This window comes from Manihot esculenta, chromosome 12 (genome assembly GCF_001659605.2).
Source record: "Manihot esculenta cultivar AM560-2 chromosome 12, M.esculenta_v8, whole genome shotgun sequence".
NCBI lineage: Eukaryota > Viridiplantae > Streptophyta > Magnoliopsida > Malpighiales > Euphorbiaceae > Manihot > Manihot esculenta.
This window is the reverse complement of record NC_035172.2, coordinates 30,224,960-30,297,048: the sequence shown is the minus strand read 5'-3', so window position 1 is coordinate 30,297,048 and position 72,089 is coordinate 30,224,960. Positions and strand designations below refer to the sequence as shown.

The following is a 72,089-nucleotide window of genomic DNA, read 5'->3' as shown; positions in this document are numbered from 1 at the left end:
CATCAAATTTAAAATAAATAAATGAGTAAAATCGAGTTGGAAAATTTCCTCACTTTTAAAGCTTAAAAGTGTTGAAATAATAAATAAAAAATATGATGAAGATGCTAATTAATAATGCTGTAAAGGATGCATCTCTGTTGTCCAAAATTTTCCTAATGGTTTTCAACTATTGAATATGGAAATATCATTAAAATATATAAAAACAATAGATTTGAGCTCTTGCCCACCACTAACAAATCATTCCTTATTTTGCTAGCTATACAACTTGCCATCAATGCATATGCTAGGCCCACTGGACACTACATTACCCTTAACCAAAAAGAAAAAGAGAAAAAAAAAAAATTTATTTAAAAAAAATATTGTTGCTTCACATGTATTCTGTGATATGCTGATATGGTAAGGTAATAATATTTATCAAAATTATTTGTTGTTTAATTAGCACAAACCTACTTAATTATTTTAATATTAAATACATCCATTAATTAATTGCGTGTAAACTGCCAACCGATTAAAAATGCATAGATTTAGGAAACAATCCTCTCATAGCTATACCTAATTGAAAATAAGCTTTGCCCAAAAAAAAAAAAAACTAATATTAATGAAGACTAACTAATCTATGTATTAATTTAATCAAACAAATTCTTATTAGCCTTAAAAGGGTTAATATTCGGTCAGTTCGCTTTAAAATCAAATCGAATCGAATTGAATAAATTAAAAACTAAAATTTTGATATTTATGAAAATCGAATCAAATCGATTTTAGTCAAAAACTAAATTGAATCAAACCAATCTAATTCGATTTGATCGATTTAAACTTTTAATAATTTTTTTTATTTTTTACATTTTATTTTTATTTTTAATATTTTAAAATTTAATTGAAATATGTTAATAGATATGGTCTAATCTTTTTATATTATTAAAAATAATATATTATTATCACTAATCGGTTTGATTTAATTTTTTTAAATTTTTTTTATCAAAATCAAATCGAATCGAAATAATTAAAATTTTAAAAATAAAAAACTAATTAAACCAAATTGAATAAAAAATTAAACTAAAATTTTAAATTAATTTAATTTAATCAATTTTTTTATTTGAATAGAATATACGATTACACCTTATTATATTATTATTCACATAAAAAATAAAAAATTAACATTATTATAATTAAAAGAAATTTACTCTTTCTATATAATTAATTATAATTTAAAAAATGCATGATTGATGTCTGAATTAATTAATGATTTATTGAAAAGACCGCTTAATTCCTATATATTAAATCCTTATCTCGATTAAATATGTTGATGTTTCAATTGAAAATATACTGTGAAATTTAAATTATTATTTTTTTAACATGCGTTTGTACTTGTAATTTAATTCTTAAAAATCTCTTAATATTATTAAATATCTCATTATTTTAATAAAAATGTTGCATTTGTAGCGCCTATATAAGAAATTATATAATACTATGAAAAAAACTAAAGTTTGAATATTTTTATACAACTAAAACTAATGTAGATATATAAAATTATTAAGGATATATAAATTATTAAAGAATTAGACAAAAAAATCTAAACGTTTATTTGTTTTTATATTTATATTCTAATTTTAAAATTTTAAATAATAAAATCAATTTTTTAATATTTATTTTAATTTTAACTATATATTTTAATTAAATTTAAAAAAAATATTTAGTTCACGTGGCATCACACGTATAATTATTTCTTAAAATGTCTATTAAATAGAAAATTTAAATTTTTTATATTAATTCATATTTATATATAAAATTTTAAATTTTAGATAATAAAACTAAAATTTTTTCATTTTGTCTCTATTATAATTAAGAAAAATAAATTGAATATGAAAAGTGATTAAAAAATTATAATATAGTTTTTAAAATTTTATTTGACTAATAAAATAATCCTTAAAATATATATTTTTATTTTAAAATTATATATATTGTAGTTTAATAAAAATTTAAAATATAAAAAAATTATAGTATAAAATATATAATATTTTATTTTATTTAATATTATTGATATGAATTACAGTTTTTTGTTAAATTAACTAATAAATTAATATATATCATAAGTATAATTATTATATGCGCTAGCAAAATAAAAATATTGAATATTTTAAATAACTTACAAGAAACATAATTAACACATCTAAGTTTTTATAAAAATTATAAAAAAATAACTTTAAATAGTAAAATACTTGTATTTAATATTATTAATGCAAAATATAATTTTTTATATACTAAAAATATGTACATAATTTACAATAATTTGTATAAACTTTCAATAAAATACTTTAATATGTAATATTTATACGTGTTGTCAAAATTTATTTATAATTAAATATTTATGTAACGACTCGAAAATCGGACCGCTACCGGCGCTAGGATCCGGGTCGGCTTAAGGCCGCCAAGACCCGTAGCAAGCCTAACATACAACCTGAAAACCTGTTTAATCTCATACATGATCAACAACATACATAAAAATTTAAAACTTTTCTTTCATTCATTCCATCATACACCAAACTCAACCTGTGCATGCACTGAACATATCAAAATCATAAATATGACCCCTCAGTGGGATCTCCTCACTGCCCCAATGGGCAAAACATTATACGTTGAGTTGGTGTACAAAATATCATAAAAAGGTTTAAGATCATGCATTAAAAGGGATACCTTACACATAGGTCAAGCACAACCTCTAATCCTCAATATCATTACATCACATAATACTCCTAACTTTTACAAATCATCATGTCCACATTCTATCTATTACAAACACGAAACTTCATTACTCTTGTAAACCTCCTGGTCTACCCTGTACCTGCAATCCTGTGAAATTGGGAGAGGGGTGAGCTACTAGAGCCCAGTGAGCAGAATAATAAAGCATTTAAAACATATGATAACATGAAATGCATCACGTCACAGCTAATCACATCAAGGATGAACTTGTCACCATCAGCCCTCTACATAGTCCAACTGTGCCAAAACGTAGAATGGGTCCTGGTCTTTCTCTTACATAGCATAACATAACATGGTCCAACTGTGCCAGAACGTAGAATGGGTCCTGGTCTTTCTCTTACATAGTGCCAGCGAACGTAGAATGGGTCCCACTGGTCTTACTTTCCGTACCGTACATATCACATCATCACATCATAGATCGAGGGCTATGGATCATCCAACATTCATCCACATCAACATTAAAAATGTGCAATGCAACATATTCGTGGATTCTAATGCAAGCAACCTAAAACATTACATGGCATTCATGATGCATGAACATGCTCAAAACTATACGATTAATTTGCTTAAAAACATAAAGGTTTATTCCACTCACCTCTTGTAACGACCCGAAAACCGGACCGCTACCGGCGCTAGGATTCAGGTCGGCTTAAGGCCGCCAGAACCCGTAGCAAGCCAAACATACATCCTGTGAACCTGTTTAATCCCATACATGGTCAACAACATACATAAAAAAAATTAAAACTTTTCTTTCATTCAAACATTTCTTTGCCAAGCCTAGCCTGTGCATGCACAAACATAACATAAACCTCTCATTGGAGTCCTCATCAAATACTCCAATGGGGTAACATAACATAACATAGGCTTGGGTTACATAGGCATCATAAAAATATTATATCTCATACAAGACCATGTGTACAGGGAATACAACAGACTCTAGTCAAGCACACTATTAAACTTTCATTACATTACATATCATACTTTTACATTACAAACAAACCATGTCCACAGCTAAGCTATTACATAAACTTCTCTTACTCTGCTGACTTCTCTATCTACTCTGCACCTGCAAGACTGGGGTTAGGGGAGAGGGGGTGAGCTATAAAGCCCAATGAGCAGAAACTAAAAACATTGATTTTATTATTTCCTTTATTATTATTATTATTCATTATTTATTATTTATTTTATTTTATTTTATTTCAACATATTATTTAACTTTTTCTTTTTCTTTTTCTTTTTCTTTTTTTTTTTTTTTCATGCTTTCATGAAATGCAACACATCACAGCTAATCACATAAAGGATGGTATTGTCACCATTAGTCCTCTTCCTTTCCAAAGTGTCGGGACGTAGAATGGGTACAACCGGGCTTTCTCTTACATATCATAACATAACATTCCAATATGCCGGGACGTAGAATGGGTACAACCGGACTTTCTCTTTCTTTGTGCCAGGGACGTAGAATGGGTACAACCTGGACTTTCATACATAACATGCCATATCTCATCATACATATCGAGGACCATGGATCATCCAATCAACCATCCACATCAACATCAATTTATGCAATGCAGCATATTCGTGAATTCTAATGCAAACATCCTGAAATATTGCATGGCATTAGTGATGCATGGGCAATGCTTTATGATTCATTCATTTATTCATTTACTTTACTTTAAAACTTAAGGGGTTGTTCCACTCACCTGACGACTGAAGCTTTAACAACTCAAAGGCAGCTATCTCACTGCCGGGGGTCTCGGTTCCTCGGGTCCGAACCTACACAGGTGGACTTAGATGAGGTACCAAACAAACATAAACAAGACTCTAAACATACCCCCAAAAACCTCCTAAAAACACCTCAAAACACCCCTAGAAAACATGCAAGAAAAGGCTGAACAGGGCACTTTCGGCGGCACCTTCGGCGGCCGGAAGTCCCTCCAGAGCCGAAAGTCAGGCAGGTTCGGCGGCACCTTCGGCGACCGAAACTCCCAGACAGAGGCGAAATGTAAGACCCCGCTCGTTCAGACATCGGAATTCCTACCGTCCGGTGGAATCTCGGGTGTCGGATCCTCTTTGGGGGGTAGAGCAAGGGTAAAGGAAAGGTTTTCTAAAATGTTTTTAAGTGTTTTATGGTTTTAAAAAGAAAAGAGTTGAGTTTTTGAAGAGAAAGACCAAGGAGGCATTTGCCAGGTTCGGCCGCCGAAAGTGAAGTTCGGCCGCCGAACATGTGAAGGCTTCGGGAGCGCCTTTGGCCTCCGAAAGTCTTGTTTAAACGAGCCAAGGTTCGGCCGCCGAAAGTGAGGTTCGGCCGCCGAACATGCATGAGTTTAGGGGGCACGTTAGGCTGCCGAAGGTCTTCGACCAGGCCACCTATAAAGGGCCCTCAGATCGGAAATGGGTGAGTTTTCTCCCCATTCTCGAACTCAGGTGAGTTTCAGCCCTCCCTTGGTTGCTTGTGTGTCTTCTCTTCAAAATCCTTCAAGTTTTCATAAGATCTACCCTTGGTTTGAAGTTTTGAAGCAAAAATAGAAGTTTTGGGAGCTTGGAGCTTTTGGAGCTTGGATTCTCCACACCTCCGAGTTAGGGATCGCACCAACCCTCGATCTTCAAGAGGTAAGTGTAGATCTTGGTTTCCCTTGAGTTTTCATGAAGTTTTAAGTAAGTTTTATGAAGGTTTTATGTTGGAATGGGTAGATATGCATGTTTAGGCTTTTGTGGGTTTTATGCCCAATGTATGTTATGTGATGTTGTGTTGAGGAGTTTAAGTTAGTTTCTTAGCTCTCTTTGCTTGTGGGAGTGTGTATGCATGCTTGGGAGAGAGTATGTGAGGTTTGGGGTTGTTTTGGAAGGTTTTGGAGGCTGGTGTGCAAAGGCTGAGTTCTGATGAACTCAGGTTCGGCCGCCGAAGGAGGTTTCGGCCGCCGAACGTGCCTTTGGATGCATGGTTTGGCCGCCTAACCTTGCCCTCGAAAGTTGAGTTGTGGCTTGAAAGCAGACTTTCGGCCGCCGAAGGAAATGTTCGGCCGCCGAAAGTACCTGACTTTCGTCTCTGGAGAGAGGGTTCGGCCGCCGAAGGTGCCGCCGAACCTACCCGAGTTTCGTCTCTGGAGGAGACTTCCGGCCGCCGAAGGTGCCGCCGAAAGTGCCTGTCCAGCCTTTTCATGGTTGTTTTCCATGCATGTTTAAGTGATGTTTAGAAGGGTTTTTGGGGAGTTTCTTATGAGTTGTTAGAATGTGTTTAGTACCTCATGTGAGTCCATCTGTGTAGGATTGGACCTGAGGAGAGGTGTCTAGCTTCAGTGCTAGTTGACCCTGAGTTTGTTGAGCAGTGGCTTCAGGTGAGTAGAACTAAACTTAATGTTTTATTTTAAGAAATCTAATGCCTAAAGCATACTCATACATCATGTTATGTAATAGGATGTTTGCACTAGTTCACCATGTCCATGCACCATGTTTATATGTAATAGGATGATTGCACTAGTTTCACGAAGGTGATGCATTGCATAATGTGCTATGTATATGATGTGATGGGTGGACCAAGGCGACCTCAATAGCCCGCAAGTCTGTCAATGAGTCTTTGTCAATCGGGCGAGTACATGTAGGAAAGCCCCATGAGAGCTCCTTCGGGGCCAAGTTTTGACAGAGGGAATGTTGGGGTCATGTCTAACCCTGAGGGGAAGGACGTTACGTGAACCCTCTAAAATCACCCGCAAGAGGAAGAGATTTGCTAGCATGAACTCAAGCGGGGGTGAGATGTTTGTTGTGATATAATTGTGTTATGACGCATCTCATGAATGCATGAATAAGAAGAATATTTGAGTTGAATATAAAATGTCTTTATAATAAAATACATAAAAAGGGTGGAACAATAAAATGAATAATAATATACCTAAAAATGGAGGAACTAAATCAAATGTTTTTCTCTGTTTCTACTCACTGGGCTCTTGTAGCTCACCCCATTCCCTTACCCCCAGTTTTGCAGGGCCAGAGTAAGTAGGCCAGAGTAAGTAAGCCAGAGTATGTCAAGCCAGAGTTCAGTCAGAGTAAGCTATGGGATAGAAGAGGTTCAAGCATGGGTTGCCATGTTTGGTTGTAATAGCTTAGCTTGTTTTGTTTATGTTTATGTATAAGAGATGCTTGTATGTATATGTTTGTGGAGATAGTATGTGATGTAAGTTGCTAAAGAGATGATATGTTATGTAATGCTATGAATGCTTTGTATGCTTGTATAGTTTAGTTGTGGACATGATGATGATGATGACGATGTATGGACATGTTGTGAGCATATGAATGAGTAGAAAGAGTAATGTTATAAAGAGATAGAGCCAAGTTAAGAAAAGTATAGATATACCATGTGTTGTAGCATGAGATGTATAGAATTGTGCTTTGCCTTGAGTGTTGGTTAATCCCTTTTTGTTATGCATGATCTTGAGAAAATGTTCTAAATGTTATGAGTTTTGAATGGCCCGTGAGGGAAGAAAGGGTTCCAATCCCTTGACCCAAAGCGGATATGTTTTAAAGCAAGCTTGATGACCCATTTGGTATGAGGTTCTATGTTTTCATGCATAGGTCAAGCTGAGGTAAGGAAAAACAAGTTTAAAGGTTTTTATGAGACCAAAGTTTAAGTTTTATGAAAGGTTTGATCATGCACGGGATTCTACCTAGAGTTTCAGGATGTTTAGAGGCTTGCTACGGGTTCCGGCGGCCTTAAGCCGATCTGAATCCTAGCGCCGAGCAGGTCGGAGCCGCTACAGAGGGGTACCGGTTTTCGGGCTGTTACACGAAACTCATGCATGTTCGGCGGCACCTTCGGCGGCCGAAAGTCTCGGACAGAGCCGAAACTCCAACTTTCGGGGGCAAGCTTCGGCAGCCTAAAGCTGCCTCCCAAGCCATGTTCGGCGGCCGAAACTCCCTTCGGCTGCCGAACCTGGTTTCTGCCAAAGGGCAGAAACTTGGCTCCCTTAAGCATTTTTGCCTCCAAACTCACCAATCATGCATAAACTTGTTCTAAAACATGCATAAACACCATACATCACACCTAGGGGTCTCAAACTATCAAATACCCCAACTACAACACTTCAAACACACACAAACAACATACATTGTTCATCAAAACATCAAAACCCATAAACTCATCAACAAGCCTAAACATGCATCTCTACCCATAAAACAACTTAAAACTTACTTAAAACATATAAGGAGCTTAAGATCGGCTCTTACCTCTTGAAGATCGAGAGGGAGACGACCTAAACTTGGAGATCCATGAAAATGAGCTCCTGAGTTCCCAAAGCTCCAAAACTTGTTTCAAAAGTTCAAAACCTTCAATGAGAGGTGAAAACTCAAGAAAAATGGAGGAGATTTGAAGGAAGAACACTAGATTGGGAAGAGGGAGGTCGGAAGCTAGCTGTGGCCGAAAATGGGAGAAAGCTCGCCCATTTCGGCTAAGTGCCCCTTTTATAGTGGCTGGCCAGACCACGTTCGGGGGCCGAAAGTGCCTCCGCACGCATGCATGTTCGGCGGCCGAACTTGACTTTCGGCGGCCGAACCTGGGTTTTCCTCCAAAGGCTTTTCATGCAAAAACTCATTTAATTTTCATACTTAAAACCATGAAATGCTTTAAAACATTTTATGAAAACATGTTTCTACCCTACTAGAGGCTTCCGACATCCGAGATTCCACCGGACGGTAGGAATTCCGATACCAGAGTCTAGCCGGGTATTACATTCTTCCCCCCTTAAGAACATTCGTCCCCGAATGTTCACCAAACAACACATAACATGGCAAACATATAGCATACATACATAGCACATCAACACATAGGGATCTAACCTTAAAAGAGATGAGGGTACTGCTGGAGCATAGACTCCCGTGTCTCCCAAGTGCACTCTTCCAAGTTGTGGTGGTTCCACAGGACTTTCACCATCGGGATTTCCTTGTTTCTTAACTTTCTGATCTGGGTGTCTATGATCCGTACTGGCTGTTCAACATAGGTGAGATCCTCTTGGACCTCCACATCAGGCTCACTAAGAACCTTGCTCGGATCTGACACAAACTTCCTCAACATCGAAACATGGAAAACCGGATGGATTCTTGCCATTGAAGCAAGTAAATCCAGCTTGTACGACACATTCCCAATCTTTTGCAAGATTTCAAAGGGTCCGATGTATCGTGGGGCTAGTTTACCTTTCTTCCCGAAGCGAACCACTCCCTTCATTGGAGACACCTTGAGCAATACCAAATCCCCCTCCTGAAACTCTAACTGTCTCCTGCGGACGTCTGCATAACTCTTTTGTCTGCTTGCAGCAGTCTTGATTCTCTCTCTGATTATGGGTACTACCCTGCTGGTGATCTCTACTAGCTCAGGCCCTGCTAAGGCCTTTTCTCCAACTTCCTCCCAGCAAACAGGTGATCTGCATTTCCTTCCGTACAAAGCTTCATATGGAGCCATCCCGATGCTAGCATGATGGCTGTTATTGTAGGCAAACTCCACCAAAGGTAGATGCTGCCTCCAAGAACCGCCAAAGTCCAGCACACACATCCTGAGCATATCCTCTATAGTCTGGATGGTCCTTTCTGACTGTCCATCAGTCTGGGGGTGGAAGGCAGTACTGAAATCCAACCTAGTACCCATGGCATTCTGCAGACTCCGCCAAAACCTGGAGGTGAACTGGGGCCCTCTATCTGACACTATAGAAACAGGAACCCCATGCAGCCTGACGATCTCATCCACATATACCTGCGCCAACTTGTCCACAGAGTAGCCACTCCTGACAGGAATGAAGTGAGCAGATTTGGTGAGTCTGTCCACTATCACCCATATGGAGTCCACTCTGTTGGACGTCGCCGGTAACCCTACTACGAAGTCCATAGCTATATTTTCCCATTTCCATTCTGGAATAGGTAGCGGGTTAAGCATTCCAGCCGGCTTCTGATGTTCCAGCTTCACCCTCTGACACACTTCGCAGGCTGACACGAACTGTGCCACTTCTTTCTTCATCACTGGCCACCAATAAACTTTCTTCAAATCTTGATACATCTTGGTGGCTCCGGGGTGAATGCTGTATCTTGCATTATGAGCCTCTCTCATAATGTCTCCTTTTAGCCCTATGTCATCTGGTACACATAATCGACTCCCATAGCGGAGGATCCCCTTACTGTCGAATCTGAACTCACTACCATTGCCTGACTGAACAGTCCTGGCAATCTTCACTAACTCCGGGTCCTCATGCTGTTTCTGAGCCACCTGCTCCAGAAACACGGGTGCTACTCTCATCTGGGCCACCAAGGCACCTGTACCAGACAACTCCATCTGTAGACCTTCCTCAATAAGCTTGTAGAACTCCTTCACCACTGGCCTCCTCTCTGCCGATATATGGGATAAACTGCCTAGTGACTTCCGGCTTAGGGCGTCTGCCACGACATTCGCCTTACCCGGATGATACTGAATCTTGCAATCATAGTCACTCAGCAGCTCCACCCATCTCCTCTGTCTCAAGTTTAAATCTCTCTGACTCAGGATGTACTGCAGGCTCTTATGATCTGTAAAGATCTCACATTTTACCCCATAGAGGTAGTGCCTCCACATCTTGAGTGCAAAGATTACTGCTGCCATCTCAAGGTCATGTGTGGGGTAATTCAACTCATGCTTCTTCAGCTGCCTAGAAGCATAAGCAATCACCCTCTCATTCTGCATCAGCACACAACCCAGTCCCACACGGGACGCATCACAAAAAACCGTAAAGTCCTCATCACCTGATGGCAGAGCTAAAACTGGTGCTGAAGTCAACCTCTTCTTAAGCTCTTCAAAACTCTCTTCGCACTGGTCGGTCCACAGAAACTTCTGATTCTTCCTGGTTAACCTGGTCAGAGGAGCTGCTATCTTTGAGAAGTCCTGAACGAACCTCCTGTAGTAACCTGCCAAACCCAAGAAACTTCTAATCTCTGTCACTGAAGTGGGTCTAGGCCAGTTAGCCACAGTTTCCGTCTTCTTGGGGTCCATCTCAATCCCATTCTCTAACACCACATGCCCCAAGAACGAAATGCTCCTCAGCCAGAACTCACATTTAGAGAACTTGGCATACAAGCCATGTTCCCTCAAAGTCTGCAAGACCAACCGCAGATGATGGGCATGCTCTTCTGCATTCCTGGAATACACTAAGATATCATCTATGAAGACAATAACGAAGTGATCCAGGTACTGGCTAAATACTCTGTTCATGAGATCCATGAATGCTGCAGGGGCGTTTGTTAACCCGAACGGCATCACTAGGAACTCATAGTGCCCATATCTGGTCCTGAAAGCTGTCTTCAGCACGTCTTCATCTCTGATCCTCAGCTGATGATACCCAGATCTCAGATCTATCTTGGAGAAACAACCTGCTCCTGCTAGCTGGTCGAATAGATCATCGATCCTAGGCAACGGGTACTTGTTCTTGGTAGTGACCTTATTCAACTGTCTGTAGTCGATACAAATTCTGAGGGATCCATCCTTCTTTTTCACGAACAACACTGGAGCACCCCAAGGTGAGGTACTCGGTCGGATGAAACCCTTATCTACCAGCTCTTGTAACTGTTCCTTAAGCTCCTTCAGCTCTGCTGGCACCATCCTGTAGGGAGGGATAGAGATCGGTCTGGTTCCTGGCATCAATTCTATCTCGAACTCTATCTCCCTAGGAGGCGGTAAACCTGGCAGCTCGTCTGGGAAAACATCTAAGAACTCTCTAACCACAGGCACCGAGGCGGGCTCTCTGACATCTCTGTCTAGCTCTCTCACATGAGCTAGATAACCCTGACAACCCCTCCTGAGCAGCCTACGAGCCTGTAGGGCTGATATCAAACCTCTAGGTGTACTCCCCCTGTCTCCTCTAAAGACAACCTCTGACCCATCCTGACATCTGAACTTAACTACCTTGTCTCTGCAATCCAAGGTAGCACCATGGGTAGATAGCCAATCCATCCCTAGAATGATGTCAAAATCTGTCAAGTCTAGAACCACTAGGTCGGCGGATAGGCATCTTCCCTCTATGAAAACTGGACTGTACTGGCAGACTGACTCTGCCACTGACGGGTCACACTTGGGTCCACTGACCCATAGGGGACACTCTAACCCAGAGACCATCAAACCCAACCTCTTGACCGCTCTCGGAGAAACAAAAGAATGGGATGCACCCGGGTCCATTAAGGCATAAACATCTGAACAACCAATGATGATATTACCTGACACCACGGTGTTGGATGCATTCGCCTCTTGCTGCGTCATCGTGAAGATCCGTGCTGGAGCTGACGGACCTTCCCCTCTGTAACCTGTTGAAGAAGAGGCTGACCCTCTCCCTTGGCCTCTGCCACTAGCCTGTGTCGCGGCTGAAGCTGCTGGCTGTGCCACACTACCCGAAGCTGTCTGCTGGGGCTGTGCCGTAGGAACTGCTCTCGGACACTCCCAAGACATGTGTCCCTCTTGCCCACATCTGTAGCAGGCTGTCGTCCCAAACCGGCATACCCCCCTGTGTAGCTTACCACACCTCGCACAAACTGCGTTATCAGCACCAGAGCTTGAGCCACCTCCTAATCCCAGACCTGATTTGATCTTGCTCCAGAACTTATTCTTCTTTGTCTTCCTGGTGGTACTATTCCACCTCTTACTGCCTGAACTTAAGGATGAAGGGTCAATCCTTCCCCCACCTGGGGTCTTGGAACCAGAAGGTTGTGCCACTGACTGCTTGACTTTTCCCTCTATTACGGCACTAGCCTCCATTCTCCTGGCCATGTCTATAATGGCATGGAAACTTTCTCTATCAGCTGACTGAATCAAAGAGGAATACCTGGAATTGAGCCTCATGATATACCTCCTCGACTTCTTCGGATCTGTGTCCAGATGTTGCCCAGCAAACGGCAACAACTCTAAGAATCTATCGGTGTACTCATCGACACCCATCTCATCTGTCTGCTTCAACTGTTCAAACTCAATCATCTTCAGCTCCCTGGAACTGTCAGGGAAAGCCCATCCTGCGAACTCATTCGCAAACTCCTCCCATGACAGACTGTCCACCCTTGGTTTCACATAGTTCTTGAACCACTCTCGTGCCTTCTTGCATTTCAGAGTGAAACCAGCCATCTGAATGGCTCTACTGTCATCCGCCCCTATCTCATCTGTAATTGTTTTGACCTTCTCCAGGTACACAAACGGATCATCACCTGTATCAAACTGGGGAGCACCCAACTTTATGTAGTCAGTCATCTTGACTTTGCTCCCTCCAGATGAGCTAGGCTGAGGTATTAGGGTTTCTGGAACTGTGGGTTCTGCTGGTGGTGGTGGTGCAACATCCCCTGGGATAGGGTTTGCTGTGCCTGGATAGGAGGGTTGAGGTGGGTACATAGGGTATTGTGGATACTGTGGGTGGAAAGGTGGGTATGGCATGTGAGAAGGGTAAGGATTAAAACTGGGGTAATCCGATGTACTTCCCATCGAATACCCGGGGTATGGTGAAAAAGGTGGGTACTGGGGTGGTGGAACAAACCCCGAGGCCTGAGTGCCTCCCTGAGACTCACCCATGCCCTCTTCTGGCATGCTCACACCAAGACTACCATCCCTCCTCTGGTCCACATCCATCTCTTCTCCCACATCCACTGACCTGCCTCCTTGAACCGTTCCTCTTACTGATCTGTTTCTCCCCAGATCCAGAGACCTTCTAGGGTCTCCCACTGCTCTGTCCCTGTTGGACATACTTGACATTGCCCTTGGCAATGCTGGAGGACGGGCGCTCGTGCCCTCATCCTCCGGTGGTACTCTAGTCAATCTAGCCGATCGACGAGTTCCTCGCATTCTGTTTACTGAAAAACAGCACAGATAACAAAACATTAGCATCAAATGGTTCATGTGGAAACACATGAACCCACATCATATACACATCATATTCATAGCATATCTCATGGCATACATACTTTCATTCTAGACAGGACTCTACATCCTATCCTAGTGGACATGATTTCCTATTGTGCTTGAATTTCTATAACATCTATGAGCCCGACACTCTAGGTCCGACCATATGAACCTAGGGCTCTGATACCACTCTATAACGACCCGGAAACCGGACCGCTACCGGCGCTAGGATTCAGGTCGGCTTAAGGCCGCCAGAACCCGTAGCAAGCCAAACATACATCCTGTGAACCTGTTTAATCCCATACATGGTCAACAACATACATAAAAAAAATTAAAACTTTTCTTTCATTCAAACATTTCTTTGCCAAGCCTAGCCTGTGCATGCACAAACATAACATAAACCTCTCATTGGAGTCCTCATCAAATACTCCAATGGGGTAACATAACATAACATAGGCTTGGGTTACATAGGCATCATAAAAATATTATATCTCATACAAGACCATGTGTACAGGGAATACAACAGACTCTAGTCAAGCACACTATAAAACTTTCATTACATTACATATCATACTTTTACATTACAAACAAACCATGTCCACAGCTAAGCTATTACATAAACTTCTCTTACTCTGCTGACTTCTCTATCTACTCTGCACCTGCAAGACTGGGGTTAGGGGAGAGGGGGTGAGCTATAAAGCCCAATGAGCAGAAACTAAAAACATTGATTTTATTATTTCCTTTATTATTATTATTATTCATTATTTATTATTTATTTTATTTTATTTTATTTCAACATATTATTTAAATTTTTCTTTTTCTTTTTCTTTTTTTTTTTTTCATGCTTTCATGAAATGCAACACATCACAGCTAACCACATAAAGGATGGTATTGTCACCATTAGTCCTCTTCCTTTCCAAAGTGCCGGGACGTAGAATGGGTACAACCGGGCTTTCTCTTACATATCATAACATAACATTCCAATATGCCGGGACGTAGAATGGGTACAACCGGACTTTCTCTTTCTTTGTGCCAGGGACGTAGAATGGGTACAACCTGGACTTTCATACATAACATGCCATATCTCATCATACATATCGAGGACCATGGATCATCCAATCAACCATCCACATCAACATCAATTTATGCAATGCAGCATATTCGTGAATTCTAATGCAAACATCCTGAAATATTGCATGGCATTAGTGATGCATGGGCAATGCTTTATGATTCATTCATTTATTCATTTACTTTACTTTAAAACTTAAGGGGTTGTTCCACTCACCTGACGACTGAAGCTTTAACAACTCAAAGGCAGCTATCTCACTGCCGGGGGTCTCGGTTCCTCGGGTCCGAACCTACACAGGTGGACTTAGATGAGGTACCAAACAAACATAAACAAGACTCTAAACATACCCCCAAAAACCTCCTAAAAACACCTCAAAACACCCCTAGAAAACATGCAAGAAAAGGCTGGACAGGGCACTTTCGGCGGCACCTTCGGCGGCCGGAAGTCCCTCCAGAGCCGAAAGTCAGGCAGGTTCGGCGGCACCTTCGGCGGCCGAAACTCCCAGACAGAGGCGAAACTCATGCATGTTCGGCGGCCGAAAGTCTCGGACAGAGCCGAAACTCCAACTTTCGGGGGCAAGCTTCGGCAGCCTAAAGCTGCCTCCCAAGCCATGTTCGGCGGCCGAAACTCCCTTCGGCTGCCGAACCTGGTTTCTGCCAAAGGGCAGAAACTTGGCTCCCTTAAGCATTTTTGCCTCCAAACTCACCAATCATGCATAAACTTGTTCTAAAACATGCATAAACACCATACATCACACCTAGGGGTCTCAAACTATCAAATACCCCAACTACAACACTTCAAACACACACAAACAACATACATTGTTCATCAAAACATCAAAACCCATAAACTCATCAACAAGCCTAAACATGCATCTCTACCCATAAAACAACTTAAAACTTACTTAAAACATATAAGGAGCTTAAGATCGGCTCTTACCTCTTGAAGATCGAGAGGGAGACGACCTAAACTTGGAGATCCACGAAAATGAGCTCCTGAGTTCCCAAAGCTCCAAAACTTGTTTCAAAAGTTCAAAACCTTCAATGAGAGGTGAAAACTCAAGAAAAATGGAGGAGATTTGAAGGAAGAACACTAGATTGGGAAGAGGGAGGTCGGAAGCTAGCTGTGGCCGAAAATGGGAGAAAGCTCGCCCATTTCGGCTAAGTGCCCCTTTTATAGTGGCTGGCCAGACCACGTTCGGGGGCCGAAAGTGCCTCCGCACGCATGCATGTTCGGCGGCCGAACTTGACTTTCGGCGGCCGAACCTGGGTTTTCCTCCAAAGGCTTTTCATGCAAAAACTCATTTAATTTTCATACTTAAAACCATGAAATGCTTTAAAACATTTTATGAAAATATGTTTCTACCCTACTAGAGGCTTCCGACATCCGAGATTCCACCGGACGGTAGGAATTCCGATACTAGAGTCTAGCCGGGTATTACACCTCTAGATAGCTCTGACCAGACACCGGAGCAGCTGACTCACTGCTGGGGTCCTCGGTTCCTCGGGTCCGAACCTACACAGGTGGACTCAAATGAGGGACCAAACATACATGAACATAACTCTAAACTACTCCCCAAAAACCCCCTAAAACATCGTGAAACAATCATAGAAAAACATGCAAAAGAGGGCTGAACAGGGCACTTTCGGCGGCAGGTTCGGCGGCCGAAAGTCCCTCCAGAGCCGAAAGTCAGGCAGGTTCGGCGGCACCTTCGGCGGCCGAAACTCCCAAACAGAGGCGAAACTCATGCATGTTCGGCGGCACTTTTGGCGGCCGAAACTCCCAGACAGAGACGAAAGTCTCCTTTCGGGGGCAAGCTTCGGCAGCCGAAGGCTGCCTCCACAAGCATGTTCGGCGGCTGAAAGTTCCTTCGGCTGCCGAACCTGGTTTCTCCCTTAGTGGCAGAAACTCAGCTCTTCTATGCACATTTGCCTCCAAAACTATCCAATCATGCATAAACCTATTCTACAACATTTCCAATCATGCATAAACAAGCATACAAGTTCCTAGGGGCATCAAACCATCAAAAACCCCAACTACAACACCTCAAGCAACACACATTGTTCATAAACACATATAAAACCCATAAACCTAACCATGAGCTAAACATGCATTCTACCCCATAGATCCACTTAAAACTTACTTAAAACATGTAATGAGCTTAAGATCGGCTCTTACCTCGTGGAGATCGAGAGAGAGACGACCCAACTCGGAGATGGGAGGGGTTGAGTTCCCTTGAACCTTCAAAACTCCAAAACTTTGCTCAAAGCTTGAAAATCTTCAAAATAAAGTAAAAACTCATGAAAATCGAGTAGGATTGGAAGGAAAGGACTCAAGATCGGTGAGGGACGGCGAAGAGCTCACCTTGGCCGGAAATGGGGAAAAAGCTCGCCCGTTTTCGGCTAAGGGACCCTTTTATAGTGGCTGGCCAGGCCACGTTCGGGGGCTGAACGTGCCCCCGCATGCATGCCATGTTCGGCGGCCGAACTTGAGGTTCGGCGGCCGAACCTGGACTTTCCTCACCTATGCTTTCGGGGGCCTAAGGCACACCCGAAATGCATGCATGTTCGGCGGCCGAACTTGAGATTCGGCGGCCGAACCTGGGTTTTCCTCCAAGGTTGTTTTCATACAAAAACTCATTTCCTTTTTACTTAAAATCATGAAATACATTAAAACATTTGTAAAAACATGCTTCTACCCTACTAGAGGTCTCCGACACCCGAGATTCCACCGGATGGTAGGAATTCCGGTACCGGAGTCTAGCCGGGTATTACATTCTCCCCCCCTTAAGAACATTCGTCCCCGAATGTTCCTCAACTAGCACATAGCATGGCATAAAACATAACATACATACATACATAGCACATAAACATATAGAGATCTAACCTTAAAAGAGATGAGGGTACTGCTGGAGCATGGACTCCCGTGGCTCCCAAGTGCATTCTTCCAAATTGTGGTGGTTCCACAGGACTTTCACCATCGGGATTTCCTTGTTTCTTAGCTTTCTGATCTGAGTGTCTATGATCCGTACTGGCTGTTCAACATAGGTGAGATCCTCTTGGACCTCCACATCAGGCTCACTAAGAACCTTGCTCGGATCTGACACAAACTTCCTCAACATTGAAACATGGAAAACCGGATGGATTCTTTCCATTGAAGCAGGTAAATCCAGCTTGTACGACACATTCCCAATCTTTTGCAAGATTTCAAAGGGTCCGATGTATCGTGGGGCTAGTTTACCTTTCCTTCCGAAGCGAACCACTCCTTTTATAGGAGACACCTTGAGCAATACTAGATCCCCCTCCTGAAACTCAACCTGTCTTCTGCGGATGTCTGCATAACTCTTCTGTCTGCTTGCAGCAGTCTTGATCCTTTCTCTGATTATGGGTACTACCCTGCTGGTGATCTCTACTAGCTCAGGCCCTGCCAAGGCCTTTTCTCCAACCTCTTCCCAGCAAACATGTGATCTGCACTTCCTTCCATATAAAGCTTCATATGGAGCCATCCCGATGCTAGCATGATGGCTGTTATTATAGGCAAACTCCACCAAAGGTAGATGTTGCCTCCAAGAACCGCCAAAGTCCAGCACACACATTCTGAGCATATCTTCTATGGTCTGGATGGTTCTTTCTGATTGTCCGTCCGTCTGTGGATGGAAAGCAGTGCTAAAATCCAACCTAGTACCCATGGCATTCTGCAGACTCCGCCAAAATCTGGAGGTGAACTGGGGCCCTCTATCTGACACTATCGAAACAGGAACCCCATGCAGCCTGACGATCTCATCAACGTACACCTGCGCCAACTTGTCCACAGAATAGCCACTCCTGACAGGGATGAAGTGAGCAGATTTGGTGAGTCTGTCCACAATCACCCATATGGAGTCCAACCTGTTGGACGCCGCCGGTAGCCCCACTACGAAGTCCATAGCTATATTTTCCCATTTCCATTCTGGAATAGGTAGCGGGTTAAGCATTCCAGCCGGCTTCTGATGTTCCAGCTTCACCCTCTGACACACTTCGCAGGCTGACACAAACTGTGCCACTTCTTTCTTCATGGCTGGCCACCAATAAACCTTCTTCAAGTCTTGATACATTTTGGTGGTTCCGGGGTGAATGTTGTATCTTGCATTATGAGCCTCTCTCATAATGTCTCCTTTTAGCCCTATGTCTTCTGGTACACATAGTCTGCTCCCATAGCGGAGGATCCCCTTGCTGTCGAATCTGAACTCACTATCATTGCCTGACTGAACAGTCCTGGCAATCCTTACTAATTCCGGGTCCTCATGCTGTTTCTGAGCCACCTGCTCCAGAAACACGGGTGCCACTCTCATCTGGGCCACCAAGGCACCTGTACCAGATAACTCCATCTGTAGACCTTCCTCAATGAGCTTGTAAAACTCCTTCACCACTGGCCTCCTCTCTGCCGATATGTGGGATAAACTGCCGAGTGATTTCCGGCTTAGGGCGTCTGCCACAACATTCGCCTTACCCGGATGGTACTGAATCTTGCAATCATAATCACTCAGCAGATCCACCCATCTTCTCTGTCTCAAGTTCAAATCTCTTTGACTCAGGATGTACTGCAGGCTCTTATGATCTGTAAAGATCTCACATTTAACCCCATAGAGGTAGTGCCTCCACATCTTGAGTGCAAAGATTACTGCTGCCATCTCCAGGTCATGTGTGGGGTAATTCGACTCATGCTTCTTCAGCTGCCTAGAAGCATAAGCAATCACCCTCTCATTCTGCATTAGTACGCAACCCAGTCCCACACGAGACGCATCACAAAAGACTGTAAAGTCTTCATCACTGGATGGCAGAGCTAACACTGGTGCTGAAGTCAACCTCTTCTTAAGCTCTTCAAAACTCTCTTCGCACTGGTCAGTCCACACAAACTTCTGATTCTTCCTGGTTAGTCTGGTCAGAGGAGCTGCAATCTTTGAGAAGTCCTGAACGAACCTCCTGTAGTAACCTGCCAAACCCAAGAAACTTCTAATCTCTGTCACTGAAGTGGGTCTAGGCCAGTTAGCCACAGCCTCTACCTTCTTGGGGTCTACCTCTATTCCATTTTCTGACACAACATGCCCCAAGAATGAAATGCTCCTCAGCCAGAATTCACACTTAGAGAACTTGGCATACAAGCCATGTTCCCTCAAGGTCTGCAGAACCAACCTCAGATGATGGGCATGCTCCTCTGCATTCCTAGAATACACTAAGATATCATCTATGAAGACAATAACAAAGTGATCCAGGTATTGGCTAAACACTCTGTTCATGAGATCCATGAATGCTGCAGGGGCGTTGGTTAACCCGAACGGCATTACAAGGAACTCAAAATGCCCATATCTGGTCCTGAAAGCTGTCTTTGGCACGTCTTCTTCTCTTATCCTCAGCTGATGGTACCCAGATCTCAGATCTATTTTTGAGAAACAACCCGCTCCGGCTAGCTGGTCGAATAGATCATCGATCCTTGGCAGAGGGTACCTATTCTTGGTAGTGACTTTGTTCAACTGCCTGTAGTCGATACAAAGTCTAAGGGATCCATCCTTCTTCCTCACAAACAAGACCGGAGCACCCCAAGGTGAGGTACTCTGTCGGATGAAGCCCTTTTCTACCAGCTCTTGCAATTGCCCTTTCAACTCCTTCAACTCGGCTGGGGCCATCCTGTAGGGAGGGATAGAGATCGGTCTAGTTCCAGGCATCAACTCTATCTCGAACTCTATCTCCCTAGCAGGTGGTAAACCTGGAAGTTCGTCTGGAAAAACATCCTGAAATTCTCTGACAACTGGCACCGAGGCTGGCTCCCTGACCTGACTGTCTAGCTCTCTCACATGAGCTAAGTACCCCTGACATCCCTTCCTAAGCAACCTACGAGCCTGAAGAGCTGATATCAGACCTCTAGGCGTACCCCTCTTGTCTCCTCTGAAGACGACCTCTGACCCGTTCTGATCTCTGAGCTTGACTACCTTGTCTCTGCAGTCCAAGGTAGCACCATGGGTAGATAGCCAATCCATCCCTAGAATGACGTCGAGGTCTGTCAAATCTAGAACCACAAGGTCGGCGGAGAGGCATCTTCCCTCAACAAAAATTGGACTGAACTGGCAGACTGACTCTGCCACTGACGGGTCACACTTGGGTCCACTGACCCATAGGGGACACTCTAACCCAGAGACTATCAGACCCAACCTCTCGACGGCTCTCGGAGCAATAAATGAATGAGATGCACCCGAGTCCATTAATGCATACACATCAGAACACCTAATGACGAGATTACCTGACACCACGGTGTTGGATGTGTTAGCCTCCTGCTGAATCATGGTGAAGATCCTGGCTGGAGCTGATGGACCTTCGCCTCGGGAACCAGAAGAAGAGGTTGCCCCTCTCCCTCTACCTCTGCCACTGCCCTGAGTTGTGGCTGGAGCTGCTGGCTGTGCCACACTACCAGAAGCTGTCTGCTGGGGTTGGCCCATAAAAGGTGCTCTAGGACACTCCCGAGCCATGTGTCCCTCCTGTCCACATCTAAAACATGTATTAGTCCCAGCTCGACACACTCCCCTGTGCAGCCTCCCACACCTTTGGCATTCTGTACCATCTAAGCCTGAGCTCGAGCCACCGCCAAATCCCAGACCGGATTTCAACTTATTCCAAAACTTATTCTTCTTCGGCTTCTTGGTGGTGTTATCCCACCTCTTCTTACTTGAGCTCTGAGAAGAGAGACCTGGCCCTCCTCTGCCTGGGGTCTTAACCCCTGAAGACTGGGTCACTGACTGCTTCACTGACCCCTCAACTATAGCACTCGCCTCCATCCTTCGAGCCATATCCACCACAGTGTGGAAACTTTCCCTCTCAACTGACTGAATCAACGAGGAGTACCTAGAATGCAACTTCATAACATATCTCTTGGCTTTCTTCGTATCTGTATCTAGAGCTTGCCCTGAAAAAGGCAATAGCTCCAAGAATTTATCCGTGAACTCCTCTACACTAATGTGCTCTGTCTGCCTCAGTTGCTCAAACTCAATCATTTTCAGTTCTCTGGAACTGTCTGGAAAAGCCCATCCAGCGAACTCATTCGCAAATTCCTCCCATGTCATGCCGTCTAGTCTCGGGTCCACATAACACTTGAACCATTCCCGTGCCTTCTTGCACTTTAAAGTGAACCCTGCCATCTGAATGGCCCTGCTGTCATTTGCCCCTAGCTCATCAGTTATTGTCTTCACTACTCTCAGGTACTCAAAGGGGTCATCCCCTGACTTGTATTTGGGAGCATCCAGCTTAAGGTAATCTGTCATCTTTACTTTGCTCCCATCGGCTGAGCTAGGTCTAGGAGGTTGAGTAACTGGGGCTGCTGGTTCTGTGGGTGGTGGAGGTGGGGGTGCAGCATTCCCCGAGGTGGGGTTTGCCGGGTTAGGATAGAAGGGTGAGGGTGGATAAGCTGGGTATTGTGTGTAAGGTGGATAGAAAGGTGGATAAGACATGTAGGTAGGGTAGGGGTTAAAGCTGGAGTAATCCGATGTGCCTCCCATCGGATACCCTGAACCCTGTGGGAAGGGTGGATAATGGGGTGGAAAACCATACCCCGAGGCCTGAACGCCTCCCTGAGACTCCCCTGTCCCCTCTTCCTCCATGCTCACATCCAGGTTCCCATCCCTCCTCTGATCCTCTTCCATAACCTCCCTCACATCTGAAGAACTTCCTCCTCTATCAGTCCCCCTTCGGCTAGCATCAAAAGACCTTCTAGGGTCCCTTGACACTCTTTCTCTGATGACTCTAGAAGACATTGACCTAGGCAATGTAGGAGGACGGGCGCTCGTGCCCTCATCCTCAGGTGGTACTCCTGTCAATCTTGTCGATCGACGGGTTCCTCTCATCCTGTTTTCTGAAAGACAGCACACATCACACAAACATTAGCATCATATGGTTCATGTGGAAACACATGAACCCGCATCACATATACATCATTCATATCATAGCATCAATGCACATGTATATAATCATGGCATTTCACATCATCATACAAGACAGGACTCAACATCCCATCCTAGTGGACATGATCTTCCTATTGTGCTTGACCTTCTAGAACATCTATGAGCCCGACACTCTAGGTCCGATCCTATGAACCTAGGGCTCTGATACCATTCTGTAACGACCCGAAAATCGGACCGCTACCGGCGCTAGGATCCGGGTCGGCTTAAGGCCGCCAAGACCCGTAGCAAGCCTAACATACAACCTGAAAACCTGTTTAATCCCATACATGATCAACAACATACATAAAAATTTAAAACTTTTCTTTCATTCATTCCATCATACACCAAACTCAACCTATGCATGCACTGAACATATCAAAATCATAAATATGACCCCTCAGTGGGATCTCCTCACTGCCCCAATGGGCAAAACATTATACGTTGAGTTGGTGTACAAAATATCATAAAAAGGTTTAAGATCATGCATTAAAAGGGATACCTTACACATAGGTCAAGCACAACCTCTAATCCTCAATATCATTACATCACATAATACTCCTAACTTTTACAAATCATCAAGTCCACATTCTATCTATTACAAACACGAAACTTCATTACTCTTGTAAACCTCCTGGTCTACCCTGTACCTGCAATCCTGGAAAATTGGGAGAGGGGTGAGCTACTAGAGCCCAGTGAGCAGAATAATAAAGCATTTAAAACATATGATAACATGAAATGCATCACGTCACAGCTAATCACATCAAGGATGAACTTGTCACCATCAGCCCTCTACATAGTCCAACTGTGCCAGAACGTAGAATGGGTCCTGGTCTTTCTCTTACATAGCATAACATAACATGGTCCAACTGTGCCAGAACGTAGAATGGGTCCTGGTCTTTCTCTTACATAGTGCCAGCGAACGTAGAATGGGTCCCACTGGTCTTACTTTCGTACCGTACATATCACATCATCACATCATAGATCGAGGGCTATGGATCATCCAACATTCATCCACATCAACATTAAAAATGTGCAATGCAACATATTCGTGGATTCTAATGCAAGCAACCTAAAACATTACATGGCATTCATGATACATGAACATGCTCAAAACTATACGATTAATTTGCTTAAAAACATAAAGGTTTATTCCACTCACCTCTGGATAGCTCTGACCAGACACCGGAGCAGCTGATTCACTGCTGGGGTCCTCGGTTCCTCGGGTCCGAACCTACACAGGTGGACTCAAATGAGGGACCAAACATACATGAACATAACTCTAAACTACTCTCCAAAAACCCCCTAAAATATCGTGAAACAATCATAGAAAAACATGCAAAAGAGGGCTGGACAGGGCACTTTCGGCGGCAGGTTCGGCGGCCGAAAGTCCCTCCAGAGCCGAAAGTCAGGCAGGTTCGGCGGCACCTTCGACGGCCGAAACTCCCAAACAGAGGCGAAACTCATGCATGTTCGGCGGCACTTTCGGCGGCCGAAACTCCCAGACAGAGACGAAAGTCTCCTTTCGGGGGCAAGCTTCGGCAGCCGAAGGCTGCCTCCACAAGCATGTTCGGCGGCCGAAAGTTCCTTCGGCTGCCGAACCTGGTTTCTCCCTTAGTGGCAGAAACTCAGCTCTTCTATGCACATTTGCCTCCAAAACTATCCAATCATGCATAAACCTATTCTACAACATTCCCAATCATGCATAAACAAGCATACAAGTTCCTAGGGGCATCAAACCATCAAAAACCCCAACTACAACACCTCAAGCAACACACATTGTTCATAAACACATATAAAACCCATAAACCTAACCATGAGCTAAACATGCATTCTACCCCATAGATCCACTTAAAACTTACTTAAAACATGTAATGAGCTTAAGATCGGCTCTTATCTCGTGGAGATCGAGAGAGAGACGACCCAACTCGGAGATGGGAGGGGTTGAGTTCCCTTGAACCTTCAAAGCTCCAAAACTTTGCTCAAAGCTTGAAAATCTTCAAAATAAAGTAAAAACTCATGAAAATCGAGTAGGATTGGAAGGAAAGGACTCAATATCGGTGAGGGACGGCGGAGAGCTCACCTTGGCCGGAAATGGGGAAAAAGCTCGCCCGTTTTCGGCTAAGGGACCCTTTTATAGTGGCTGGCCAGGCCATGTTCGGCGGCCGAACTTGAGGTTCGGCGGCCGAACCTGGACTTTCCTCACCTATGCTTTCGGGGGCCTAAGGCACACCCGAAATGCATGCATGTTCGGCGGCCGAACTTGAGGTTCGGCGGCCGAACCTGGGTTTTCCTCCAAGGTTGTTTTCATGCAAAAACTCATTTCCTTTTTACTTAAAATCATGAAATACATTAAAACATTTGTAAAAACATGCTTCTACCCTACTAGAGGTCTCCGACACCCGAGATTCCACCGGACGGTAGGAATTCCGGTACCGGAGTCTAGCCGGGTATTACAATTTATTTAATATTACATATGATAAATATAAAGTAAATGTAATTTTAATATAAAATTTAAATTAAAAAATTATATGTTTATCAATATAAAACTTTATGTACTATATTATAATTTGTCATTAATTTTTTTAAATTTAATTTAATTTTTTTAATTATAATTGTGATAAATTAAAAAAATATTTAATTTTATTATATAAAATTTAAAGTTTTAAATATAGATATAGATTAACATAAATGTTTGAATTTTTTTTATTTAATAGATTTTTTGAGAAATAACATTACACGTGAATTATAAATTTTTTATTAAAATTAATTAAAATAAATAATTAAAATTAAGATAAATTTAAAAAATTGATTTTATTATATAAAATTTTAAAGTTACGATATAAATATAAAAAATGGTGAATGTTTAGATTTCTTTATCGAATGAGCCACTTACTAATAGTAAAGCATTAATTTTTATGATAGCATGTGTTTAATAAATTAAATAAAAAATTCAATATATAAAATAAAAAATTTAAAATATATATAAAATTTATACTAAATTATATAAATTAAAGTAAAAGTATCAAATTTTTTAAGTAAGTTAAACCGACAAGCTCATTATTTGTATCCTTATCATTGTCTATATGTTGATCACGAAGGATAGGCGTGGATTATCATAAAAATCACATTGTCATTATTATTTTTCTTTATTCTTTTATCTTAATAAGAAATAGCAGTGGAAATATAATCAAAGTTAAAAGAAAATAGTTTGGAGTATTTATTAAAAAATTAACTAATAATGTTTATAATTTATGAAATAAACAGATGCAATTTCAAGCTTTATTTATATTCATAATGTTGTAATTATTAATTATGAAACCTCTACTAAAAATTAATTTATTTATTTATTTATCATAACATTAAACATCGAGTTATGGTTTCTTTTATTTTATCATTTATAACAACTAGCTTAGTTTATATTGTCAATACACTCTCTGTGTGTATTTATATAAATGAATTAGATTTGAGCAAATATAAAATAGATAGCATTTGCCAAAACTACTACACACAAATTCAGCAGATGGAAAGTTTAGCAAAATAGCTTATCTTTATACAAAAGCCAAAAAGACCATAAGATAAATGTCAATCCATATGAAGAACCTTACCTACTAGTGATAATAAAAAGAAAATAGCTTGGAGTATTTACTAAGAGGTTAATTGATATAGGACTGATTAGATTTCGTCAGGAGTTTTAATCAATAACGTTTGGCTAAGACAAAATAATAGAAACGAGAGATTAGAAGCCGAGAAATCTTATTGAAATTCTTGAAAGATCGAAAAATGTCTCAAATAGTCAAGGAAAGACTATTTATAATAGAAAAAAATCATAATATGAAAAATTATAAAAATATCTAAAAAAATAATTAAAAATATGAAATTGACTCCCTAAGTAGTGAAATTTTCGTCTCAAACTTTATGATAGTCCTATGGCCTTAGTCACACTTTTGAAAGTCGTGCATCTTCAAATTTCCTTTTCGAAAAGCTATCGTGGGTCTCCATCGGACGTCGGCAGCAAAAGTTAGGGCCAATCCAAGTCTACCGTAAAGTCCAAGGCTAATTGCTCTGTATCATTAACTAATAATGTTTATAATCTATGGAATAGACAAATGCAATTTCAAACTTTATTGATATTCATAATGTCATAATCGTTAATTATGAAACCCTTACTAAAAATTAGTTAATTTATTTATTTATCATAACACTAAACAACCAACTATGGTTTCCTTTATCCTAATCACTTATAATATCTACCTTAGTTTTTATTGTCAATACTCTCTGTGTGTATCTATATAGATGAATTACAGTTGAATAAATATAAAATAGATAGCATTTACCAAAATCATCACACAGAAATTCAGCAGATGGAAAGTTTAGTAAAATGACAGATCTCTGTACAAAAGCCAAAAAGAGCATAAGATAAATTCTAATCCATATGAAAAACCTTACCTATAAGTGATAACAGCAAATCAAGATAATTTATAATCTAGGCTGAAAATCAAAGCAACTAATGAAATGAGTTCTATAATCCAATCATTGGCAACAAATTAATCACCAAAGGAATGTGTGCTCCCTTAATTGGCTAGACTCAGATTTGTTGCCTAGGACAGAACATAATAGAAAAAAAAAATATTGTATAAATTGCAAACGAGAACTCTTCACCGCTCAAATTTTGATATCCTTGAAATCCAATTTTGTAAATTGTGATTTTGGAGATTTCTCTTCTTGATAGCTGCTTAATTCCTCTTCCATTGCCCCTTTCCATGTTGAGAAATTGGGGATGATTTTAATTTTAGATGATAAATATGTAAAGATTTGAAGGAGAGCTAAAAGGGGTGGAGTACTCTTAGTATTTATTCTAGCTAAAGAAAAAAATCTTTCTATTTTTTGTAACTGTACCTGCATATGGGTATTACCCTTTTGTTGGTTGCCACACCCTCCAAAGGAATTTAGTCCCTTTGATCTCTATGGTTGCTTGCATGTGCCTTGACCGATCTTACCTTCCAAGAGACGTTAAATCCCTTCGGTGACATTCTTGAATTGAAAAAGCTCCTTGTGTTATCGCTTGACACAGAGATTGATTTGGCTTTGCTGACCAATATCGATGATCTATTTAATCAATTCTTTAGTATATAAAATAATTAATTTCAACTTCTTAATTTAATATGAAAAAAATAATTAATTTCATAATTATTTTAATTTCCCAATTTTTTATCCTACACATTTTTCTTTATAACTTTGGACCAACACGTTTTTATTTTAAAAAATTTTAATACTAACATAAAGTTTTTATATACACTCATCAAATTTATTAATGTAGAACCTTCAATATAATTATAGACTGAATAGAAAGTAACAACGATAACAGAAAGAAAAGAGAGAAAAAACTCATGTATATTGCTTGCTTTGTGTTAACTTATATATATAAAAGCAGAAACTATTAGAACAATCTAGAAGTTCTTCTCAACAGAATATTAACTACTTTCGTAACTAACTACTCGTTTTCCGCTTAAAATCCCTTCCGTAATTTGCTGCATTTGGAAGGTGTGACTTTTTAGTTCGGCATCAGTTTGGAGTTTTCTAGTTCGGCATTAATTCGACATAAATGCTAGAACTCATCCCTATGCTTTTGTGTTTTGTAGTTCGGCATTAGTTTGGCATAGAGACGCTGGAACTCATCCCTATGCATTTCCTTGTACGCACCATTTCATTAACTCATACTTGTTGCACTTCGTTTTGTTTACTAGCTGTTATTCTTTTATCCCCCCTCAAGCTGAGAATTGAATATTGAAGTCATTCCTAACTTGGAGATCAAAATAGAACGATTGATACTCCGTCAGGATTCTTAACCAATATTATTTGATTAAGCCGAAATTTAGAAAGGCTAGAAGTCGAAATTTCTTATAAATTCAAAACTAGTTCAAATAGCCAAGAAAATGACTATTTATAATACTATTTATAATACTGAAAAAAATCCTAATACGAAAATTTATAAAAAGAATCATAAAATAATTAAAATACGAAATTGATTCCCTAAATGATAGAATTAAAATGTTGCATTTTTTTGTCCTGTTTAAGCTAAATTTAAGTTACAAATAATATATACTCCCATAAAGCAGAGTACTTTCTTGCTTGTGTTTGGATATATTAAGAACTGTGGTTTTATATCATTTATTTATGTTAATATATCAAATGAAGATCTCATTGATCCAAGCTATGTTCATATATATTCGAGTTATTAGCTACATTAACTCACGGTATAGATCTTATGTTTGTGTTGGGTTGTTAACTTGATCAACATACAATGTGTCTACTATGTTATGCACTCTTAAGAGTTATAACATGTACTTTTAAGAGTTATAACGAATTATGTATTTATGTTAATACATCGAATGAAGATCTTCTTGTATCCAAGCTATTTTCATATATATTCAAGAGTTGTTAGTTACGTTGTCTTATGGTATGGGACTTATCTTTTTATTAAGTTGCTAACTTGGTCTGAATACAAGGCATCTGCATGTTAAATATTGTTATTCCCTTTAGAGTTGTAATAAATTAGCTATGTTTGCTAACTTGGTCAGAATACAAGACATCTACATGTTAATATTATTATACCCTCTAGAGTTGTAACAGATTAGCTATGTTCTAAACTAATTAATCTCTCATTCTGAAACAGAGTAATTAATACTTCGTCAGGTGTTTTAATCAATATCATTTGATTAAGATAAAATTTAGAAAGACTAGAAGCACTAACTAAAACAGAAAGATTAATAGTCTGTCAGGAGTTTTAACGAATATCGTTTGATTAAGACGAAATTCAGAAAGGCTAGAAGTCGAAATTCCTTATAGAATTCTCAAAAATTCAAAAGTGGTCTAAATAGCTAAGAAAAAGTATTTATAATAGCGAAAAAATCTAAAAATAATTAAAATATAAAATTGGCTCCCTAAAATGATAGAATTAAAATGCAAAATAATTAAAATGTTGCATTTTTATTCCTGTTTAGGCCAAATTTAAGTTACAAATAATATACACTCCCATAAAGCAGAGTACTTTCTTGTGTTTGGATGAATTAAGAACCGTGGTTTTATATCATTTATTTATATCAATACATCAAATGAAGATCTCATTAATCCAAGCTACGTTCATATATATTCGAGTTATTAGCTACATTAACTCACAATATGGATCTTATTTTTGTGTTGGGTTGTTAACTTGGTCAATATACAATACGTCTACTATGTTATGCACTCTTAAGAGTTATAACAATTATGTATTTATGTTAATATATCGAATGAAGATCTCCTTGTATCCAAGTTATTTTCATATATATTCAAGAGTTGTTAGCTATGTTTTTTTATAGTATAGTTCTTATCTTTTTTTTAGGTTACTAACTTGGTTTGGATACAAGGTATTTGCATATTAAATATTTTTGTTCCCTCTAGAATTATAACAAATTAGCTACATTTACTAACTTGGTCAGGATACAAGACATCTATATGTTAATATTATTATACCCTCTAGAGTTGTAATAAATTAGCTATGTTCTAAACTAATTTATCTCTCCCTTTGAAATAGAATGATTAAGACTCCGTCAGGAATTTTAAATCATATCGTTTAATTAAGATGAAATCCAGAAAGACTAGAAGTCGAAATTTCTTATAGAATTCTCAAAAATTTAAAAGTGGTCCAAACAATCAAGAAAATGACTATTTATAAGAGTGAAAAAATCCTAACGCATAAATTTATGAAAAAATAAAAAATAATTAAAATACAAAATTGACCCCTAAATGATAAAATTAAAATGCAAAATAATTAAAATATTGCATTTTTATTCCTGTTTAGGCCAAATTTAAGTTACAAATAATATATACTCCTAATAGAGTACTTTCTTGCTTGTGTTTGGATGAATTAAAAACTGTGGTTTTATATAATTTATTTATGTTAATACATCAAATAAAGATCTCATTGATCCAAGCTATGTTCATATATATATTCGAGTTAGTAGGTATATTAACTCACGATATGGATCTTATTTTTGTGTTGGGTTATTAACTTGGTCAGCATACAATGCGTCTACTATGTTATGCACTCTTAAGAGTTATAACATGCACTCTTAAGAGTTATAACGAATTATGTATTTATGTTAAAACATTGAATGAAGATTTCCTTGTATCCAAGCTATTTTCATATATAATCAAGAGTTGTTAGCTATATTGTCTTATAGTATGGGTCTTATCTTTTTATTAGATTGCTAACTTGGTCTGGATACAAGGCATCTACATATTAAATATTTTTATTCCCTTTAGAGTTGTAACAAATTAGCTATGTTTGCTAACTAGGTCAGGATACAGGACATCTACATGTTAATATTATTATGCCTATAGAGTTGTTACAAATTAGCTATGTTCTAAACTAATTAATCTCCCTCTCTGAAACAGAATGACTGATATTCCGTCAAGAGTTTTAACCAATATCATTTAATTAAGATGAAATTCAGAAAGGCTAGAAGCACCAACTTAAACAGAACGATTGATACTCCGTTACGAGTTTTAACTAATATTGTTTGATTAAGATAAAATTTAGAAAGACTAGAAGCCAAAATTTCATATAGAATTCTCAAAAATTCAAAAGTGGTCCAAACAACCAAGAAAAAGACTATTTATATAGCCAAAAAATCCTAATGCAGAAATTTATGAAAAAATCTAAAAATAATTAAAATGTAAAATTAACCCCCTAAACAATAGAATTTGAGCATCAAACTTTACGACAAGTCCAATGGCCTTTTTTCGCATTTTTGAAAGTCGTCCGTCTCAAAATTCCATTTTCAGAAAGTTATTTTAGGCCTCCAACAGACGTTGTAAGCAGAAGTTAAGCCCTTTTCTTCATCACTTAAATTCAGTCCAAGTCTTCCATAAAATCCAAGGCTATTTGCTCTGCATCACGAAAGTAGAGAACAGAGGAGATCCGAGGCACTTACTGAAGCTATCTCCTAACTGAAGATGAAAAAGTAAGTGGAGTGGTTGAATAAAGCCTTTACTAGTTTGATCATGAACAAGACAGCGGTCTATGTCTAGGTGTTTAATCCGTTCATGAAAGACTGGGTTTCCTGCTATGTGTAAGGTTGTCTTATTATCATAGTGTAGTGGTGTTCATGTGCAAAGGTGGAGAAAGAAAGTGCATAGGAGATAGCTGAGTCATTGTAACTCATAGACGGTGGAGCCATACTTCTATATTCGACTTCAGCAGAGGAGCGACTAACAGTGCTCTGATTTTTGTTTTCCTTGAAATGAGAGCTTGCCCTATAAATATACAAAACCTGGATATGGATTAATGAGTATTAGTGTAGGAGACCCAGTCAACATCACATTATGCGTGAAGATTAAGTGATGTATAAGACGGATAAAACAGGTCTTGCTCAATAATGCCTTTGAGATAATATAGCACATGTGTTGCAGCGTCCCAGTGTGTTTGATGTGGTTCCTACATGAATTGGCTTAATTGTTGCCCGACGAAAGTAATATATGGTCGTGAGAGATTGTGGTATAAAAGTTGTCCCACTAATCTTCTATAACGCGCTGGGTCAGAGAGGAGAGCTCCTGAACGGTTTGTGAGCTTGAGTCCTCAAGGCAGAGGTATTTGTGTGATTTTTGCATTTGAAAGACCAATATCAAGAATAATGTTTGTGATATATTTCCTCTTATTAATGTACATTCTAGATGTAGAGCGGGCAAATTCCAGGCCAAGAAAAAATTTTACATGTCCCGAGTCCTTTATTGTGAACTGAGATTTAAGGTAGCGTTTGGTAGCCAAGATCTCTGCTTCAGTGTCTCGAGTAATTAACATATCGTCAACATAGACAATTAAGGCTTGGAAAGAAGAAGATGAAGATTTAGTGAAGAAACAGTGGTCATGTGGAAGTAAAGCCATATTGCTTGAGTTTGAGGGTGAATTCTTTGTTCTATTGGTGGCAGGCCTGCTTGAGTTTGTAGAGTGATTTTCTTAGTTCACATATTTGATTTGGTTATGCCTTAGAGTAACCTTACGGGGGAAGCATATATAGTTCTTCGTCAATGGAGCCATGGAGGTAGGCGTTATTGATATCAATTGGTGGACTAGCCATTGTTTGGTAGTTGCTATGGCAAAAAATAGTCGAATGGTGACCTTTTTGCTACAGGAGAGAAGCTCTCAGTGTAATCAATTCCTTCAAGCTGGTTGAACCCCTTGGCCACTAACCTGGCTTTATATCTATCAATTGAGCCATCAGCTTTTCTTTTGATTTTATATACCCATTGGTTGAACCCTTTGGCCACTAACCTGGCTTTTATATTTGTCAATTGAGCCATCAGCTTTTCTTTTGATTTTATATACCCATTTAGAAGCAATAGTCTTTTTGTGTACAGGGAATGAGACAAATTCCTAAGTAGAATTTTTCTCGAAAGCTTCCAATTCAATATTTATGGCTCTGACCCAATTTTTATCTGTCTTTACTTGTTCATAAAAATATGGTTCATATGTCAAAGATAGTAATGCTACAAACTCTTTGTATACAAGTATAAAACAAAGATGGTTTGAAGAAATTTGGGTTAATGATGTACTTGATGGTGGACTCAGACTGTCAAAGCGATTGTGTGAAACACAAGTTGCATCTTGAGCTGTTGCCACAAAGTAATTTAATCAACTTGGTTTCTGATGAGTCATTGAATCCTTTGAATTTGTGTATTTGTAATGACATTCTGTTGTATCTAGAAGGTGAGGTCGGATGGTATTGTAGGTCTGAAGATGAGGTCAGATGGTATCGCAGGTCTGAAGGTGAGGTCAGATGGTGTCGTAGGTCTGAAGGTGAGGTCAGATGGGGTATAAGGTGGGTATCATGATTGATAGAAGGTAAGAGGGATTAAATTTTGTTTAGTTATGTGTTTGGTAGGGGAAGATGGATTCATGAAAGAGGATATCTCTGGATATACATATAGTCTTGCTATTAAGGTCATACAGTTTGTGTGCCTTATGGCCTGTGGCAAACCCCAGAAAAATGCATTTGGTTGCTTTGAGTTCAAACTTGATTTTGTGAGGTCTTACATTAGTTGCATAGCACAAACATCCAAAAGATCTCAGTATGCTATAATATGGTACTCTATTGTTGAGAAGCTCTTAGGGAGCCTTCCAGCTAATGACTGAACTTGGTTATGCGAAACCCCACTTGGGGTTCTATTTATTAGTAAGTGGCACATAAGACTGCCTCTCCCCATAAATTCTTTATCATGCTGGAATGGAACATTAAAGCTCTGGCTATTTTATGCTTTCTTTCTACAACTCCATTCTGTTGGGGTGTATAGGTTGTCATTTTTTTATCAATAATGCCATACTGCTGAAACAATTTCGTTGTCTCAGAGTTTAAGAATTTTGCTCCATTGTTTGTCCTTATGTGTTTCATAGTGGCTTAGTATTGTGTTTGAATCATTTTGAAAAAGGTGAAGAGGAGTGAATGGACTTGAAATTTGTTTTGCATGAGGTATGTCTATGTTGATTAGCTGTAGTCGTCCATTATGGTTAAGAAATATGAGGTACCTGTAAAAGCAAGTCGGTGATAAGTTCCCCAGATGTCTATGTGTAAGAGGTGAAAAATAGTGGGGCCGGAGCTTGAGCTTTTTGGAAATGGCAGTCTTGACTGTTTGGCAAGAAGGCATATGTGACATGGTTATATTGATTCATCACAATTAAAACCCTATATATGAGCAAGCTTTAATAAGGAAGCATGGCCAAATTTAATGTGCCATGGAGTAGTATCCTTTTTATTCATTTTGAACTCGGTTACATCATTACAAGCTTTAGCCTTTTCTGATACATGTCTTATTATAGAGAATGAACTGCTACCAATCTTGTATAATCCTTCATGGAGGAGTCCTACAGCAACCAGCTCTTGAGTCTAAAGGTCCTGTAACTCACAGTGATTTGGATAAAAAATCACAGAATCATTAGAATTCTTTAGAAGTTGTTGAAAAGATAAGAGGTTGTATTTGAAACTTGGTATGTAAAGTACATTTTGCAATATCATGTTAGTTTTAAATCTAACCTCGCCAATCCTTCTAACCGCTTTAGTCGATCCATCAGGTAGTGACACAATTACGGATTTAGTTACAAGCTTAATGTTTTGTAAAAGTGTGAGGGAAGAACACATATAAGATGTAGCACCACTATCTATAATCCAATCACCAGTTTTAATAGAACGAACAGAAACAGAAGAATTTTGAATGTATTTACCTACAAATCCAGTAAATTCAGCACAGTTGGCCTCCTGGACTCCTTTGCCTTTTATCAATTGCTTCACCTTCTTTTGTTTAAACCATTCAAGATATCTGATTAGCTTGAAACAAGAGTTTTTTGGAGAATATGGATTGTATAACCTTTCGTCTTTCTTTCCAATCTCCCTTCTTTTGAATGATGTTTTATAATCCATATTCTCCCTATTATTGCCCCGTGTTTTAGCCATCATGGCTATGGAATCATCTGTCATGTCTGGTGTGAAGGTGTTAGTCTCTCTTTGTTTTACAACCCTCAGTACCTTGGCATATGCACGATTCATTGGAGGAAATGGATCCATGAGAAGGATTTGGTTCCTAACATGGTCATATGATGAATTTAGTCTCATGAGGAACTAGATCAATTTGTCATTTTTATAGATCTCACTCATCTCTTTTGCAGCACCACACGTACATATCGAAAATGGTCTGACACAGGCTAATTCATCCTAAACTTTCTCGAGTTTAGTAAAGTAAACCATTATATTCATGTTACCTTGTTGGAACGAGCTGATTTCTCTTATGATTTGGTAGATCTGAGGTCCATTGCTTCCTCAAAAGCATTGAGCCAATTCTTCCCATAATTCATAATTCATGAGAAGTCATGGTATACAGAAATACTTCAATGATTTCTTTGGAAATACAGTTAAGAATCTAAGAAATCTCCATGTTTCGACTTTCTGCCATTGCTCAAATGCTTCCCATAATTCTTGTGTTTTTCCATGATAAAGCCAACCTTATTCTTGGCTCACAGTGCGATCAGCATCGATCTGCTCTTGGAAGCTTAATCGTCAAGCTATGATATCATGAACAGAAAGTAGAAACAATAAAAGAAAGTAGAGGAGAGAAAAAACTAAAGTGTATTGCTTGCTTTGTGTTAACTTATATATACAAAAGTGGAAACTACTAGAACCATCTAGAAGTTCTTCTCAACAGAATGCTAACTACTTTCATAACTAACTACTCGTTTCCCGCTTAAAATCCCTTTCATAATCTGTTGTATGTGAAAGACATGCCTTTTTAGTTCGACATAAGTTCGATGTTTTCTAGTTCGGCATAGAGACGTTGGAGCTCATCCCTATACATTTTTATTTTTCAATTCGGCTTCATTTCGCTGTTTTTTCAGTTTGACATAGAGACGCTAGAGTTCATTTCTGTGCATTTGTGTTTTTCAATTCGACCTCAGTTTGATGTTTTTTCAATTCGGTATTAATTTGGTATAGAGACATTGGAGCTCATTCCTGTGCATTTTCTTGTACACACAGTTTCATTAATCCATACTTGTTGCGCTCCATTTTATTTATTAGTAGTTATTCTTTCACAAAATATTGATTTTAAATCACACTAATTTAATCTTGAATTAATTTATAATTTAAAAGTTAGAAAGAATATATCAAAAATATAAAAATATTATATTCTTTTATGCTTAAATTATTTTTATTTTATTTTAAAAAATAGTTCAAATGTAATGAATTTAAATTTTAATATAAAAAACTAAAATAGAATGGAAATAGATATACTATCATTAAGTTCAATATTATAAATTATAATTTTAGTAGTTTATAAATATCTTTTTCAATAAAAAATTTGACCATAAATTTTTTGTTTTATAGAAATAGAGACAATAATATATTTTGTTCCTAAGATGACAATAATAAAATTGTCCCTATTATTATTATTATAGGTATACACACTATCAAAGACAACTTTAAAATCGTCTCCAGTTATTTATAATTTTAAAATATTTTTAGAACCACATAATACTTGTCATGCCTAAATTATTAATAAGGGACAATTGTCTCCAATTGTTTTAAATAAATATTTTTAGATAACTATTAATTTGAATTTGTCCTCTATGATTGTCCCAATTCTAACCATTTTTGTAGTGTATTGTCCTCGTGGATCATCACGTGCTGACGACGACCGAATTGCTATGCATGCACCACCTCGAAGCTGGCATTGCGTGTTGAAAATCGTCATCTCCTAGCTTGTTCCATTTCTGAGCTGGATGCATTGGCCTCATATGGATATATTTAAGCTAGCTTCTATGTATAATGGATACTAATCCTAGCACGCCTTTTGTTTATGATTTAAAGAAGACCAAATAACTATTTCAGCTTAATGAATTAAACTTTAACTTATTTTATAACATTTAAATTTATAAAAATTATAATGATTAAATATAAATTAATAATATTATTGATACTTATAAAAAAATTAAAATTGATTGTGCTTTTTAAAATTTTATTGATTGTACTCTAATTTTTATAAAATAATAAAATTATTATTGTTTAATTTTATCAATTGAGTCCAGTAATTTTCTTATTTTATGAAAATTAGAATATAATCAGCAAAATTTAAAGAAATACTAATGATACGGAGTAATTAGTTTTAAATTTTATGGCAGATTTAAATCAGATCTAATTTTTACTGTCGATATCCGATGGAGACTCACAATAGTTTTTCAAAAAGAAAATTTCGAGATGCAAGACTTTTAAAAATATAAGGAGAACCACAGATCTGTTATAAAGTTCGATATGAAAATTATATCGTTTAGGGGTCAATTTTGTATTTTAATTATTTTTTTGTATATTTTTATAATTTTACATATTAAATTTTTTTTCTATCATAAATAGTTTCTCTTAACTATTAGAAACACACTTTTTAATATTTTTTGAAGAATTTAAATAACACTGTTTGTTTTTCGCCCTATTTTTTCTTTTATATCATTTTGGCCAAACGTTATTAGTTAAAACTTTTGACAGAATTTAATTAGTCTTATAATATGTGCGATGAACTAAGATTCTGTGAATCACCGTATGTAGACACTTGGATTGCGATGTCTATAATCTTATTATTGCCTTTATCCTTATTATAATTTTCTTCTTTAGCTTGGAAGCTCATTCATCTCATTCACAGAAGAAGCTCTCCGGCCTTCTTTTTAATGAAATGAACTGCACCATATTCCATTTATAGTGCAACAAGAAGAACAGCCATAAGTTTTACAACACTGAAGTTTTAAAGCTCAATTGCATCATATGCTATATATAGGGCAACAAGAATTTCAGTAGCTAATTATTGTGTTCAAAATTTTCTTCTTTTATCAACAATACGGTCGACTCTATTACTGTTTTTATAATCAATAATAGTGTTTGATGGACAAGTTCATGCATCTCATTCCCAATCTTTTTCATGGGCTTGTCCATTTCTCAGTCTTCCTTTTTGTTTTTACCATAATGTTTCTGTTTTTTGTGATTTGGGAAATAGTCTTGCCTGTAGGACGATTTCAAGCAGGGTCAGCACTTTTCAGTTCAAATCAAAAAAATTGATCGAATCGAATTAATTTTAAAATTTGATTTAATTTTTTATTCAATTCGGTTCGGTTTTTAATTTTAAAAATTTTGATTATTTCAATTTGGTTCGGTTTTGATAAAAAAAAATTGAAAACATCGAGCCGAATCAATTAGTGATAATAATATGTTATTTTTAATAATACAGAGAAATTAAATTATATTAAAATTAAAATATTTTAATTAAATTTAAAAAAATTAAAAATAAAGTGTAAAAAATAAAAATTTATTAAAAATCGAAATCGATCAAACTAAACTGAATCAAACCGAATCAGACCAGTTCGGTTCGATTTAATTTCTGACTAAAATCAATTCGGTTCGGTTTTTATAAATATTAAATTTTGATTTTTGATTTATTCGATTTGGTTCAATTTTGAACCAAACCGACCGAATGCTGAGCCCTAATTTCAAGCACACTAAGGAAGCTATCCGAAAGACCAAAGAAGAATAATTAGTTTTCTAAAACGTTGATTAATTTAACGTGGACTCATAAATTATTTTGAAAATTGTATATAAGCAAATATTAAATGATATTAATTAATATAATATTAATGCTAAGTATATAAGAATATTAATAATAATTATTATAAATACTAATAGGATTGCTATAAAAATTATTTTATTATTATTTTTTACTTGTTTCATATGCATAGCATTTTATAACAGAAATGTAGATTATTTTATTTTTATTACTGTTTAATTGTCTGATAATCTAGACTTTTTGTTAAAGTATTATTTTAATTTAAGGGCAAACGGGCTAAAATTAAAAAAATTAATAAATTAAATTAATTTAAAAATTTCGTTTGATTTTTTATTTATTTGAGTTTAATTTAATTTTTAATTTTAAAATCTTTTATTATTTCAATTCAATTCGATTTTGATATGAAAAAATTTAAAAAAATTGAATTAACTAATAGTATATTATTTTTAATAATATAAAAAAATTAAAATATTCTAATTAGATTTTAAAATACTAAAAATAATGTAAAAAATAAAAAAATTATTAAAAATTTAAATCGATTAAATTGAATCAGTTCGGTTCAATTCAATTTGATTCTGTTTCTGATCAAAATCGGTTCGGTTCGATTTTTATAAATATCAAAATTTCAATTTTCTATTTATTTAATTCAGTTCGATTTTAAACCGAACCGATTAAATACTCGCCCTATTTCAATCTACTAATTTTATCGTCAAATTAGTGTTATGTGAATTTTAGTGAATATAAATAATTACAGATAAAATCATAAAAATCATTATTTTCTCAATCAAGATCTTCATAGTCGGACGGTGAAAATTAATAAGAGAGGTAGAGAGCTTCTTTATTATTTTATCTATCACATAAAAATATATATCTTTTTTTATTTGATAATTTTTTAAAATAGTAATTTCTTAGTTATTTTGTTATATATCTTTATTTAAAATTTATTAGAAAATAAAGTTTATTAGTTTTTAGAATAGTTTAATAATTGAACAATATAAATGGAAAGTATATTAGAAAAGTTAATATGAAACTATATTAATCATATTTTCTTTATTTTTATAAAAAAAAATAAAAAAGTTATTTTTTTATTTTTTATTTTTACAAATTACAATTTGCACCACGGTATGTATTTTTTGTGAATAAATAAACCGTAAATGATTTGAATGATTTTTACATAATATTTTTTAAAATAATTAAAAATAATAATATTGGAACTCTTTTCTACTAAAAATAAATTGTATTTATTATCTTTATGGATAGAAAATGTTATATACTTTTAGTAATATTTTATTAATTAATAATAGAAAATTATATTATAATTTTCCTATTAGTTCAGTTATAATCTATAGTTAATGAAAGTGATAAACTAATCAAATAACAGCAATTTTAGGCTTTTATATACACCCAGATCATCCAATTGCCGCCTTAAAGGATGGGCTGGGCTTGGAGTTGGAGAAAATAGTAGCCTGTGTTCTAATGCCTAGGCAACAGATAATAAAACAGGCCCACTGGATTTAACAATTTCAATTTGTCCCATATAATCTAATTAAAAGAAAATTACTATTTAGTCATTATTCTTTATAATAAAACTTATTAATTGATTTTTAATTTTAAAAAATATATTAAAATATTCTTAACATTTTAAAATTTTAAAAATTTTATTAATCAAGTCAATTTATTAATTTTAACTGTTAAGTATTAGAAAAAAAAATCTTAAAATAATTACTGTTTAGTCTCGATACTATAGTATTTTCTTAATTTTTAAAAATATATTAAAATATTTTTAAAGTATTAAAATATCTATTAATTAATTTATCCGTTAATTTTAACTATTAAGTGTTGAAAACAGTTCAAAATGCTGTCGGTGAAAGGTTAGTTAGTTTAATTTTTATAAAATTAAATAATTAATTAATAAATTTTATGCTTACGAGACTATATAGTAGAATACTTAATATGTAAAATTAACAAATATTAATTAATAAATTTTTTAATATTTTAGAAACATTTTAATAAATTTTTTAAATCAATAGACTAATTAATAAATTTTATTAAATTTAAAAAATTAAATAGTTATTTTTTCCAAAGTATACAAAACTCGACATAACGAATTAATTAATGGACATTTTATAAAATTAAAAAATTAACTAATAATTTTTTTTAATTCACATAGATTAAAAATAATAAAAAAAATTACTTAGCAAATTTTTTAAAATATAAAAATATTTTAATATATTTTTTAAAATCGATGTATTAAGCGATGAATTATAAATTAAATAATGAATTTTCTAAAAAATATACCATTAGGATAGAAATAATTATTGTAATTTAGAGATTAGTCACACAAATCAACTATAGAGGTTCAAATTAAAAGGTAATTTTCACCGACACTCGGTTTATAATTCATGATGAGTGAATTTTATTTAATTTTCATGACAAACTCATCATTGCTCCGTGACTTAAATTCATTATCAACTTCATCTGGTTAGGTTTTTTCCCAAATTAAATAGATAATCAACTTCTTATTTCTTTTTCAAGACACATCAACCAATATGTCCCCTCTTGGGCTCTGTTCTCACTCGCTCACTGACCCAAGGTACACTTTGGCTGATGCTCAATAAGATTTTTTTTTTCAATTTTAATTTCTGGGTTGAAATTTCTTGAAATGCTTTGAGAATTATTTCCAAGAGTTGAACATCTATTTTCTAATTTCTCAATTTGATCCCCATTTGCTTGCCCAAATTTTAAAAAATTGCCTGTGCTTTGCAGTAACAACCAAACCCAGTACTGGATTTCTTCATATACCTTTATCTTTATTTGCATAGGCGTACACATCTATCTTTATTTCAAGAATGTGCATATTAATTTATCAGATTACATAGACAAGATTAATCAGGAAAATAAAAGTTAAAAAAGAAAAGCAAAAAAAAAAATTTCAAAAAAAAAAAGGCTAAAAATGGCATGATCACAACCTAAGATTTAAGTCTATCTTATGCAAATCTGAAGGCTGTTCTTTGTCTACACGGAAGCTTCCTGGCCAGACCAAATCCGTTGCTTCTTCAATCATAAATGGTGTCCAACCCAAGCCAAAACCTGCATTTGCATCCCCAAATCGAGCCACCAAACTCGTCCCTTCTCTGCTAGGCTTGTGCACAAGTGAATGAGCTTGAACACCAAGTGATCTAACGGTGACAGGATTGAATGGAAACCCTACTGCTGTTGTACTCGCCATCATCATTCTATGAGTCTGGAATCTCTTAGCAGCTCCTCGTTCTCTTTTGTGAGCATTCTGGTGACCCCCCAACGCTTGTGAGCTATAAAATTTTCTCATGCAAAAGTTGCATGAGAACACTTTGTTATTGGCAGGTTTTGAAGATGATGCAGCATCATTGTCTCCAGGTGCAGCAGGCTGTTGATGTCTGTTGACGCCTAGACTCAGCCATTGCTTCATATTATCATCTTCAGCTCCTGTTTGATCAGTAATGGTGACTTTTGATTCAGCATCTTGGCTATTAACAGAAGACTTGTATGTTGCTTCTTCTTCTTCTTCCCTCTGGAAAATCATGGCAGCAGAAAGATATATTTATGGGAAGTTTTTGTGGGAGATTGATCAAGGAGGAATTTAATACAGAAGAGAAAAGAGTATTTATAAAGAAGAGGAACAGCGAGAAGATAATATTAAAATTTTTATCTGTGAGAGTGATCCCACAATGCTTATGTCAAGTAATAGAGTTGGTGGTTTGAAAGCTTAGGGTTGCTGACTCATCATTTTTTAACTTTTTAACACACTTCTTCTTATAACATCAGAGACAAGATCCTCTTGAGACTGATATGAAACAGAAGCTTAATTGTCTATAATGTCATCAGTAGTCAAATCACTATTTATTTTTTCATGTTCATATTTCTGTTGTTTTGTCATGAATATCTTCTGTTCCTCTAAATTGACAGCTCTGTGTTGTGATAAGTTTCACCTAAATTTCAATCCTGTTAATTAAGATAAAGAGATGAAGAATGAAAATTTATATTTTCAAAAGACTCAAAACCCATGAGAGGGAACATTTCAACATATATAAGAGTCATAAAATTAGAACAAGTTTGGAAAATGGTCCTCTACTATTTGCCTCCCCCAGGCAGGACCCTCCAATCTTGGACCACTAATTTGGAAGTCAAACTTCTTAAACATCTTACTAGTCTTCGTCAAAGTTTAAATATCTCAAGTTCGAACCAAAGAGAAAATAAAAAGAAAACTATTGTAACGGACAATAGGAAAACTGAAAGATTTTAAATTTGACTTCGAATCTCAATAGAAATTTATTTAGTAAATATCCCACGAAAAAAAAAAAAAAGAAAAAGAAAAAAAGCCAAAAATTTCGAGTTAGGACCTCAGTCAGAGCAGAATATATGAGGAAAATTGTTGTAATGAACAGTAGTAAATATCCCATAAAGCAAGAGTAAAAGCTGAAAAATTTGGAATTAGAACCTCAGTCAGGACAGGACAGTAGGAAAATTGTTATAATGAATAATAGTAAATATCCCATGAAGAGAAGGATAAGTACAGAAGGAAGCACAAGTGGACAATTATAGTCTTATCTCCTGTACTTAGACACACACACACTCAATGTTGTCAGGTAGGGAAGGGATGTGTTAAAAGAGAAACAGCAACAACCAGAAGGACAGCATTTACTTTTTTGTAAGAGATGGACAAGAATCCAACAAGTTAGTGAATGTTAAGCTTCCTTAGAAGATAATAGAAAGTGGAGATGCCATTTTATTTAATTATAAGAAAACACTATTTTTAGGGCTTGGGGTGGGGGACCCACCAAAGGTGATGAACCAATAAAAAAGAAGTTAAGGAGAGAAGTAGGTTGTCCATTTTCAAATGGGTTTTGAACCAAAAATCAAAAGAGGATCTATGTGGGTATCTTTCATGTAGTGGGCAATGTAAATGTACAGTAGGAGAAGAGCATTGAGAACCACTTGTGATTATTCTTAGAATCTCTGCTGTGTAAATAATAATAATAATTGTCAAATTATAAAGGCCCAGCTTGGTTGCCAACACAGTCCATTGAAAGCTGCTTTGAAGCTGAAGGTTCTTTGAGATAAAATTATTGTGGTGTTGGAATGCTGACTCAGATCTTGAACATTAGACTTGTCTTATCAAACAATTTCATTTATATAAGCTAAAAGGTTTAGTAGGAATACTATATAAAAGTTTTTTTAAGAAATAAATTCAAATCAATAATAATTGATCAAAAAAGTTCAGATATTGTGTTTAAATTATTCATTTATTTGACCTGGACTTGGTGAATTTTGATAAATTTCTATACCGTAACTTTTTCACCATTAAGAACTGAGAACGCACAAATGTACAAGACCAAGAAGTTCGCAGCTTTGAAGCAGGACAAGGCATGACTCGTACAACTTGATCAGCTAACATAAACTATTAGAAGCCATCATCCTACCAAAGGTATTAAGATCAAAGCATCTTCTGCTGATAAAGATCGAAACAAGAAGCGATAACAGAAGCCATGGAAGTGTTGATTCTAACAGGAAAGTGGAATTGTATGCCTTTACCCATCAAAGAGGCAAAAGAGAAAGAAAAAGAAGACGATACATATGCTTCTCAACTTGCAACTCAATGAGCTAAGATGATGCAGACACATCATGTACTGAACCCTAATAATGCATCCCTTTTAAAAAAAGCTTTGTCCTAAAAGTAGTTTTGAGTTATATGCCTTAAGTACGACCTTGGTTGGATTGTTCTGATATATTCTTCTGCATGCATGCTTCTAAGCCTTGTAATGAAATCAGAATGTTGTAAGAGAATATTGAGAGTTGCACATGAGTTCCATCATCAAGAAAATGACCCTACACTATTAGCCATTCTTGTCGTCCTTTGTGGCTATGGATCTGGTTCCTTTGCAGAGAGAAATTCTCCCATGTGTAATCTCATTTGCTGGTTTGAGATTACTTGCTTTTATCAGTAGACAATGATTGGCATCATTTGGGGAACAGTAACTTCACTAGTTCAACCCATCTTAGTGATTTCAGTCATTTTTCTCTGAAATTTTCACAAGAACTTATCTCTGGAGTGTGAATTCTCTGCTGTGGAGAAATGGATTCAACAAGGGAAGACAATGTGCAACAGATGGAGACAAGGAATTATTAGGGTTCAGCTGATGTGGGACAGAAATGCCTGGAATAGTATTAACACCAGCATGTGCTCAAGAATATATCATAAGTATAAAGTTTGAACCCATATTGTGCCTTTCCATGATTTAATGCCACGTTTTATCACCGACTTGGCTGCACTGTGTCCAGAAAATGAGTTCGACGAAAGATAGAATTCTAGCCAAGAGCTGTAGCAGAAGCTAGAGAAACAAGTATAGCTGTTAATACAAACAAGCAATTCTACAAACACAAGAAACCTTTATTTTGCACCAAGGCATGGTCAGGATATGGTTGGTCGGAGGTGCAACTACTAGATGAATACCTCTACAGACTTCCCATTCAGCAAATGCGTTTCTTACATTACCAAAGAAATCGTTCAACCGCTTAGTTGTTGAAACAAATGATGTAAAAGAAAGAAAAAGAGACAAAATTTAACATAATTAGACCGTAAGTCTTCATTTGTGAGTAAGGCAGAAATAAAATTCTACAATGATGAGAATCGTGTGATACGATCTCTTAGAGCTATCAAATTCTAACCGTAGTACGTTATCCGAAGTCTCACAAAATTCATATTCCATTTTCTCCTCACCTTCGACATATAAGCAAATATATCAAAAACTCAAGCCACTGGCTTGGTAACTAGCTAGTCTCATATAAGCAATTTTCCTCATTCAACACTCCATTTGCATGGATCAGAATATAACTAAAACTAAATGTGAGAAATCAACAAAATCATTGACTGCCCGCATAGACTTTATGATCATTTCTGAAGGGTTATTTACTTTTATGAGATCCCCCTTAAAGCAAAGACCCCGTTCAAGGAACTCCCTTGTATGAAGTTTTCATGCAGACCAAAGCATCCCTAGGCTGTTTCATCACATCAAGTGGAGGGGAGCTCCACAAGCTCCTGCTCTAATAATCTCTAACGTGGGTACAGAGTTCAGAATGAAACACTAATCCACAAATAACAAGAATCCTCGTGGTATATTCAGTAACTAAGCAGCCGCAAGGTTGGTGTAGCAGAAGAACTGCAATATTTAATTGCATTGCGATGTTGCTGTCTCTTAAAAAAGAGTTCTGGTTGTAAATGTAAAATTCGTCACTCAATTTTGCAGCCGTACAAAACTAAGTCAAGCTTCTCTTATATAGATTAGAATTAAAAAGAAGACCATGACACAGTGCATCGGTAACTTACAATAAATCCAGGCTAAATTAAAGCAATATTGTAACACCAGTTATGGGTCCAATGAGAATAATTCTGTACATAATTTGTCATTGACCACTATGATACAGAGCATACACCTAGCTGACAATTGAGTGAGAATTTCATTTATAACTTAAAGCCAGACATTCAAATTAGCAACATCTACAACTACACTAGAGGGGAAAAAAACAAAAGAACCCTACGAACCAAAGGTACACTTCCCACGTGCCTACTGATTACAAGCTAAACGGAATGCTACTGCAACCTTTGAGGGCAACATTTAGATCGTAGACACTGTCCCAAGATATTACATTCTCAAGTCTAACACGCATACTGTATTGTTCGCAAAGCATGCTGCAATTTTATCACCTTCCTTATTCCAACAAACCTCAAATATTCCACCATTGCCAGTGTACGTTTTCACGATCTTAACTTCCTTCAAAGACCAGATGTTAACACATCTATCAAGAGACCCGCTAGCCAGATACTCTCCATTTGGGCTAAATGCAACTGAGTACACAGGATCCCTGGGGATTCAATTAAAAGACAGTTGTGAACAATAATTGAACATAGGACAGCATATAGAAAAAGGGTCCCACCTATGAGAATCTTGAAAAGAACATTCTATAGATTGCAAGATAATGCTTTGTTAAGTACAAGAATTGATAATGGAATAGATGCTTCTCAATTTCGCTAGGCCCATAGCCAGGAAGTACATTCCCTCCCAATTCCCATAAAGATCAGTTATGCGAGTTACCTGTGTCCATTCAAACTGCAAATAAGTTTCCCAAGTTCCACATCCCATAATTTCACTGTCGAGTCAAATGATGCGCTGTATAGAATACAGAATCACAGAATCATAAGAAATAAAATATACGATTGTTTTAGATAAGTTGTGCTACTCCATAAAATTAAATAATGATAATAAAATAATAATTAAAAAAACTCTGAAAAACACAGATTGACGATGGCTGGATTCAAGCTCAAGGGTAATTCAGGCTAATACATTAACCTTCAAATGCATAAATATAATCAAGGCAATGCACAAAAGCACAAATAAGTTCAATACATCAACAATTTACCTTGCTAGCACTAATTGCTGGTTAGGATTGTTTGTACCAGGTCCAGTGGGGCTCCATCTGATGGTGTAAATCTCCTGCAATAATATTATTTGGTGTTTGTAACCAAAATCCGATGAGTCCTATGAAATACATGCATCAAAAAAAAGGTAGGAGAAACTCAATTCAATGAGCACCTTAGAGTGTTCCCTCAAATCATGAACATATTTGTCCTGCTTCATGCTCCATATCTGCAGCACAATTTCCCATAAGCTGCTAACTACTAAAAATTACAAGGAAAAATAACTAGTACTAAACCAAAAGTAACATATCCAATTGCCTAAAAAAGGCTTATGGACTAGCACAGAGTACTTCCACATAACACTTGTTTGCAGCATGAAACTAAAGATGCAATACAAGTCCATAATTGAAGAAAAATTTAATGCATGTAACCTTAGCAGTGATATCATCAGAGCATGAAGCCAGCAATGAGCCAGTTGGATCCCACTTGACACAATTAACCTCACCCTGAAATTGTACAAAGCACAAAACATTAACCCCAAAAAAAATGAAGCTGAGTGTTGTGACAGTTTTCCACAAAGCGAATCAATTAAATAACAATTATGGGGGTGAAAGGACACAATTTATGGTTTCACTTTCACACAAAAGAAAGGGTAAGCATTCCGCTTAGGCCGCCACCAGCTGTAAAACTGAAGTCTGACTCCAATCTGACTGGTGCCAAGTTAAATATTTAAAAGCATAAAATTGTTTTAGCTAATTGTTTCACCAGATTGGAGGCATAGTGAACCAACAAATCATAATCAGGATAGTTTGCAGTAAATAGAATATCATATATGGCCAAGTTTAGCAAGGCAACACAGCCCACATAGAACTTAGCAACTTGCCATCTGCTAAGAGGTCATGCTAAATCACTTCTTAGTTCAGAAAGACTTCAAATTCAAACACTATGAAAAGAGCAATAATAAGTTGAATGCAAGAAGAAACCTGATGCCCAGCAAAAGTTTTAACTGGGCGGGTATCTCCAACTTTGCAAACATATATCATATTGTCGGTGGAGCTTGAGGCAAACGAAAGATTATTGCGCCAGTCAACATCAAGTATAGGACCTAAAAAGACAAATGAAAGTTAAAATCCAACAATGATGAGTTACCACAGGGAAAAAGACCACTTGTTCAGGAGATCAGTGCAATCTAAACCTGAATGAAATTCAAATTGTTGTCTCCATTCCTCAGTTTTCACATCCCACACTATTGCAGTTTTGTCACAGCTTCCAGTAAGAAGAAAATCCCCTTTTTTGTTCCACTTCAGAGAAAATATAGGACCTTTATGTTTACTCAATGTAGTTTTCAGTTCACCTGGACCAGGGGAGAATTTCAGAATGCAGTGAAAAGGTAAAGTAACAACATCAAATTAACAACAGAAATAAAAATTCTCTAAATTTCAAAAAAGAACTATAATAAGAGGGTCCTGAACAGGCTTTGAGCTCCTTGAGAAAACCAATCTCGAGTCCAATGGTTGACCAACCAGCTTGATTCCTCTAAAATTCTGGTGGAAACATTTAATGTATATAAAAGTTTTTGCTGCACTAGTTTTTCTAGGCGACAGATTCATTATGGCTGCCTACTGGTGTAAGTGTACTCTACATATGGCTAAATAGGAACAAGAAACAGGATCCACAAAAAGTAAGTAATATGCCATTACAGTCCATTTGTTGACTACTATCTGCAGATGCTGAACACTTATTGCAGGCTTTTCCAGAAGAAACAGTGCATCATGAAGCCAGTCAAGCTAAAATATCTTACCGTTTGTATTCCAAATTCTTGCTTGTCCATCATATGAACCTGTTGCCAGTAAGGTCCCCTCACCCTGCACATCAAGGAAAATGAATGACATCACATGTGGAAGAAACCAACGCACAGATTAGAATTAAAAGTAATTTTCTCACCACTGCCAGAACATTAAATTTTTAAATGAGGAAAAATGGAAGACAAGCATAACTGTAGAGGTTCAGAGGATAAAAGTTATGGATAGCATTAGGGTTACAAGACCCATAGCATGCCACATGGTTAGCTTCAAGAAATAATTGATGATTATAGTGGATTCACTATGCAGCAATACAAATAGACAGTGATGGCTACAATCATCAATAACTAAAACCTACAAGAAAACTCACATTCCAATCTAACGTTGTAACATCTTTGCTCTTCTCATTTGTTCTTCCCTTTACATGCTTCAATACCAGCACATTTAGAGGACTATTCTGCAGACCAGATCTAGATGTCCCCTCAGGTATTGTCCAAATACGTGCTGTGGAATCTCCAGACCTTAAAAAAGTAACACAAGAAGTGACAACATTAGAACAGATTACTCCACAATTTTATTATTGTTGTAATAATGCCTTATCATGAAGTGTGAAGGAAATTCCATGACAATAATTTAGAAGCATGAATAATATCATTACTGACAATCCTTCATTCCTTTATCACCAAATCCAGCAGAAATTATTATGAACAAAAACCATTACCGAGTATTAGTCTAGTCAATGTAGACTCATGGGATTATTAGGCTCAACAGGGTCATAACCTGGATCATAACTTTTTAACACTAAAACTTAAACATCAATATATAGCAATAGACCAGGCAGTAAAGACGCTCCTTGAATGTTGAGTACACCTAATGAGTCGGCTGTAGAAATTATACACATTTAATTAAGGAGAGGTAATCAAATTCAGCTCCGCTCTAATTTGTCATACAACATTCAGAAACTAAAGGAATGGACTATCCATCTATTGCTGAAAATGGTTTGCCAAATTATTCAAACTGACAAAATCAATTCAATCCATTTCCTTGATTAATATTTTTTATAATTAGGGAATTATATAATCAAAATACTAGTATTCTGCTCGTTTTTAGAAAGTTTAAATTTAAAAAGAAAAAGAAAAGAAAACAAATAAAATAAAAAGATAAAATCTTTTGTTGCTCCATAATTACAGATTAAAAATTTCAGTCTTTATTTGTCAAGCAATAGCCACCACATACAAGCAAATTAAAGATAAAAATCTAAAAAGTATCAACCTATAATCATCCAAATCGAATGCAGATAAATCAAACCATCCACAAGGGAACTAAGTCCACGAAAAAAAGTACCCACCCAGATGCAAGAAGTGATCCTGTTGGGCTCCATGCACAGGCACAAACCTGAAGGGCGAAGCAAACCAAAAAAAAAAGTGCACTATAGTGAATTCATCTAGCTAAAAAATGCAGTAAATAAGAAAGAAAAATATTTGAAAAAAAAAAAACTTAAGGAGTGGAGAATGTGCAAACCTCAGATGTATGTCCCTCCAAAATCATCACGTCAGAACCAGGAATCTCACATACCTGGGATGTTGATGTAGTGGAAATTTCCATTGGTTCTGGTGCTATTGATCAGAAGAGTTTGTTTATAATCAAAGAGAGAAAGGAGAAAGCAGGGAGGGGGTGCAGTGAGGGTGAGGGAGTGGATGTGGGGGATCATTATGTCTTTTTACAAATTGATTAGGAAAAAAAAGAAATAGATTGGCAATCAAATTAGATATTTATATATCATTTTCAAAATATTTATAAAGATGGATCACAGTTACTAGCATGCCCAACACACCAGAAAGTAACCAGACAAAAAAATAAATATGAACGGGAACTGCTATTCTCTTAGGAAATTGATAGCTTTTATAAATCAATTACCAAGCACTGCTCAGTTGGGATCTCTCCCGCAGCTTTAACTCTTTAGTTCATTAAGTCATATCTTTCATCAAACATTTTGTTATAGATAATGTTACTTCAACTACTAACAGGTATGTCTTTGGCTCATGTACTTTAATGTGCAAATTGAAGCAATAGATCATGTAAACCCACAATATTAGACCAAATCACTGTCATTTCATTGGCATCTAAACCATTCTAACATCCTTGGCAAAGAAAATTCTCCAAATTTTAATTTCTATATTTATGAATAAGCATATTCTAATACAATAAATAGTTGGAAAATATATTAAAGTTAGAAAGAAGTGACCTATTTGCAGTTCCCAACATATACAATCTGTCACTGAAATAGAACTAAAATTATTTAAAAATATTCTTACAGAAAAGGGGTTGAATATTCAAGTCTGTACTTTAAACCTGGACCCATAAAAGTTCCCATCTTGTAAGGTAACATTAAGATTTTATATACGAAAACAATGATGTTCATTAGTAGAGTTGCAAATAGTAACCTGATTATTTTCAAATAACTGTTGCCTCCAGCAAATGCAGGAACCATATCCTAAACCATTAGTTAATTCTGAAAACACAGAACTCCAAACTATTGAAAAACTGTAAGTTAGCTCATCTACTGATATATGTGAAATTAAGGTGTCTGTATGCCACAACATTTCTAGTAAATAACACCTTAAGTTATAGATTGATGCAACTATGTAATCTACTTGAAATACTTAGGCTAACATGAGGAAATGAATGAGACGAAGAACAGAAATAAATTTACCTCCAGAATTACCATTTTCTTCATGTTTGACATTATTTTTATCTGCTTGATCAGAAATCATTTCTTTATCAGGATTGTCCTCTTGCTGCTTTTCTCTCTCCTTTTCCTTCTCTATCCTCTCTCTATCCTTTTCATTTTCCTTTTCCCTTTCATGTCTGTCCTTCTCTCTCACTCGTGCTCGCTCTCTTTCATGTTCCTTCTCCAATTCTTTATCTTTCTCTTTGTCCGGGTCTTTTTCTTTATCTTTCTCTTTCTCTTTATCTCTGTCCTTGTGCAGATTTTTTTTCTTATCCTTTATCATTTGCCGTAATTCATATACATCTTTTGTAATAAGATCCAAAGGTTGCAAGAATGAGAAATCTTCATCCACATCTGCATCACTCTGGCAAGCTTAAAACAAATCTTGATCAGCATAGTGTCTACAGCATGCAACATAGTAAATTATTTAAGAGGCAAGATGTGAAATTGAGAAATCAGAAACAAAAGTTTTATGCATGCTAACGTTACTCAAATTTGCTTCCATCTCCAAGTACTGAATTCCTTTTTGTACAAATGTAATAAGAGCACCAGGTGGAACCATATTGCCATCTATGGTACATTTATTAATACCTGCCTCATATCCTAAAGCAAAAGCTGAATGCGTAAAACCTGAAAGCATATGATAGGTAATGCATTAGAACATCTCTTTGTTATAGTTCACAAAACATTTTAGACCAAGCAACTTTATGAAGATGTAGAGACTATAAATATTCCATATAATGAGTGCCAAAATGCATTGAAACTTAAATCCCACAAAGATGTAAGCTCTTTCTGGGAGATAATTCATAGTTGGTGGAAAGAGTTATTTAAACCACAGACCTAATGCTGCTAACTACAACCTGAGCATCAGTGAGCTAAAAGGCTAAAACACTTTGTTTGGTAGAAAGGTTTGAGAGATAAGATACAGGTTTGAATATTGATGGAAGCATGGATCACTTGTTTGGGAGCAAGCTATATGAATGTTGAAGTTTTTGAAGTTTTTCAAAACCTCCAAAGCCCTCACTTTCTTTAACACTCGAAAGTTCAAATTGATGAGTGTTTAAGATTTTTATACACATTAATCTCTTTATTATCCATATGGATACTCAATTAATTTTAAAATTGCACAGTTATCATTATTTAAAAATTAAAACATATCCCTTTACATAACAAGGATATGGAAAAAATATTTAGGTAATATTATGCTTAACATTACCTTCCATCATTAGCTATACCTTCCTCCCAAACAAAATAAGATCAAAAAACCTCTATCTTAGCTTCCATTACTCTAAAAAACTTACCTTCTGACACTCCCCCCAAACATAGTGTAGAAACTTGAGCATATATTGAAACAACTAGAATTTTTTTGCACGTTGGAAAATAGAATATCAGACTAGTCCCATTTCGGCATTAATAATTGGAAATCATGCAAAACAAACAAAATGTCTCCCCACATGGTACAGCAAGTCCCAAAATTACCCATCTTTTAGAATTCTCAACCGCAACTAGCACTCTAACGAAAATAATTCGAAATCCAAGAGCAAATAAGGAAGATGGCTCAAACTAAGCACTCTCTAGAAAGTAAAAAACTGGACATAAAAAATAATAACAATAATAATAATTCAAGGTTCGCAGATCTACAACTCTAGCTCCTCTCTATGGCACCTTATGAAATTAAAAACATGAAAGCCAGGATAAACAACAAAACCCTAACATTATCCACACAAAAAGACAGAAACAACAACCAAAAAGTAAGAAAATTAAATCTCTTACAGGGGAGTCTGCGAAAAAATGAAGACTAAGATGAATAAAAGGAGATTCAGCTGACCTGACTCTTGAAGGTAACGGAAAACGAGGTAATTCAATTCGACGGAGGTTATGGAGGTCATTCTGGCAAATTCGCCGGCCAGAAATCGAATCTTTAGACAATACCAAAACCCAGTTAAAGAGGAAGAGATAACGAGAAGCCGCCGGGGAAAGTGGGGCTTTTATGGAGGAGAAACGGTGGGCAAGCTCTGCATATTTGTTAGCGAGAGGAGAAGTTTAAAGTTGTTAAGCATTTTATTATATTTTCATTTAGTTGTTAAAGAAACGTCTTTTTTTCACGAAACGTTTCTTTTTATTTCAAAACTCGGGTTCTGTGCAGAGCTGACAATCTGGGCCCGGTTCGATTGGGCCCATTCATATATCAATCTCACAGTAGTGTGAGGCCTGAAGGACCACCATGAGGCAGCAGAGCGACATAAGTGGAGCTATAAGTTTTAAATTGTTCCAGAGTCATGTCTGAAATTATTTTCAGAGGATGAGGAACTCGATGAAAGTGTGGTATAGGCATTTTATGGCGCAGCTCTTTAGGCCACCGATGCGGTTATAGGCCAGCCATTTTCCAACAACTTGCTGTCCCGTGAAATCCCTTAAAAACCATTCCACAATCTCACTCTCTCTTTTTTTTTTTTTTTTTCTTACCATAACATTATTACAGGCTTAATTTTAAAATTAAATCGAATAAATTAAAATTTTAATATTTTAAAAATTAAATCAAATTAATTATAAATAAAAATTAATTTAAATTAAATTCTGATTCGATTTAGTTTAATTGATTAAACTTTTTAATAATTTTATTATTTTTACTCCTTATTTTTAATATTTTAAAATTTAATTAAAATATTTAAATTTTAATTATAATCTAATTTTTTTATATTATCAAAAATAATATATTATTATTACTAATTAATTTAGTTTAATTTTATTAATTTTTTATTAAAATGAACCGAAAAAAAAAAAGAATTAATTTAATTTATTAATTTTTTCAATTTTAACATAATATTATTAATCTCTAAAGCACTACATTTCAAACCGAATCCACATCCTCCATTCTGTTCCAGTGAAGTACTTTTCTAAGACTTTAAAATAATCATAGCAAAAATTAAAGAAAAAAAAAAAAAAAACAACTGGCTTAGTTTTTCCACGGTTATCCTCTCAGGCCTTTTTTGAAATATTATTAATATACTCAACTAATAATTAAAAAAAAATATTTATCAACAAATTATTAAAGGAAAATTTTTATATCTTTTATTTATTAATAAATATTAAAATCAGTGATAAAATTATTAATGATTTTTTTATAATTTTAAAAGTAAAAAAAATCAATTTTTTCGACTAGCGATATATTTATTTTAAATTTATCAGCAAATAATACTGCTTAAATTCATTTATTCTCTCATTTTATATATTTTTCTCCTTTTTATCTCATTTTTTTCTTATATATTATTTTTCTTCTCATCTTTTTTCATTCTCAATATCTTTTTTTTCATCTTATTTTTCTTATTTTCTATCATCTTTTTCATCGTCATCAATTTTTTCTTATATTTTTCTCCAATTTCATTTTTTATTTTCTGGTTTTTCATAACTTTGCATTATCTTCATTAGCATAATTTTTAATAGTAAATAATTGCTTAATTTACTCATTTATTTATTTTTCTTTAATTATAAAAATTAACAGATTTTTATTTAAATTTTTTAAATAAATTTACCAATTTCTTAGAGATTTACCAACAATTTAGAATAATTTGGTAAATACCAACAACTTTAAATCCACTAGTAAATAATTTACTAACAAGATTTACTGTAAATGAGTATTGTCATTAGGTAATTTATTGGGGATTACAATCGTCAACCAAATTTATTGAAATGGAAAACTCTTGCAGTGATGCTAAATCAATTTAAATTTTTATAATTTATTGGCGATTATAATTGTCAATCAAATTTATTAAAATAAAAGTTCTTGCAATGATGTTACAACAATTTGAATTTTTTTATTGTATTAATCGCCAACCAAATTTAATTTCTTGACGATTATAATTGTGAATCAAATTTATTGAAATTAAAAATTCTTGTAATGATGTTACGTCAATTTGAATTTTGTTATTATATTAATTGCCAATTAAATTTATTGAAATAGAAAGTTCTTGTAATGATATTACATTAATTCAAATTTTTTTTATTGTATTTTCTAGTAGATTGGTATAAAATATATGTGCGATGCAACGTGTAAATTCATTAGAAATGTATTTAGTTTAATAGCTTAAACAATTTTTAGAGTTGTTAGGCATTTAAATAGCTCAATTAAGCTATTTAGTAAGTTTTAAAAAAATGAAAATATGTCGCTATACAAAGCCTATCAGCTGTATTTTGAATTAGCTTTATAATCCGACTTTATTTTTTATTTAGATGGTGTTGTCATTTTAAAATATATTTAAATTTTTAATATATTTTATTTTAATATAATAGAAATATATTTAAATTTTTAATATATTTTATTTTGTTTTATTTTTATTATATATATCATATTGTAATAGTTGTATTTTTTTTATAGATATGTTAAAAAATTTTAAAAAAATTTTTAATGTTAAAGTTTGATTTTTAATTAATAAAAAAATAAAAAAATACTGATTTTGTGTGATTATTATGTCGCATCAAAGGTCCCCACTAGTTTTTTATTTTTCATATTCGAAGATTACAGTTATTTTCACGATCTTGAGTACGTGGTATGTCTAAATTGACTTTTTATATTCATATCGCTTCACTTGTTCCTAGACATAAACGATAATTACTTTGTTTCTCGAGCAGCATTCAAAATCTAACATCAAAATCATAATATAAAAACTCTTTTTCTTCTCTGATTATCACTTTTGCTCACAACTAATTTCTGCACTTTAAAAAAGACTCGACCTCTCAGCTTCTCATTCTCACATTTCTTTACTCAAGGTAATTCTTATTTGTATTTTCTTTCATAAAATGAAGAAGAACTCTTCTTCTTCTTCTTCCCCTTTTTCTAGTGGAAGTCCAACCTCTAGTGGCCCTATTCACGCTCTTGCTCCCATTATACTACTGAGGGCGATCCATGATAATGAAAGCGTCTTGGTAAATGACATTTCTTTCATGCTGACTGAGAAGGATGTAGATCACCTTCACGATCTGAAATAGAACTGTTTAGGCTCCCTTATGAGTTTTAACCAATAAAGTTTAATTAAGACAAAATTTAGAAAATGAAAGGCTGGAAGCCGAAATTTCTTATTAAATTCTCAAAAATTGAAAAATGTCTCCAACAGCAAAGAAAATGGTTATTTATAATAGAAAAAACCCTAGTAGGAAAAATTATGAAAAATCTAAAAAAATGATAATAATATAAAATTGATCTCCTAAATGATAAAATTTTTATCTCGAACTTTGTGACGAGACCTATGGCCCTCGTCACATTTTTTAAAGTCATGCGTCTCGAAATTTACTTTCCAAAAAACTATTGTGGGCATTCAACAGATGTCGGTAGCAGAAGTTAGGCCTAGTCCAAATCTGCCATAAAATCCAAAGTTAATTGCTCCGCATCACGATCACTACTAAATCTCTCGAGAGATCTTCAGAGTTTATGCTCCACCTCCGAACGTTCACGTGGACGACCAGATCCCAGCGGAGGATACCATCATGGCCTACAAAAAACAGTTGAAGGTGAGTCTTCAATTTCCTGTGGATCTATTTTTTACTAAAGTCATCTGATTTCACAAGCTGTTAATTGCCCAACTGCACCCCAATAGCTTGAGGATTTTGGTGGCGTTCCGATTCGTTTGCTTTAACAAAAATATTGAGCCGAGCGCAATACTCTTCTCTCAACTGTTCCAGCTGGGTACGCAAAAGAATGAAGAGTTTTAGTTCTTTAGCGGGAAGAAACGCCAACCACTCTTTGACTGGATACCCTCATCCTTAAAGCGCTAGAAGAACAAGTTTTTCATTCGCCACCAAAAGGTATCTGAGGGTTTTGGTCATCTCTGTATAAGCTGGAACATATATGTGGAGCTGAGAAAGGATGGAGTCCAGCCTCAGATAGATGAGGAAGAGGTCTTGAACTTCCTTCAGAGGATGACCTCGACTCAGATGGTAGTTATGAACGTGGTAGTAAGGAATGCCACTTTATCCTAGTAGAGTCATTTTCAGGTGGATCAGGCTCGGATTCCTCACCCGCCCAGTTTTCAAAATCCTCAAGAAAGCACTTCCCATGCTAGCAAAGATGGTATTTTTCTTTCTAGCTTCCCTTGTCTTTAAAACTACCTTACTTACTCACCTTTTGCTATGTGCAGGCATGGTTGGCAAGAAAATAAATTCGCCGAAGTGGCAAGAGCTGCACGCAAGGGCAAAGCTATTGCTTGAGCCACCGGCCCACCTTCTAAATGAGCTCACTTGGCAGAGGAGATTATTATGCTTCCTCCTCCTCCTCCTCCTCCACTTGCAACCGAGGAAACAACCCCCATTAAGCCTGAGTCTTCTTTTAAGGGGCGCTCCTAGAGTAGTCCCTATTCAATTTAACCCTTCACATGAAGAGGCTGGAGCTAGAGCCACATGGCCTTAGGGCATTCAGCACCTGGCATTAGCTCTAACTTAGACAACCCCTCTTCTTGAGGAGCCCTGTCTATCAGTCCTCATTGTAAAGAACGCTCTAAGGCCCGGGGACTACCATTGCTTAAATGAGGTCGAGACAGATGACCTCTACGATAATATCATCCATTCCACGATGGAAAGTACCCTCTGTACTTATATGTCCAGGGAGCAGAATAAGAGACGAACAAAAATCTCCTGCAAAAAGAGTGCTCGAGGTTGAAGGTTGAAGAGGTAGAGAACACGATAAAATAGACCCCATAGTCCGTGGACAAGCTCCAGGCATATCTGAATGATGCCAACGCTGCAAGGCTTGCCTCTGAGAATTGAGCTAAAACTGCCAAGGACCAGGTGGCTATTCTTCAATGCCAAGTCCAAGAGCTGCAGTCTCAAGCTGAGGAGAACCGGGTCACCTCCAACAAAATTATTGAGAAAGGCCAAACTTTAGGAGATAGTAGTCCGGAGAGGAGAGATGTTCATCGAAGGGCAAGACTCAATCAAGAAGGAACTGGTTAAGTACTTTATGGCTGAAGACTTTGCTTAGATTAATGACATCTTCCCAGAAGATGAGGAGGACGAGCATGGGGAAGAGTAGACTGAATACAATCCCGCCGACTGGGTCTTTATTGAAAATGTAGTAGATATAAACAATGCAAATATAACAGGGACTCGGGAGGAGGAGACTGAAGATGTTCATCCTCTGTAATTTCTTTTTCATAATATAAAGTTCATTTATGTTATCTATTTGTCTTTACACTTTTTATGCTCAATATTCGACCAAGTAGCAAAAACATCCAAAACACTCGTCTGACAACTTATAAATTAATAATCAATCTGACATATATGACTTAAAATGCTTTATAAAAATCATTAATTGAGACTAACGCTCAATCATCAGTCTGGCGGTTGCCCCTCTCGTGGCCTTGGTTTAAATAATTTAGAAAATTATCAACAAGACTTAACATCCAATCATGAAAATGCCTTAAAAATTCTATTAAATGGCTTAGATAATTTTATTAAGCGTGAAAATTAATTTTTTTTCGACTAGCCATGTATTTATTTCAAATTTATTGGCAAATAGTACTGCCTAAATTTACGTATTCTCTCATTTTATTCAATTTTTCTCTTTTTTTTTATCTCACTTCTTCTCGTATATTATTTTTCCTCTCATCTTTTCTCATTCTCAATATCTTTTTTCCGTCTTCATTTTTCTTCTTATCTTCTATCATCTTTTTTTCTCGTCATCAATTTTTCTTCATATTTTTCTCTAATTTCACTTTTTATTGGCTGATTTTTCGTAACTTTGTATTATCTTCATTAGCATAAATTTTAGTAGTAAATAATTGCTTAATTTACTCATTTATTTGTTTTCCTTTTAATTATAAAAAGTTAACAGATTTAAAAATCCATTAGTAATTTTTTCTTATGGATTTAAAATTTTTTAGTAAATTTATCAATGGATCATTCTAAACTATTTGGTAAGTTTTTTAAAAAAATCAAAATAGATAGATGATACAAAACCTATCAGCTGCACTTTGAATCAGTTCTATAATTTAGAGTTATTTCTCTAGTCTATTGTTATTCCATCTTTTACTTTTTATTTAAACTATATTGCTTTTCAAAATTTATTAAGTTTTTTAAATTGATTTTTTTATCTTAATAAATTATTTAAAATTATAAAAAATAATAAATAAATTAAAAATACTATAAATAATAATTAAATTAGTTAAAATATTTTTTAAATTATAATATTAATAATTATATTATAAAATTAAAAAACGTTCTATGCAATAAGAGCTAAAACTACTAAATTTCATTTTTCAGTCTACAAATCTCATAAACTATCACTAAAAGACCAAATATGCTCAAATAAACCAAATAAATTGAATAGAGTATCGCTCAAACTTTTAAATATGATAAGTTATGATATTATTTGGCTTTTTAATGATGGTTAAAGGAGCAAATTGAGATAAAAAAATTAAAACTAATATGTTTTTTTTTAATTATTATTCAAGATCAAATTTAGCTTTTTAACTTTATAAAAATTATTTATATGTATGAAAAATAATTATATTTTAAAATTATATTTAATTATTATATATATATATTATATAATGAATTGATAATTTTATATTTTTGTGTTAATATAATACTTATATATATTTTTCTTAGTAATTTTACATGCTAATAATAACGGTTAGATATAATTTATCAATCACTTAAAATATATTAATTATAATAAGTTACTGGCTATCAGTAATAGTTATTAGTTATATTCAATAATTAAATTAAACAGACTCTCGAAAAGCTTTTAAATTTTATTTTTTTTAACTATAATAAACTTCAAATATTTGATTGTGTAGAAAAAAATAAAACTTATAGATTCTAATCATTATTCATATATGAATGTTAGTTCAAACTTGATCCAAAATCAACAATACAATGACAAGTTTAAAGTACAAATTATATTGTAGATTAAAAAAAAGCTTACTTAGAATTAATATATGAACCTAAAATATAAACATGAATATCTTACTTATTTTATATTTTGTTGCCTAGCCACTGCCCTAAAATAACATTGTTTGGGTTTGAATAGAGAAATTATAGAGCAAACATTTGAATGGATTTGAATCAAACATTTGAATGAATTTAAATCGAACCGGTCTAATTGGATTCATTTTCATTGATTGAGCTTTTTTTATAAGCCTTTTATTATTTATATATTATTTTTAGTATTCTAAAATTTAATTGAAATATTTCAATATTGATTATAGTTTAATATCTCTATATTAATATACTACTGTCATTAATTAGTTTGGTTCAATTTTAGTGATTTTTATGACCACAATCGAATTAAAAATAATAAAAAATTAAATTAAATTTTTAAATTAACTTGATTTGATTAATTTTTTTAGTTTGAACCAAATATTATTGACCCATAAATGGCATCACATTTCAAACCGAATCCACATTTTGCACTCCTTTCTCGCAGAGTGCTCTTCTAAGACTTTAAAATGCTCATGGCAAAAATTTATAAAAAAAAATCACTTGATTTTTTAGGGTTACCATCTAGTCATTTTATATTTCAATATTGAAAATTTTTGTATATTTATTGAAATATTATTAATATACCTAACTAATAATTAAAAGAAAATATTTATCGACAAATTATTAAAAGGAAATTTTCACATCTTTTATTTATTAATAAATATTAAAATCTATTGTAAAATTATTAATGACCTGTTTTGGAAGTTTTAAGAGTGGAAAAAGTTGATTTTTTTTTACCAACGATATATTTATTTTAAATTTGCAGGCAAATCATACTACCTAAATTTACTTTTTCTTTCATTTTATTCATTTTTATCTTTTTTAATTTCTCTCGCTTCTTCTCTATATTGTTTTTCCTCTTGATTTATTTTAAATTTACTGGAAAATCATACTACCTAAATTTACTTTTTCTTTCATCCTATTCATTTTTTTTTCTTTTTTCTTTTTAATTTCTCTCACTTCTTCTCTATATTGTTTTTCCTCTTGATGAACCGAGATCCGGATGGTATATCAGGTGAAGACAATTAATTGGACCAAGACTCGATCTCACGAGGAAATCAATGAGTCTGGATTGGTAATTGAAGAGGTAATAGAGCTGAATGTGTTAGTTCGGGTGGATTAAGGTTCTTGGAGTAATGGAAGTATGAAGTTCTTTGAGGGAGTTCAATCTGTCGAATTAGGGTTGGTTCAGGGTATATATACCTTGATCGTCCTTACTGTCACAGTATCACGTCCCATCAAATTGGATGAGGACACCCTTTGGCAAGTGTATCAAGCAGCTCATTAATTGTGGGTAGTTAGCTAATAAATGCGAAGCTGGTTAACCCATACCCCATCATTTCATCCGCGTCACATCAGCTTTACCCATAGCATGTGCATTTATGACCTCGGTAAGAATTAATGGAGCCGACCACCTTTTATGAATGTTTGTATTTATCCCCTGATTGTATTAAGTCGTGCTGCGCCTACTCAGCCTTTACAGGTGTCTATTCTCTTCGGTTGTCAAAGTCTGGTCAAACCGTGGACATGTGTCCTGATCGTAGGGAGTCTTATATTTTATTTATGGCGATCAGAGGAGTGAATCATTTTCGGTATCTCGCTATCAAATGTGAGCCTATTAATTTTCTACAAGTTATGACGAGACATCATAAATACACATAATGAGTGTGGGAAGCGTTTTCAGTACGCATTTAATGGCTATTGCCATTTAGGATACCGAAACATGATGTTTTAAATGCACATTAATGTCCAATTTTGGGTATAAATTGAGGATTTCGTTCTTACTTTTCTAATTTCGCTGTATCTGTCATGCTTTATTCCAATCTTAGAGTTGTCTTCATCTCCTTCTTTTTCTCTCCATGTTTTCAAACGCATTCCTTCTCCAATGGCTCCTCTACAAAATTCTCGGATCGAGAAAATCATTTCAAGAGTTACTCATTCTCTTTCAGAAACCTTTCCCTAAGCTTTTATTTCTATGGAGATCCATTACATTCGGGCTCCGAACACCAACGAGCAAATCACCATATTTTCTTTTCCTTTGCCCCCCGACATAGTGGATGCTCAGTCTGAGAGGAGACTTCTTCTTTTATTTGAAGCAAGTCGACTATGGTCTTTCCTTCCCTTTCTCCAGGTTTGTTCATTCTATTTTTAAATTTTCCAGATCAATCCTCGAATATTGACCCCAAAACTCCATTTTGTTTATAAGCGCCTTTGAGGCGATGTGCCAGAGGTGGGGCTTTGCTCCCTCGTTCGGTCTGTTTAGGGCTTTCTTTAAAATTTTAAAAGCAAATAATAGTTTTCTAAGTTTTTGCATTAGGTTTGGCCTGACCATTTTTATCGGTCATAAGGACTCCATAAAATACTAGGTGGAGCACTTTGCCATTGTTGGGCACTACAAAAATTTATTGGATTAGTAACGGAAATTTCCGTTACTAATTATTAAAAATCCGTTACTAAAACTATTTTGTAACGGATTTGTAACGAAAATTTTCCGTTACAGTGAACCTCGTTGCTAATGCATTAGTAACGGATTTGTAACGGAAATTCCGTTACTAAATTTAGTTTCCTTTTAGTTGGTTTTAGTAACGGATTTGTTTAGTAACGGATTTTTCCGTTACAGAAATCCGTTACTAATTTTGAAAACATAATAACAGATTTTTCCGTTACTAATCCTGTTGTCCCTTGAGGCAACCCAATAGGGGGGGTTAATTGGGTTTATAAAAATTTAATGGCAAAGACAAGAAATTAGAAGAGAATAGGGAAGAGAAAAATCAACACAAAGATTTATAGAGGTTCAGCTATCCAAGCCTACGTCCTCTCCTCAAGCTCCACTTGAGAGTTCAACTCCACTATCAAATCTTCTTTGGGTGAAGATCAAAACCCTTACAATCTTAGAGCAAGCCTTTGCTCTTTACAAATCTTTTTTTTCACTCAAGAGCAATTCTTTGCTCAATGTCACACTCACAACAACAGAATCTCTCAATCAACCTTTACTCACTCAGAAAAGCCAATCAATTACAACTCAAAACAAGCTTTCAAGAAATCAATGCTTTGGCTCAAGGTTTTGAGAGAGAGAGAATGAAAAAATGCTGTAATCTCAATAAATGTTTGCTTAGATGGTTGTTGTAACCTCACAACAACAAAAACAAGTTGTATTTATAGTTCATTCATAAATATGGCCGTTGGGGGTGCATTAAATGCAAATAGAGCCGTTTATGTTCAGAAATAACCGTTATACCGTGCCCAGAAAAACTCAGGTTCGGCGGCCTAAGCTTAGAGTTCGGCGGCCGAACCATTTGGGGCGAAGAAACTATTCCTTTAAAACTGAACTTTCGGCGGCCTAAACTCAATGTTCGGCGGCCGAACATGGTGGACTTTCGTTTCTGTTCCTCACTTTCGGAAGCCAAACTTTAGGCTTCGGAGGCAGACCCAAAACACACTTTCGGCGGCCGAAGGTTAAATGTTCGGCGGCCGAAGGTGTGGGACTTTCGTCTCTGTCCTTCACTTTCGGAAGCCGAAGGTTACACTTAGGGGGCTGGTTGAAAACCCACCTTCGGCGGCCGAAAGTTAATGTTCGGCGGCCGAACATAGGGGACTTTCGTTTCTGTCCCTGACTTTCGGAAGCCGAAAGATGACTTTAGGGGGGCAAAAAATAATTCTTTAAATCTTTGAAAAATCATAACTTAGGCTGTAAAAATCCTTTTTTCAAACCGTTTGAACTTTTGCAACCTATATTTTTAGATCTTTCATTTTGATGAAAAATAAATTCAAAATCACTTCTTTTGGAAAATTTCATTTTGGTCCCTGAAAGTCAAGTACTTCAAAAAAGTGGCCATATCTAAAAGAACTTTTAGAAATGAAAAAACCCTTGAGCCATCACAATTAATTACTTGAAATTCACAATGAATAAAATGACAAGCATAATAAATAAAAATACTTTATGATCCCTTCCTTGTAGTATGCTTCCAAAATTGGCACTTTTCACTTTTGTGATTGAAGCAATATCATTTGTTTCAATAGGGGACCTGCAAGCTCAATACAAACACTCTTGGAAATAATTAGTAGCACACCAATTGTTTATTAATCATCAAAACAAGGATTAGGACATTTAGGTCCAACAATCTCCCCCTTTTTGATGATGACAAACAATTGGTAATCAATAGTAATTATAAGTGTAGTGTGTGCATTTTAAAAAATTCTCCCCCTTAATGTGCTCCCCCTATCAAAAATACTTTATGCCATATTTAATAAATGAGAAGGCACATAAGGGAGGTTTTGACTCAATGCAATGCTATGAGATGTAATGGATCCTATATGAATGAATGAGTCCCAACAAAAATGCATCTCAAATGAATACACACAATATCCACAAACCAAGAGAGAAAAATATTTAATCCAAACAAGTCAAATAAAAATAGCCAATATCCATAAAAAATATCAAATGTATACATAAGTAATACCATCTCTCCCCCTTTTGACATCATCAAAAAAAATACCACAATATCAGAAGGGAAAGAACAACAGCAACTAGATAAACAACAAAAAAATATCACTGAGGCGGCTGAGGAGGTGGCAGTCCAGATGATTGCTGAATGAAGTGCAAAATCTGTCTCTGCTGCTCGATCATGGTCTGCTGCTGGTCTGTAAGTCGGGCTAGCTGCTGCTCCATCTGAGTCTGGCGATCAGATATCTGAGTCTGGCGATCAGATATCTGAGTCTGGTGATCAGACATCTGAGCCTGGCGATCAAATATCTGAGCAACCTGCAGCTCCAGACGACCCATGGCATCATACAGATCAGATGCAGTCCGTGAAGATGTACCCTGCTCGGTGGACCGCCCGGTACTAGCATCGCCTCTAGGAGCTCGCTCTGTCTCAAGATCAGTAGGAGAAGCATCATCTGACTCCTCATCAGAACCATCATGTGCCTGTGCTGCTGCATGTGCTGCTCTGCGAGCTGCAAAATCTCTCCTAGAATTATAAAATTCATTGCCTCTCCTAGTCAAACCCATGTGGTGGAGGGTAGCCTCAGTATAGGGGGTGTACTCACTAGACAAAGGTAAGGCCGACTCGGTACCTGGGTCAACACCTAAGGCTCGGAGAAGAAGAGTAAGATGACGACCAAAGGGGAGACAGCCTCGACTCAGCCTAAGGGAGTCTGCTATAGAGTGAATCATAATATGTGGCAGGTTAAGGGCTCGGCCCTCTAGCAGACAAGACACAACAAACATGTCAGAGTAGGAGAGTGCAGTCCTATGACCCGATCTAGGGAGAATCTCATAGGTGACTATGTGGTGAACAACTTTGGGGAGAGTGTTGAGGTCACAGGCCTTAAGCCTAGAGGGCTCCTCACGATCTACGTCTCCTGAAATGACCCTAGTCTGGTGAAGGGAAGAGACCTCACCAGTAATCCACTTATGAGTGGTGGATACAACAGCCCCAGAGTTGGGGATACCTAGGTGACGAGCAATGATGTCAGGAGTGAGGTAAACCCTCTGACCATTTACAAAACTGACTAGGTGAGGGGGAGTGTGACGGGTAAAGGTGTGTAGGTTAGCATAGAACTCCCTAACAATTCTAGGATGGGTGTCTGCTGGAGTGATAAGAAGGTGGTCCCATCCCTGAACAATGAAGGGCTGTAGGAAACCCTGAGTGCGAAAAAGCTGAACACTATTATCATGGATTGTTCTCCCAGGATGAACAAACCTGAGAGAAAAAGGCTCAAAAGCTGGATCCTACTCTCTAACTACAGGGAACTCAAAAGGTGGTGAGGCAGGACGGTCTGGGGAGGAAGACCTAGGAGCTCTACTGGATTGACCTCTAAAATATGGATGTCTACGGGCTGTGGATTTTCTACCCATTTTAACCAACCAACAGCTACAGAGGCAAATGAAAAAAAAAAAAAGATACCCATAAGCAACACACTACCACAAACTCAACCCATAATCACAATCACAGCCAATAAGCATCATAGTCTCATATTCAAAAACCAGTATATATATATACCCAGTTAACAAAGAGCAACAACAAAAAAATGGGCAGAGTATATGTATATAACCAGCTACCTGTTGTCCAGCTTACAGAGAGCAAAAGATAGGCAGTTTAAAATAAATATAAACACAGCTATCAATAACCCAGCTAATCAGTTACTGCAAAATGCCCATTAACAAAATCAAACAAATCAACCCAGCTTGCCTTATGCACATTTTAACAGAGTAATTAAAAAAAAAGCAGTTTTATAAATATGCAACTATCAATAGGATAACCCAGCTAATCACAACAATGTCAAAGCAACAGCATGTTAAATCAACAACCCAGCTATTTAATTAACAGATAGCATTAAAACAAGAGAAATTGTAAAACAAAACCAACCTAACAAAACAGCAACAAAAAAAAAAAAAAAAAAAAAGAAAATAACCAGCAGATTTTATATATATAAACATTTCAACAAAACTTATTAAGAACACAACCCTAGTCATATAAGGAACTAAACACAAGATAAATCATTAAAAATAAGGAAAACCCATAAAAAATAGAGAGAGAAAACAGAAAACTTACCCAAATGCGAAATCTCGAAAATGGGTTCCGTGGGGAGAAACGAAGCTGATTTTTGGTGTTTCAGAGGGAAAAACAGAGTAAAAATGGAAGTTTTTGAAGAAAATGGGGCTCAAAACGGGCGATTTGGGACAGGGAGAGGAGGAGAGCTACGGGAAAGAGAGGGAAAGCTTCGAGGAGAGAGAGAGTCACGCGAGGAAGATGATGAGCTGTCGCGGGGGTTTTTAAGGAACGCGCAGTTTCGGCGGCCGAACTAATCTTCGGCGGCCGAACCTGGGCAAGTTTAGGGGGCCGAACTTAAATTTCGGCGGCCGAACTTCACAATGTTCGGCGGCCGAATAGAATGTTAGGCGGCCGAAAAAGAAAAAGAAAAAAAAGACAGAAAAGTTCCCGCTTTTCATATTGCCCTTGAAATTGAAGGTTAGGGGGCCGAAAGTGCCTCCGAACCTGGAATTTTTGGGCTTCCCCTCCCCCTTTTTGTTTTAAAAGAAAATAAAACTATAACAAACAATTTTTGACATGCTTTCAAAAAGATACACACACAAAAAAATATACACTCAACAACCACCATCTAGCATTCCCAATTCCCTTTTAATGAAGTTAAATCTTTCTTCATTTAAAGGTTTAGTGAAAATATCAGCTAGTTGGTTGTTTGTATCCACAAACTCAAGAACAACATCACCATTTAGCACATGATCACGAATGAAATGACGTCTAATGTCAATATGCTTAGTTCTAGAATGTTGAATGGGGTTCTTGGTTAGATTGATTGCACTTGTATTATCACATTTAATAGGAATGTGATCAAGAGATACTTCAAAATCTCTTAATTGTTGTTTAATCCAAAGGACTTGACTACAACAAAGACCCGCCGCCACATATTCGGCTTCGGCGGTTGATAGTGCAACCGAATTTTGTTTCTTGCTACACCAAGAAACAAGGGATTGTCCTAGAAGTTGACAAGTACCCGAGGTACTCTTCCTATCAAGAATGCTTCCGGCAAAGTCGGCATCCGAGTAGGAACATATCCTAAAGGATGAACTTCTAGGATACCATAACCCCAAATGCAATGTGCCATGTAAATATCTAAGAATGCGTTTAACGGCATGCAAATGAGACTCTTTAGGACATGATTGAAAACGTGCACATAAACATACGGAAAACATGATATCCGGTCTAGATGCGGTTAGATATAAAAGGCTTCCGATCATACCTCTATAAAGCTTTTCATCAATAGGCTTACCCTTTTCATCCTTGTTAAGTTTGGTGTTTGTGCTCATTGGAGTTCTACTTGGCTTGCAATTCTCCATTCCAAACCTTTTGATTAGCTCCTTTGTGTATTTGGCTTGGTTGATGAAGATGCCATCCTTAGCTTGTTTGATTTGAAGCCCAAGGAAGAATTTGAGTTCTCCCATCATGCTCATCTCAAACTCGCTTTTCATAACTTTTGAAAACTCTTCACACAAGCACACATTAGTATCACCAAATATAATATCATCAACATATATTTGTACCACAAGGATGTCATTTTCATGATTTTTGACAAAAAGAGTTGTATCCACTTTGCCTTTTGAAAAACTATTTTGCAAAAGAAAATTACTTAGTCTTTCATACCAAGCTCTAGGAGCTTGTTTTAAACCATATAAAGCTTTAGACAATTTAAAAACATGATTTGGAAAGGCATGATTTTCAAACCCCGGAGGTTGCTCAACATAAACCTCCTCCTCAATAAAACCATTTAAAAAGGCACTTTTCACATCCATTTGAAAGAGATTAAAATTCATGTATGATGCATATGCAAGCAAGATTCTAATGGCTTCTAATCTAGCTACGGGGGCAAAAGTTTCATCATAGTCTATGCCCTCCTCTTGGTTATAGCCTTTAGCTACCAACCTAGCTTTGTTCCTTATGATATTGCCATCTTCATCAAGCTTGTTTCTAAACACCCATTTGGTGCCTATGGTGGGGTGATGTTTTGGTCTAGACACTAAGGTCCAAACCTTGTTCCTTTCAAATTGGTTGAGTTCTTCTTGCATAGCAAGAACCCAACTGTAACGACCCGGAAATCCGACCCGTTACCGGCGCTAGGATCCAGATCGGCTTAAGGCCGCCGGGACCCGTAGCAAGCCTACATACCTCCTGAAACCTGTGGAATCCCATACATAACAACATATACATGATCTGTAAAGATCTCACACTTTACCCCAACTCTCATCACCAATAGCCTCATCTATAGATTTAGGCTCTATATGAGATATGAATGCAATATTATTACATACATGTCTAAGAGAGGATCTAGTAGTTACCCCTTGTGATGTATCACCAATTATTTGATCCTTGGGGTGATCCTTCTTGTAGGCCCAATCCTTTGGCAAGTCATGTTGGACTCCTTGACTTTGTGTAATTTGCATTTGTTGCTCTTGAAGTCCAACTTCATCTTCCCTTACATCTATTGAATCCTCCTTGGGTTGACATTGATCTCCATGAGATTGAGGATCTTCAATGGTCAACTCATCAAGGTTACCTACAAGATCATCATCACAAGATACCTCCTTTCTAGAAGCAAAGGGATTAGATTCATCAAAAACAACATGCATTGACTCTTCAACTATCAAGGTTCTTTTATTGAATACTCTATATGATTTACTAGAAATAGAGTATCCTAGGAAGATACCTTCATCGGTTTTGGAGTCAAATTTGCCTAGATTATCCTTATTGTTTAATATGAAGCATTTGCAACCAAAAACTCTAAAATAACTAACTCTAGGTTTCCTTCCATTCCAAAGCTCATAAGGAGTTTTATTTAGGAGAGGTCTAATTAAAACTCTATTTGAAACATAACAAGCCGTATTTATGGCTTCCGCCCAAAAATAAGTAGGTAAATTATACTCTCTTAACATAGTCCTCCCCATATCTAAAAGAGTTCTATTTTTTCTTTCAACAACACCATTTTGTTGGGGAGTCCTAGGAGATGAAAAATTATGAGTGATCCCTAACTTATTGCAAAAAGTTTCAAATTTTTCATTTTCAAATTCTCTACCATGATCACTCCTTATAGAAGAAATTTGAAAACCCTTTTCATTTTGAACTTTCTTTGTAAAACTTTTAAAAGCATCAAAACAATCATCCTTATGAGCAAGGAACACAACCCAAGTATACCTAGAATAGTCATCAACTATAACAAACCCATAATGCATGCCACCAAGACTAGCTACTCTAGTTGGACCAAATAAATCCATATGCAAGAGTTGCAAAGGTCTAGAAGAGATTACCTTATTAATAGCTTTAAAGGAACTCTTAACTTGCTTACCCATTTGACATGCATCACATACTTTGTCCTTTTCATATTTGATCTTTGGAAGACCATCAACTAGCTCATCTTTGCTCAAATTTTTGAGGAGATCCATGCTAGCATGAGAAAGCCTTCTATGCCAAATCCAAGAGTTATCACTAATAGACACAAAGCACTTCATATCTTGGTTAGTCATAGCTTGTAAGTCAATAAGATAAATATTCTCAACTCTTTCACCAACAAACAATATTTTGTTATCCGACATTCTAGACACAAAACATGATTTTGGTTCAAAGATAACTCTACAACCTTTATCACATAATTGACTCACACTTAACAAATTATGCTTCAAACCATCAACTAATAGAACTTTATCAAGAATAGGAGAGTTTTCCTTACCGACTTTACCTATACCAACAATTTTACCTTTTCCATTGTCTCCAAAGGTTACTTGTCCACTTCCGTCTTTCTTTTCAAGAGAGATGAAGTGATTTGAGTTTCCGGTCATGTGCCTTGAACATCCACTATCTAGATACCATTTGCTTTCAATTTTTGAGGATTTCAAGCACACCTAAAAGAAAGAATTCAAACACTTTTAGGTACCCAAATGTACTTGGGTCCTTGGGGGTTAGTCATTCCACTATCCAATTTCCATATGCTACCATATCCAAGATGCAATTTTCTAATAGAGCACTTATAGTTGGTATGACCAAACTTGCCACAATAGTGACAATGACCATTGAACTTTCTCACTCTAGGTCCATAGGTGAGTGAGTGTGTTTGAGTTCTCATGTGGCCATTTCTCCTTTGCTTATTAAAAGCATGTGAGCAAGAGATATGATTAGAGTGGTGATTTTGTGAACTAGAAGTGTGTGTTCTATAATGATCATTTCTCTTATATGCAAATTGCCTAGGTGTGTGTCTTATATGAGTGTTGTAACTAGTGAATTGGTGTACATGAGCATTCTTTGTAGGTGCATTCCTCATAGACATATTGCTACTAGAAACTTTAGGCACATTTCCATTTGAGCTAGAAACCTTAGGTTCATGTGAGTTGGTAGCTTTAACAAAAACGGTTTTAGAAGAATTTGCTTGAGTTGATTTATCATAGCCAAGGCCATACTTGATGCTTGGAGACCTTTGAGAGTCTAAAATCTCATCAAGTTTGTCCTTGCCTTTTAAAAATTTTGAGAGAGAATTTTTCAACTCAAGGATTTCATTTTTCAAATTTTTATTTTCTAGTGAGAGCTCATCTAAGGATTTTTGTAAAGAATCATTTGAGGGTAAAGGTTCCTTAAGTGAGTTCTCACTTTCCTTTTTAAAGCTAGCTAACTCACATTTCAAAATTTTATTTTTCCTATGACTTTTTTCAAGCTCATCATTCATCAATTTTAAAGCACCTACAAGTTCATCATATGAAAACTCAACATCATCATCATTTAAAGTAAAGTCATCAAGAGTAGTTACCTCATCGGAGCTTTCCTCTAGAGCCATGAAG

At 36.2% G+C, this 72,089-nt stretch overlaps 2 protein-coding genes across 4 annotated transcripts; both read right to left on the bottom strand.

The window, feature by feature from the left end:
* Window positions 1–41,556: 41,556 nt before the first annotated feature.
* Window positions 41,557–42,809, bottom strand: LOC110628698 (zinc finger protein 7). The gene has a single exon (XM_021775491.2). The coding sequence runs from the start codon at window positions 42,347–42,349 to the stop codon at window positions 41,750–41,752; it is 600 nt and encodes a 199-aa protein (XP_021631183.1). The 5' UTR covers window positions 42,350–42,809; the 3' UTR covers window positions 41,557–41,749.
* Window positions 42,810–46,146: 3,337 nt separating this feature from the next.
* Window positions 46,147–53,822, bottom strand: LOC110628069 (WD40 repeat-containing protein HOS15). Of its 3 annotated transcripts, XM_021774528.2 has the most exons (14): window positions 53,601–53,822; window positions 52,257–52,402; window positions 51,755–52,136; window positions 50,563–50,657; window positions 50,390–50,436; window positions 49,412–49,562; window positions 49,041–49,104; window positions 48,435–48,593; window positions 48,223–48,344; window positions 47,671–47,745; window positions 47,415–47,468; window positions 47,242–47,315; window positions 46,917–46,991; window positions 46,147–46,686 (listed from the first exon to the last, which is right to left on the bottom strand). In XM_021774528.2, the coding sequence occupies exons 1-14, from the start codon at window positions 53,659–53,661 to the stop codon at window positions 46,467–46,469; spliced, it is 1,725 nt and encodes a 574-aa protein (XP_021630220.1). In that variant the 5' UTR covers window positions 53,662–53,822; the 3' UTR covers window positions 46,147–46,466. The 3 variants fall into 3 exon arrangements, with proteins under 3 accessions (XP_021630220.1, XP_021630222.1, XP_021630221.1); XM_021774530.2 differs by lacking the exon at window positions 53,601–53,822 and having other exon boundaries at window positions 51,755–52,173; window positions 52,257–52,399; XM_021774529.2 differs by lacking the exon at window positions 53,601–53,822 and having other exon boundaries at window positions 51,755–52,144; window positions 52,257–52,399.
* Between the last annotated feature and the right edge of the window lie 18,267 nt (window positions 53,823–72,089).

Excerpts from the sequence above, each read along its gene's own strand:
- LOC110628698 (XM_021775491.2), bottom strand. The coding sequence starts at position 42,349 with ATGATTTTCCAGAGGGAAGAAGAAGAAGAAGCAACATACAAGTCTTCT.
- LOC110628069 (XM_021774528.2), bottom strand. The coding sequence starts at position 53,661 with ATGACCTCCATAACCTCCGTCGAATTGAATTACCTCGTTTTCCGTTAC. Across the intron at positions 47,316-47,414 it reads ATTTGAGGGAACACTCTAAG|GAGATTTACACCATCAGATG; the intron begins GTGCTCATTGAA and ends ATATTATTGCAG. Across the intron at positions 46,687-46,916 it reads TGCAGTTTGAATGGACACAG|GGATCCTGTGTACTCAGTTG; the intron begins GTAACTCGCATA and ends TTGAATCCCCAG.